Consider the following 71,721-nt stretch of genomic DNA (forward strand, 5'->3'; position numbering starts at 1 on the left):
GATTTCCGGACTTCGGTCAAAGATTTCTGGAAGTTGCCCTCTGACACTTCTGAAGTAAAGAACAGAAAACCGATTTCGCCTGCGTGTCCTAGTTGTTGCGAAAAAAAAGATAAATATTGGCATTTCGGGCACCCCTCAACTCACTCCCAGCCTCCAGGGTCACACCTGGTCCCCCTCCTAGTGACGTCATTCGGAGTGCCGTGTAGGTTCCCGTGTGCTATCTCGGAGGACGCTTCCTCTTCCTCTCCCTGCTGACATTAGCCGAGCGAAGTCACGTAATCTCTTGGCCGTAGTTCCTTCGGCTACCACTTGGGGCTGCAGGTGGGAGAAAAAGCTTGACTCTTGCTTTGCGATTATGCAGCGGAATCGCGACATTTTTAATAAAGGAGGTGTTTTCTGTAACCTCCGGGACACGATAAACGACGTAAAAATGACGAGATGCAAATTCTTTTAATCATAAAATCGTTGCACCGCCCCTTTAAAGAAAACTGCGGTGGCGTAGCTCGGCTGAGCCAGGATATACGTAACGTGAGCTTATCAAGCAGCTCCGGTGCAGCGTAAGACTTAGGCGGAGAGCTGGGCACGCGGCGGCGCCAGTGCGTCTGCCGCGGCTATGACGTCACTCCTCTGGAATGTGCAGACCGGCGAGGCGCACGCGGTAGCGGCGGAGCGCGCGGCGGCGGCGGCGGCGGCTCAGGCGCGCCAACTGTGCCCCGTGTGACGTCACCGCTCCTCGCGCATGCGCAGACCGGCGAGGCACGCAGGGCGGCGGCGTCTCCGGCGCGCCAGCTGTGCGCCGTGTGACGTCACTGCTCCTCGCGCTTGCGCAGCACGGCTCTTTGGGAGCCACGCGAAACTGCTCAACCTCGGCCAGTGTAGCTAACGCTACAAAAAGTAAAACAGCGCCAAAAAACGTACGACAAGAGGACGGAGTGTACAGAGCGCTTTTAAATTTTTTTTAAACAAGCCCTAACGTTCATCGAACGTCAGCTCATTTTTGTTCTGCATTATTATGCTAAGCTCTTACGACCTATAACAATTGCTAGCATCAAATTTTTTTTATACCTCATGTTTTACGGTGCATAGTTTATTAGTGCGCCAAAAAAAACAGGGTTTCTTTTTCTCAGACACTTCATAATCCACAGTTCAGGCCATTTTTAGAAATAAATACAAATAACATTAAGAAGGCAGGTCACACTGTTAAAGGGGCCACAAAAAGAGAATGTATCTGCGAGACATCAATTTTCCTATATTGAATTAACCACAATGATGATGATTTCTAGGTACTACAGCAAACTATTGTACCGACATTTTATAAGCCATGTTCAAAAATTATGCCTTTTAAACTATGAAAAAAAATCATGTGACACCCTTGGGCAGCATGCATGAGCAAGAAAAGGTCACGGTAGCTATGTAAAAAGATTTAACAGATATTCAACTTTATTCAGTCTTGAAATAATAAATTGTGAAGTATAAAAATGTTGTTTATCAGCGTTCTTGCATTGGTTCTACGCTACTACATCACGTGATTCTGACAGTTTTGGCTTCAAACACATCCAGGTTTCCTGTTGTTTGATAACCATCAGACCATGCTGCACCTCCTGCCACAGATCGCTATCGTTGTGCGACCTGATTGTGAATTAGAATTATAATAAAACTTGGACTAAAGCAATAAACAAAAATGAGACGTCTGCCATCCCTTGTAACGCCGAATTAGAGTGCAGCTCTTGAGGAGGAGGAGGGGAAGGTACGGAGAGGAGGCTATGCCCCTCCCCCTCTCCGGCTTGCCTCCCATTTAGGGGAAAATTTTCCGCTAAATTTAGCGGAAAAAGTTCCCCGCTAAATTTAGCAGAAATATTTCTCCACTCAATTTAGCGGGAAAAATTCCCTGTAAATTTAAAGGAAAATTTCCCCGCTAAATTTAGCAGAAAAATTCCCCCTGAATTTAGCGGAAAGAGTTCCCCGCTAAGTTTAGCAGAAAAATTTCCCTGCTAAGTTTAGCGGAAAAATTTCCCCACTAAGTTTAGCCGAAAAATTTCCCCGCTAAAATTAGCGGAAAACTTTCCCCACGGTTACAACTATGGCAACAGCGACGCCACTCAAGCCGGAAACGGGCGCCTAAGAGCTGTGCTTTAAAAATTTCAATCCCAAAAGGGTTTGAATACAGACCTCCAAAAAATCAGTAAGGAGGAGGGACGCAAGCGTCCGACCTCTCGATCATCAGCACAACCGTTTTGGGCCGTTCATTATTATGGGTGCATGTAGTCCAAGGAGTTTTCCAATGACTGGCTATAAAATAACCCTATTCCTCAGCCCCTAAAGTGGAATATGTATAGGGGCAAGGGGTATTGGTGTCTCCAGCTAGTTGCTTGCCCTCCCGCAGCGGAAAATCAAAGCGCTCTAGTGAGGGTCCCCCGGTTCTCCTGCCCAGCAGGCATGGCGGAACTGCTCGCAATCATGCTTGCAAAATGTCATTTCGGAGTGCAATATATCCCAATGTAGTGCTGCAGCTGGTATGGGATTGTACTTTACTAGAGAGTTTTAATATTGCGTGTAGAAGCAAGCGCTGTGTGTTCGAGTTAGAGAGTTGTGTGCTCCACGCTGTGCATGCGCATCGTCGTTGCCATACTCGACTCCAAGATTGCTATTTTGGGCATGTGCAGTGTAGAACACGCAAGGCAAACACACAGCTATTTGTTTTCACTATGTTCCTATAAAGCTACCGCATTTCATCACATTTGGTCAAATGAACATGCGTGTAACTGTTCGACAGTTTCACGAAACCACTTCAACAAATGATGGTGAATGAGCACAAAATGTGCTCCACAGGTGGTTGCTTTTTAGGCTTGACAACGCTCCATGTAGGTGACACAAGATCGCAAAACGGCCAACTAGTGGCCGCAACGGTGCAATGGCCTCACAGGGGGGATCAGCGATCCAGCAAATCGTCAGATCAGTGGTTGGTACCTTCTGGGTGCCAAAAAAGTTGTGATACCAACACAATTTGTATCTACCCTTTTCTCTGAAAAACATTGTGAGAAAATAGGAATTTGATTAAACTCCCCCTTTAGACTTGATGCAAGTGAACATTATCTTAAATACAGACAAAATAATTCTCAAAAACAACTTTAACAGTAGCACCCCAGACCAGGGTGCTACTACTGTAAATCATACGGGGAAAAGTTATTTTCATTTTGCCCATCGTAATGCCAAATATGAAACTTTATACAGGTGGCAAACGAATTCCAACATGAAGGCACCACCATCATCATAATCATTATGTTAGCCTGATGAAAGCTGGTGATTTTATTTGTTCCAGTTGTTAGCCACAAAAGCCAAAATTGCAAGTGTTGTGCTGACTTACAGAGATCCTGCATGATTGCAGCAAGCACTTCATCTGCTTCAACTTCATTGCAATTCTAAGCTTCTTGGTCACGGAGCACAACCAGCCACCACACTTTGAAGTACAGTGATCTCTTCTAGCCATCATGCCAATACCCAAGGTACAACAATTCATATAAAAAAATGCTTTTCCGAGATTGGTCCACTTCTTTATTCATACTTACAAGGTGCAACTGTTCAAAAAAAGTACCGGAAGAAAAAAAAAAGATGTTGAGAGTGGAACCCGTTCATGCCCCTACTTTGGGAGAAGACTTTTGAGTGGTGTTGATCTTGTCCCCAAGACTCAGTGCCATGCCCTGAAATGAAACAAAATTATTAACAACCTGGCATATAAGAAAACATAGAGCAAAACTATCCTTTCAAAATTGTCATGGCAATACGCCTGACATAAATCGTTACTTGTACAGTGTAGACCGCATATAACGTATGTCGCGGGAGTCGCAAAAATCCGCACTATAAGCGGTACCGCGTTATAACCAAAACATCAATTTTTCAGGCCAACATACATGCCATGAGACTACTTACCTTTGTAAAAGAATTTACTTTATGTTAGGTGAAAAATAAAGCTTAGTTTGAGGAAAGTCTTTATTTCACCAGACTAGAACAGTTCTGTCTCAAGTGTGCAACACATTTTGAAAGAAATGAGCGACTTTTGCCTGGCGCAGCCTTTTAACAGCGTCGTGGGTTGCGGACGGACGTTGCGAGCGTTCAGGATTCCTAACCCTAATCACTTATCTCCGGTGATAGCAACACGTGAAAATTCGCATCCTTTATACGGTACGCGCCAGTAATACCTTCAACTTGAGCACAGGCATGAAATGCTCCAAATAAGAAATCCGGGCGATGTTCGAAAACACAGAAAGCACCACTCTAGTCGAAGTAAACAAACACGACGACACGGGCGTTTCTGCCGTCTTGAGAGTGCCGCCACGACATCGCCGCACGAGTAGGTGGATCTTCCCTTCTAGTACGTGCTGGGTTATCATAACGACGCACAACGAAAATTCACAGTCAAGGGTAGCGCTTTTACGCGGAACGATGAGCCTCCATCATGCAATCTACGTCGACGATCAAAACCAACTCCATGTTTGCGGATAGATGCAGCCGGCCCGCGACCGGAGAGGAGGAGAAGCGTTGTAATAGAGGTTGGGGGGGAAAGGAGAGAGCCAATAGTGTGTACGCACTGCCGGCATGCAACGCGCGCGAACACTTCTTCTCGACCTGCGATTGGTCTGTCGTTGCGGTTGTTTCCAACCATCGCAGCGGAGGGACGCGCGCACGAGAACGACACGTGCATGCGTCCCTCCGTCGCTATGGCAACTGCAGCCTCTCTCTCCGCATCTCCCGGTTTCTTCGAGCAACCTCCTTGCCCCGCGAGTGCCGCTCGCGGCTCGCGCCGTTATCTAGCGCCGCAAAGGGAAGCGTGCTCGCTGCGCCGGTCAGTCGGCACGGCCGCCGGGCTCTTCCAGAAACCGCACTATAACCGGTATTTCCCTTCGCGCGCCTGCATTTTAAGCGGTATGTAAATACATGGAGTTCTATGGGAGGCGAACCGGTGGTTTAAAAAAGCCGCGTTATACCCGGTCCTGCACTATAAGCGGTTACGTTGTAAGTGGTCTATACTGTATTATTATTTAACTATGTGTTTCTTTGAGGTCCGACACATTACACGTAGGAAAACGACACAGTAATAAAGCCCCGCATACATGAAACAGAAAAAAAGATGCTTAACGACATGCGAACACAGCTTCACAAAATATGGCACTAAGTGAAAGACAGAAGTGAAGAAACAATAAAGTGTCCAATTTCTAGAATGCCCTATCACATGGCTTCTGTAGCAGGCTCGAACTTAAACAGAATAATTAGCAGCATAAAATAACTAAACAAAATAACAAAAAGGAAACATTGTAAACGTTTTAAGTAAGGAACAGTTGGCAAACTGCTTGGCACCGCAAGACTGCATCCACAAATTTACCGGATCAAATGAGTAACTATGCAAAGGTAGATCGGTCAGTTTCAATAACACTTAGTCCAGATAAACACTGCAGTATACTTCCCACTTAGAAGAACACGGTCACTACAAGTAGCCTTGGGCAACATTCATTTGACTTCAATAAGAAAAGGCAGGCACCCTGTGGGTGCACAAGGAGCTATGCAGGTTTTTGCAGCCAAAACAAAGTTTTGACTACAAACATGTGGCTCTCAGACTGCTTGTCAACCGAGGCAGCAGCCATGAACTGTGGCACGCCGTCCCACCTGGCTCTTGGCACGAATCCGGATGTGTCCGACCACCGGCGAATCCGGGGAGTTGGGGTTCTTTTCGATGCTCACGTTGGCCAGGGCATCCTCGCCGAAGATCGACCGGGCGTACAGATTAGCCGCCATGAAGCCACACTCGCCGGAAAGTGCCTGCACAGAGTCACAGAGCCAGAAGTTACCCCACGAGAACACACTTCCGCATGCCAATGCTACGTGGCCGTAGCTTTAACAAGGCTACAAATGTAGCCCACGCAGTGCAGCAGTGACTGTTCAGTAAAGCTAGAGATGTCATTATAGCCGCTATGACTCTATGGTTTCTGTGACAGCCATGGCATGGTTGTTCTTCTTTTCATGTTCTTTGGATACAAGTGCTTTCTGCCAACAGGCCTAGGACAAAAGCGATCTCGGTCGGCCTAGTGGTGTTTTCAGGCGGCTCCAAATGGCACCAACGAAGACGAGTGGTGATAAAATGTCCTATTGCGGCCGAGATCAACAGGATGGTGAGATTTCCAAAAGTGGGCAACCTTTTGACATCTTAGCACAACCACAAAATCATGCCAAAAAATGGGGTGGGCTATCTTACTAGGGTGAGGCATCTCTTGGGATACTACAGTACATGTTTTGCACTGCCATTCTTCTTTTTACTAACACTCAGAATGTTAAGCAGGCAACTAGACAATATGGCATTGGATTGTACAGTAGTGGCTTTGAATTAGACTAGAACTAAAGTTTTGAAATGCCTAGAGAAGATCCAAATATCTTATTTTTACTATAAAACCACGCTGTTAAAAAGAAAGATTATCCATCTCCTCTACTGTTGTTTATCTGTTGTGGCACTGTCTAAGGAAGGGTATATATGTCTCCAATATATATTGCCTGTTCACCTAGATATTTTACAGGGGTTACCACGTGCATATGTTAGTATATACACCTAGGCACTAGTACAATAAAAAAATGATTGCTTGAAGGACCTTGTTACAAGCGAGTGTCACCGTCTTATCACGAGTCAAGAAATACCTTTTCTGGAGTGAGGCACTTCATGTTGGTAGACCGGATCAAGTGTTGCAGGTAGGCTGGCAGGTCTGAAAGCGATGTGTTCACTGAAACCTGCAAGGGGTTGCAAAATGCTACCTTCAGTAAAAAAAAAATGGGTTCTAACTGAAATAGATCACTTGCTACAGGTGAAACACAGGATAACCACAGTCAATATCCTGTTGTACTCAATAAACCAAAATCCAAATAAGTAAATGACAAGTTTTTGCACCTTAAATGAGAATGCGCAGGCATCAGAAGGAAAGCTTTAGGGACAAAAACCCATGAAGTGCAAAGGGGTTAAGAAATATACGAAATTTCGAATTGGAATTATATGGCAATTTACTATACCCTAACCAGCTTCTGGTGTCTATGAAGTATGAACCTTCAATATGATTTAAATCCCAGGCAAGCCTGTTCAGGCAAATCTGATTCATTAATAAAAATAAAGAATGACACCCCCTTGGTATTCGAATCCATTCTTTCCAAGTGCTTGATACCCATTCGCAGTATCCAATCGACACAAAGTGTGTTAAAACTTGGTTTTTCAGTACAGACCTTGGCGTTTCCAAATGCCTAGAACAAAAAACAACTTTGGAAAACCAAGACCTAAAAGAACCATAGGGAAACTGCAACACCCCTGGCAAATTTCCAAACATTGCATCTTTGCTCGTACAGCCCCAAGGATGGGAAACTTGCAGTTTCTCCCTTACAAATAAAGGGAATGCCCTTCTTACGTCCGAAAGGTCCACGAACACAGCGAGAGCAGTACAACCGACTCCATTTAAGGCCTGATCACAGATAAATCACAGCATTAGTATAAGCCAACACCACAGGGCAAAGTGCCAACTTTGCACTAAATCAGTGTCTGCTGCTGCGAGGCCTCCCCAAACAACTGACCTTGTTCTCCCACTCAAACTCTGCCCACATCTGCCGGAACTCCGTGTCTGTGCACGACGCCGGCACAATGTAGTCCATGATGTCGATGTGGATGTCGTTGAGGACCACCACGTTGCGGTCGCTCGTGGATCCACTCACGTCGTACACTGTTGCCAGATGGAAAGAAAAAGGCGGATGCATAAAACAAACCTCGAAGCGTAAAGGCAGTGTTTCTATAGCACCCTTCGAAATAGGGGGCTATTTTCTTGCCCAACGATAGAAAGTCCTCCGAGAGCTACACACCTCCCATGTTTACGCCGCTGCTCAATTCAACAACCCTGTGCATGCCACTTGTTACAAAGTTTGGTTATAACAAACACACACGAAGGAAACAACGAAATTCAAGCGAGGCTCATCAAGTTTAAATGCTAGACCACCTATAAGAAACTCCCGACGTATAACAGGCATATGTAGCACAACTTCGAGGTTTGTTATACCGCATTTACTCGCACAATGAACACACTCGCATGATGAATGCACCCCCCACAACGGGTACCAATATTGTTACTTTTTTTCCTCCCCTCGCGTAATGAATGCGCCTCCAATTTTCGACTTCACGAGTTTCGAATTGCGTCCAACTTAGCTAGCCACCGAGCCCACCAAGCCAATTTTCTTTTGCCGCCAAGCGGCCAGGGCAAGTCAAGCCAAGCCAAGCCACTCTCATAATGGCTGCAAGTGTGTAGTTGAGGAAGTAATCATTGTGAAACCGAGCGGCGCGCACACTTGACAAAGCTTGGGTCAAGGAATCGCCCAGCCCCGGACATCCTTCGCCCATCGGATGCATTGGTGTCAACAAAAACGCCGTCGTCTGTGGTCCGCTTTCGGACAGTGAAATCATGAAAGTGGTTAGGCCTAAGAACGATCGCGTCACTCTCCGTGCTGAGTGAGCTTCCTAGGGCGCTTTTCCTTCAACAAAAGGCACGCCGAAAGCGCAATTAAAAGGTTCGCAATTTATAAAGCATGCATACTGTGGCGTGCACCCGACCAGATGTGGGTGTGCCTCCATCAGTGGAGACGTGCCACAGTACCTTACCGTGTCATATTGGCACCTAATATGACATTTGCACGAAGTGAGTAAATGCAGGAATTTTACCCCACGTAATGAACGGACCTCCCAAATATGTGCCGATTTTTCGGGGAAAAAAGTGTGCTCATTATGCGAGTAAATTCGGTAAGTGGATTCCACAAGAGTCAATGACCATTCCTTTCCCCAACTTTCTCGTGGGTGCCGCCATTTTAATGCTTAGTGCAGAGCGGGCACAGTTGGCGACAGTTCCAATTTGAAAATGCGACTTCCGGAATTTTATTACAGTGTCAGGAAGCTCGGGCAATGTTGTGTTTGTCTGTGTAGCGAATTGCTTTCACATTTCTGGAGACTGGAGAAGCATGTTGCGTAATTTCAGATCAAGTTTCGGGGCAACCGGCAACTACGCTTTGAAGCACCAGGACGGCCGAAATGTCATTACCATGAAGCCTAGTTTATTTGACGGCTCTAGGTTGTAGACGCAAGAGCTGGTAATGCAAACGCTGCCTCACCTATGTTGCCGAAGATGATGCCATTCTCCGTCGACGCCACCTTGACGGTGGCCTTGATGTTGCAGAAGTCGTGGGGCGCGAGCACGACCGGTGTGGGCTTCTCGACCAGCTTCAGGTCGCCTGTCGGAGAGAGGAAGCGGAATTCGTAGCAACAATCGGCACCTTGGCGGCACCTTGAAACCCGCACTGCACCTCTAGTACCGAGCTACGGGAATGGTACAGCCTTTGGAAAGACTGAGGTATAATGAAGAAAGAATGCAGTGATGAGAAAAACCCTGCATATTGTTGATATGCTGTCATATTAGAGCCACTTAAAAAATGTTTCCTTGGGGCGGTTTTTTGAGCTACCTAAGCTAAACATATTTTTTAAGTAACTACACTTTGCTCTTCCTAACATACTATTTATTATCTCTAAAATGAAGGTTGTGCCAGAAGGAACATTGAAATTTCACATTTTTGAAAACCGGAGACTACGGACAAAGAAGGGGACAACACACAAAACGTCTCAAATTTAATTAAAATTTACCCGCACTTTCCAGGGGGTGACCTCGCACAAAGTAAAACTTGCAGGTCAAGCAGCCATTCTAAAAAAAAGACAGTATGTTGCACTTTTTTGTTTTCCTTTCCGCTGGCGTGAGCTTCCCCACTTTTCATTTCACACCATCAGATTTCCTGTAACCCATGAGGAGCAGCTGTACTGCCAAAATTTAGGCCCAAATTATGACATCTGCTGTGACATTTGCAGTGTCGTCAATAAAATCTCTCAATAAAAAAAAAAAAAAAGAGGATGAAATAGACATCAAATAAAATTTTTCAGAAGAAAATTATTCTGAATACAGTCTAATCTCGTTAATTCAAACTCGAGGGGGTCCAAAAATTTGTTTGAATAAAGCAGAGTTTGAATTACCGGGAGTTTCTTCCCATAGAAATGCATAGGATGGGACCAGCATGTTAGTTTGGATTATCCAGAAGTTTGAATTAAGAGAGTTTGAATTAACGAGATTTGACTGTATTAAGTTCTGATGTGTCTACTAATGTATCGAACCAATTTTGAGGCAAATCGACGACCATCCCAATTTCGCCGAAGCTTCGCGGAATGCTTCTCCCAGAGCTTCACTCTATTATTAATGATCCGATCCGACATCGGAAAAAGCAGACGTCGGGGTCGGGCTCACCCAGGGTGGCCAGCTCGAGCGTGCAGTTCTGGAGGGTGTCCGCCGTCTGGTTCACCACGAGCACGTCCAGGGCGATGTCGTACTGGTTCACGTGCACATAGGCCTCAGCGTATACCGGGTCCGAGAAGCCAGTCAGCTGGGTGACCTTGGACAGCTTGGATGCCGACAGCAGGTCGCCGGCACCGTCGCGGCGCGGCACCCCCACCGCGGCGTGGAGGCTCACCTCAAACATGTTCTGCGAGCAGACGACCACCCGTCACTCCCGTTTCACCATCTTTCCAGACCTTCTGGTTTCATCGAAGCTGCGCCTACGCCCCGTTTCATGTCAAGCTTGACCGCAGCCGACACCACAATCTGACGGAGACAATAGACCATTTGCTAAATCCTAAAGCGCCCCCGGCCTATATTCGAGGAAACAAGAGAACGGTGTTCTTTCAGTTCCCTAGTGATTGGTAATTTCGACCGATTCAATGCTTGCACACTTTTGAGTGCAATCCAGAATCGCCCTGAAAGAGCATTGTGTAGAGTCCAAAGACCCGTCATATCACTTCTAAAATTTCTCGTCAAAGTCACCAATTTTGATGCTGTGCATGCAATTCACAACTCAACCTGGCTGAGCTGCGAAAATCTCTTACAATATTAGCGTTCACGTGACTGTCGTTTTTGCAGCAAGTGCTTAAAAAGCCAAAAATTTACAATGACAAAAACTGGGATTTAGCTCGGAGCAGGCGGGGCCGTTTATAGCCTTTCAAAGTTAATATCGGCGTCCTTGAGGCTGCGCGAGAAGGACAATATTGCGAGAGATTTCTGCAGCTCAGCCAGGTCGAAGGGTGGTTGGCATGCACCGCACGAAAAACGCCAACAATGACGAAAAGTTTTAAAAGTGCTACTTCAGGCTACACGACGCTTGTTCAGGGTGACTCCGGATCACACTCAAGAGTGTGTAAGCATCGAACTGGTTGGAATCGCCGATCATTGGGGAACCGAAAGAACACCATTCCCATGGTTCTTCGAGTGCGGGCCGGACGCTTGGGGCATTTAGCAGGCAGTCTACTGGGCAACGGTAAAAGTATGTCGTCACAGCGCTCGTCGTCTTTGTGCGCTTGCTCAGTCGGCTAAACCAATACAGTAAAACCTCGTTATAACAAAACGGGATATAACAAACTAATGGATATAACAAAGCAATCATAATTCCCCTTGCTTGCTAATAGTGGGAAGAAATGGACATTGGCTATAACAAACTAATGGTTATAACGAAATAATTACGACCGCTCCTTCAACTTTGTTATAACGAGGTTTTACTGTATGTGCACAGAAAATAGCGCGGGATCGCGTCGCATTCGTTGTGCGTGATCAAAACTCCAACTGGGTTTTCCTTGAGCTCCCAAATTTGCTCGGCCGTCCCTCCCCTGAGCAAAGTGTTCTCCAGTTTTAACCACTATTTCAGCAGGCCTGAGCCACTCATTGACGCACGTTCTGCCTACTGGAGCATTACGCATCTTGAACCACCCCCACCTATCATAGTAAAGGGGTGTCCAAACAGGACACTACAAAACGCATGACTCCGACAAATCGTGAAAATTGAAGCGGACGCGCCCGCTTCAATTTTCACGATTTGTCGGAGTCATGCGTTTTGTAGTGTCCTGTTTGGGCACCCCTTAACCATACAAGCGACACTACATGAAATAAATAAATAGACTACGAGTCCAACGCTCCCAGTACGTGCCTTCTTACACACAAGGTCTGCAAGCTTCCGAACCGTTTTGATGGATCGATGCCGAGGTCGGCAGCCGTTCAAAGCTGACGAGGCTTCCTCGAGGCTAAAAAGTTTGAGAACCTGTCGTAAAGCACGGAGCGTGCGCCCGTGTTTTAAACGAGGGTCCGCACCTTACTCTTGAAACGTTTGAAATATGAAGAGGTAGTAGATCCTGCCGTTGCACTTCTAGTGACTAAGCTGAGAGCTAAACCTTTAGGAGACGACAAGAACATTAATTGACCGCTCGAGTTTCTGATGCAACATTCGATCGACGCAGCCGAACGCTGCGTCAACGCTGCGATGGGGTCCGATCGGTGAAACGCCGACTGAGTCCTGGCCGAACGACGACGCAACACTTGCATACAACTCACATTCTGCACTTAATCAACAGACACAGACGACGAAAGAATCGGGTCGACGGGCCTTTTGTTGGGTAAACGGTGAGCTCCGTGGAAAGCAAGCTGGCCAAAGCACCCCCTGTAGTTCGATCTCCTCACCAATAGGTGAAGGGCATGCCAAGCACCCGCCTTAGCAAACTTCCAAGGTTGCTGAGCTCTTTCGCGACGGCCGTTTCTCCGAGAAGTCGGTGAAAAGCGGCGAGGCATTAGGCTCGACTGTCTGTGCAAAGCGGTAAAGCTCGACGCAAGAACGCTAGCGCGAAGCAGGCTCGACAAGGGCAGTGCAACCACTTTAGACGTTAGGAGTTCCGCCAGACCCCTGTAATGCTCCCATATCGTTTTGTCGAATCGAATGAGGGCCTCTTCTGCTTCTCTGCTCCCGGACCTAACAGGCACCCATTTCCCATTGTTTGTGTTTACCTCCACATTTTGTGTGGGCACTTGCTTAGTACCCTATGGTAATCAGCTAAACTGAAGCCATCTTATAGCACTAACTAGATTAGTGTTGCCAGTTGCAACCAGGTTTTGCCCACATATTAGCTCGTGAGAAACAACCACTTAAGTCACCTCCGTGCCGGCAACGCTGCTCTTGGACGCCAGTTGTCCAAACGAGATGGGGTCATCGGCGTGAATTGTGACACCTTTGACCTGCTTTGCCTGCAAAAAAAAAAAAAAAACACAAAATGCTCAGAAATGTAGAGAACTTAAAAAAAAGAAATGCTCAGAACTTCATTTATCGGAAGTATGCTTTGGCATTAGTAAATTATTTGGCAAGTTTACCTTCTGAGACTCCAGCTCTTCCTCCATCTTCGCAGCCAACATGGCAGAGAGGGCCTTGCGGCACTCAGAGCCAAAGACGGTGTTCAGGGTTGCTGACTGATCCGACAGGATTTTCAGGCACAGGCAGATGCGATCGGCGTCATCGTCATTGATCGCCTGCGTCGAATTCGACATCAGGAAATTAGCGAGCGAGCAACGAGGGTGTTATTTTCTACTTCCACAAGGGAGTGTCATGGGCACACAAGAACAGTATGAAATGAGCCACACTAACAAGGACAGGCAGTCTGTAGCCACATTCAGTTATAAAACCAAAATATAGAGCTAAGCTCATATTTTGAACTTGAAACGTTCGAAATATTAAGGCAAGCTGATTACAAAGATACTGTCACGTGCCACGCCAAGTAAAAGATGAGAAAAAGGAAGCTACACACCTTTGTTGGCAGTCCAGACTTCCCGAGATGCAGTACTGAAGTCATGATGAGCATACACTCGGCAACAAAGGCCTGAAAGTCCAGAGTTAAGAAGTTACAGCTGTGCTACAGCGACTATAAGTAGTACCACAATGCCACACCTAAATTTGGATGGCATAGCAATCAATGCTTTGTACGCTCTACCTTGGGTACTTTTAGACGAACCCAACCTAACACAGCTCAAAAATGTGTCATCGAGAAGTTAAAATGGAAGAAAAACCGCTGTTGTAGCTCATTTTGTTACTATAAATGCCTTTTCTTTACTTTGTGCTCAATGTATTACATATCTGACCGCTTGGAACATTGTACAGGCACTAAATCTCGTGTAGATGGATAGGTCGATGAACAAAATAAAATTATCAGTGTTTTGCGAATATTCAAAATTTAGAATAGCAGTTTCGAATAGCACACTATTCGACATTCGCTTTGAGGTCAACTGCAATATTCATATTTCTGAAATTGCTGATCCCGGCGGGTTAGCCTCATTGAGAGCGCTTCTTGCCGAGCACCGGTGCACTGTGGAGAAGCGACACCCACGGAAGCGAGCTACGCGGGTGTTGCTTCTTTGCAGTGCACCAGTGCTCAGCAAGAAGCGCACTCAAAGGGCTAGCTCGCCATGATCAACTCTTTGAAAAATGTGAATATAGCAATTGCGTGCTTGGAAGAAAATCACACATTCAAAGCGGGATAATGCACGCGCACTCCCGATATATTTAAAAAGGAACGGAAACATTGTGAATGATGATATCCACATTGCCGTAAAACTTTCAAAATTAAACTGTGGCTCAAAATTAAGCTGCGGCGTCATACTTTTCTTCCTTCTTCATATTCAATATTGAAGAAAGAATATTTGAATATAGCAAGATTTGTGAATCCACTCAATTACCCCCATTGTAGCTAAGAATCTATACATTTAATTTTATATAAAATCTATCGTTAACTTGTCATCCTAAGGCTTTCTGAGGTAACAGTTCATAAATATACTTAGATTAAAATTAGCTTATAAATGGACAAGTGGGAGCTTAGAAGTTACCATCAAAAGTTAAACTGGGGTTTCATTTATGCAAGGTGCAACAGTGGTGAAAGGCCTGGAGAAACTATTTGATATTCGATTCGAAAATATTCGGCCAAAACCACTATTTACTTTGAATTCGCTTCGAACTCAAAATCCACTATTCGCACATGACTAAAAATAACAGCTTGCAACCTTTAGCTGCTTGCAAAGATTGGAAGTTTTTCACAAAAGTATTTTTCGAAACACTTTTTCTTTTTATGTTGCTGCCTGATGTAAGGACAGTTTCTAAAAGTAATGTGGCTTACATTTTTCTTGCGCGGCTCATTCACCAGAGCGACATAACGGACAGCCAGTTTGGTCAAATCCGAAGCCAAGGCCGCTCCGACAAAGAAGTCGCCTTCCATGAGGTAACCACGCAGAGGAGGATGTTTGGCAGCTGCAAGGCAAAGATTCCTCACCCACCGATACCTGCTTGTTGGTGAGGAGCCACCGGTGTGCAAACACTCTGGAGACGCTTTGTCCGTTCTACATATTTTTTTTTGCCCTGGTCTTCTTCAACAACACAAGCTCTTTTTTCCCAAGCTTTTCAAGTACTGTATCCCTTTCCATCCTACCCTGTTCCTAGGGGAGCAGCCTCTAATATCAATTGTCCGTCTTTTAGCTTTTTTAGAAAATATTGCGATTTTACACAGACTGCAGCAGAAATAATTCCTTGGCGCATTGTTTCTAGTTCATTTTAGTTTACCTAGTTTGGCGCAGTATGGCCATCGTAGCTCTTGTGCCATAAAACCCACAAACAACAACAACAAGGCAAAGACACCGCATTCAGCAATTAGTGGCAATATAAAACTTGTACTCCACGACTTTACGATCAAAAAGAAAATGTTAATGGCCAAAATAATTTTTAAAATATTTTTACATCAGGCATGCAAGCTCACGCACTGTGAGGTTAGGCCAGTCGAAGGCTGACAGAGGGGGACAAAGGCCTTCCATGCTGTTCTTTGAGGACACAAGATGTTGCTATAATTTTTGCCCAGATTCACAAGGATATCAATATTTAAAAAAAAAAAAAAGTGGCACCAACAAGAGACTTGACTGCAATTTGCACATTAGCAGCAGAGATTAAAAAATCCTTGCACCTCAACCCCTTGATTCTGCTTCAAGAGAAAACAAGGATCAAGCCAGAAAAAAAAGTGAAAGTCGTTTACCACTCCCTGTAACGCCGAATTGGAGCGCAGCTCTTGAGGAGGAGGAGGGGAGGGTACTGAGGGCCACGTGTTCTCGGGGGGGGGTCACGTGACCCCCCCCCCGAGGGCACGTGACCTTGGTGGGGTCACGTGGGGGCAAACACGTGCCCCCTCAGAGGTCACGTGACCTCGGGAGGGGGTCACGTGACCCCCCGGGTCACGTGACCAAAATTTTTCCGCTAGATTTAGCGGGGAAATGTTTTCCGCTAGATTTAGCGGGGAAAGTTTTCCGCTAGATTTAGCGGGGAAATTTTTTCCGCTAGATTTAGCGGGGAAATATTTCCGCTAGATTTAGCGGGGAATTTTTTCTGCTAAATCTAGCGGGGAAAATTTTTACGCTAGGTTTAGCGGAGAAATTTTTCCGCTAAATCTAGCGGGGAAATTTTTCCGCTAGATTTGGCGGGGAAATTTACCCATAATGCACCGCGCGGTTACGCCGACGCCGACGGCGACGGCGACGCTGCTCAAGCCGGAAACGGGCCCCTAAGAGCTGCGCTCTAAAACACCAACCACTGGTGGCGCAACTCATTGCGCAACGTTTATGTTCTGCCGTAATTTATAATAAAAAAGTAGGGAACGTTTTTCGGTGTATATTTATTTTTCAAAAGTCGGTTTACTCTGGCGATTTGTTTCGTTTGGAAGCTTAAAAACTAGGATTATTGGCAGAAAAAAAACTCACGAGAAACTAAGAGCTCAAGTTTCTTTCAGAATTTGTATATGTTGTTACAACGCTTCACAGTTATCTCAACGAGCTCTTGCAATCCACGGACAATGGGACCAAACGTGGGCCGAAACCAAAGTCCAAGTATTCTCTAATGCAAATCATCCGAAGCTTCTCATTTTTTTTTTTTTTTACTTACTTAAGAACTTACTTGAGAACAATTAATTCATTTTCATCTCGCGGACCAATAACCCTCCGGGTCCGTCAGATGAAAATTAATTAATTGTTCTCAAGCAAATTGTTTCTACCACGAGTAAGGCAAGTTGCTCTTGCTTCTTTCACAAGATTCAACCAAAAACGACCACCAGTGAAGTTTCGAGCACTGTCGTCCAGCACAAAGCTGAATGGAACAAAGACATTGCGACGATCCTCGGTGTCCGACTAATGGACCTATAGACCTTTTCACCCTCCGTGGCATGGGCGCTGCCATCTTGGAATCACGTGATGCGGCCGCCATTAGGTTGCTTCAACTCGTCGCTTCGCTCTCCTGTCCGCGTCTTGGCGGATGCATTGAATTTGTGTTTTTCGTAGCGTTTCACCGCGTTTCTTACCTCACTCTGTAAAACGTTGTCCAATACTTATATAGTTACCGTGTAATTGCATTACATGATTATGTGAGCAACTTCCGCAGTTAATTTTGTAACACGTTATGACTATTTTTATCGTCGGCGTGCCGGCTACATGTGAAGAGGTTATAAGCACATGAATCCGCGTGAGCGCTCACGCACATTGAACACATAGATGACTCTAAAACAGCGGAGGGGTTCAAAAGTCAACAACTTATGAGAACTCGGGTTTGCTTACTAATAGTGGCGGAACATTTGCAACAGGAAGCACAATGTAAGTATATAACGATGGCGTATTTGGGATCACAAGTAAGGTGACAAAATAATCAGTGTAAATAACCACGTATTTCCTGAAAGCATTGTGTTTTGTATTTATAACAGATCGAAAACAGTGCCTTATGATTACGTAGGTGAAATCGTGGACAGGATAGGTAACAAACGTTTAATTTTAATTTGTTGTTTTATGCAAGAAATAATGGTGCGTCAACATCAGGGAATTTGTTTGTTGACAATATCACACTAACATCTGTTCGATGTTCTTAATCGTGTCTGCTATACAAACATTCCCCTGATCGGTTTATTTATGAATTCGGAGAAAGTATACTGTGCGTAATTAGGGAAATGTCTACAGTATTTTAATTGCAAAACTATTTTGTTAAGATAACCAGTTCAATTAATTCATTTCAACACAAAGGTTTTGACTTCCCGCGTAATAAACTGTCACAGACAGCTTGAGAGTGCCCGGGGTCCACAATATGTGACGCTGAAGAGACTCCGTCTGCACTAAAATCGCATGAATGCAGCATGGTCGACGGCGAATATAGATTTACCTTTAGCAGCTGGCGACGCCGAAATCTACGAAGCGCATCGGTTCAAACCAGTAAAGAGCTTTCTACACAGGTTCACTGCGAGGCGCCTGGCGCTCGACTTCAGCCAAACTTACCAAAAATCACTTCTTTTGCGGCCTTTAATTCCATCTGGCTAATTTTCCGGGAGAGTAATGTCAGGCATCATTTAAGGGGCCTGTCACTTATTTCATACCTCGAAAACGTCGTAAGCAAATCTCCATATAACAAATAGTTATTTTATCGGGCCAATATCATAAAATCTTGTTAATGAGTACTTTGGTTTAAGAAAAAAAAATTTAGTGGGCCTAGGTTGGTTTATTAAAATATTTCTCGAGAACTTGATTTATTTAAATAAAGCAGGCCGAGAGAATAACAGTTTTTTGTTATATATTATCTACGTCATTACAGGAGACTTCCAGTCTGTGAAGTTCAATAGTTGGTGTACGAAACACAAACTGTAAACTTGCCCTTCATATGTTTTTCGTGATTCGGTACATTTCTAATCATGTAGTGGACCTGCTTCTTCACTAAGCACTCATGCATTATAGTCTGTTACAATATAAGATGAGCAGTCGAATCTCTGACATGAAGTCGAGTCCTTCCATACCACTCGGTGCACACGCAGCCAAAGCCCGACGGCAGGCAAGAAGCGCGTGCTGGACGCGGAGCTTCTCCTGCTCTTTATTTATTTATTTTTTCTAGCAACTAGCGCCCGGTAATCATCTCTGTGCACGAGAGCAGGTGTTGCACCGCCGAACAAAGCCGAAATTGACGATTGGACGTAATCACACGCATCTGGTGTTCATAAAAGTGCTCCTAATTTAGGCTCGAAACCACCTCGTGGTTCTCCAAGTGACTCAGCATCATTGTGTCATTTGCTGTGTTGCACAAGAAAGAAATTTGTGTCACAAAATTAAGCAAAAATGGCTTGAAACAGCAACACAATCGCGTGCACGTTGGAACCGAAACCAACCAAATTGAAGCAACCTCATGGCAGCGAGTGCACCAGCGCCCTCTACCCGACGGTCAGCCAACTACTCAAATGAAAAGGTCTATATCTCATTCCAGTGTCCAAGGTAAGTGATTCCAGTGATTCTGGACTGACAGGTTGCAGTAATTTGTTTCAAGTTAAGAGTATGCGCGCCCTACGAACGTCTAAGGGAGGGATTAGACAAAAACAGTCCTCGCTTAGAAAAGAAATTTCCCCAAATCTGTTTTTCAGTTTCAACCGATATTGTATTTCTGACACTGATGGATGTGCATTGGTGTCCTTCGATCCAAACCGGAAAGTTTATGGCTTAGATGCATCCAGATTCATGTAAGATTCCACCTTGTTACTAAAGGTTTCCAGTAACAAACATTAGTTTGTAGAAAAAAAAATGTGTCGCTCATTTTAGGCGTGTTCTTACCCTGTGCAGCGGCAGATGCCGGTGCAGCGCTGAACGCGCTCTGCGTCGCGTACGTTCCGTCTGCCGTGACCAGGCGCTGCACCGTGCCCGTCATGGCGGCGTCTTCCTTGTTCTCCTGGTCTCCTCCCGACACTCTCCTCAGCTCAGAGTCCACCATCGGAATCTTTCAAAGATTAAGCAAAAAATTTTAATCCGCACGTCGACAGTCTCTTGGCAACGTAGCTGCAAATGAATCCGTAATGTGTCATTTGATTCTTGGGCATCTATGCAAGCACGTTCAAGGCTGGTTCAGACATCTGCATTTGAGTATGACTGAGTGCGTTACGACAGCTTACGACGTGACGACAACCTGGCGTCATCTATCCAGTGGTCATGGAAGTCTTCCAATTCGCAGGTATTTTAGGCTTCCATACTTTGACCGTGGGCTGAAAGAATTCTGGCAACAGCATAAGCAAATTTTTCTCGCAGATGGTGCGTATATTTGAGCTCACCGCAAAACCTCCACCCTAGTTCGGGGCCAGCGTGTTCTCTCATTGCAAGCGGCTACAAGCCGTCCTATGGCAATCAATCACACCCAAATGCAAATGTGCGAACAAATTTTTATAGGCTAGTAAACAGATACCACCTTCCAAGTTGTCACACATCAATGTCACCAGTGGAGCTCCAACAGGAGTTTCACCACAGATTTGCAATATCTTGACGCTGCACTTCAGTTTGCTTTATCACACGTATAAGGTCTCTTTTAGACAAACATGAAAAAAGAGCATCTGTGAGCCCTAGCCACCAACTAGAAGACCGAACCCCTTCGAGCTTATCGCGGGAAACTTTACTTGTAACGCTATTCCGCGAACATAAGATGAGCAGCCAAACGTGCCGAGAGGAAATTCGAAAGCGCCCAAGGCAACTCACCTCCCCGAGAGCCTGTCTTATCTCGGTCATGAAACTCTGGATGTCCTCCACTGTCGTGCAGTACTCGCCGAGCAACCAGAGTGCTCCACGGTGGATTCTGCAACAATTCAAGAGACTTGTCTTCTCGTCGTGGACCGTTTTGCACCCTTTATATTTCTTAATTTCTTCGGTGCTAAACGATATCGGCAACTACTGGAACTCGGACTACTATTAAATTTGAAAATGTATTGCCTGCTGCACATGTCAAAATTGTCAGGAAGCTCTTAGCCCCATAAGTTCAATCAAGTTTGATGCTCGTTCATTCCAAGAGACCGAACTCTAGATAATAGTACAGCTTTAACAGTCTGAGTTCGGACGACCGGAGCAAGACAACCAAACTGCATATACCATATTTACCCAATTCTAGTTTGCAATTAGCTCTTGTGCCCAAAAGTAACAATTCTAACACGTTCTCGATGCACTTCTTTCTTTAAAAAGGCACACTACAGGCAGGTGTAGTACACTCTATCTCAAGATCTGTGTGGAATGGTGGCAAGTGCGGACACTGCCTTTGCGTGACTGTGCTTGCAAGACAAAGCCTAGGGGCACCGGATCCCTGCAATCTTACTTGGAGGACTTGATGGTTGAGAAGACCTCGAGCAGCTTGGAGACGATGAGCCCCCGCAACTGGTCGAAGCGCTGCATCGCTTCTCTCACAAAGACGAGCACGTCGGCGGCAGCTTGTTCGTTTGTGTCCGACAGAAACTCCATCAGCTGGTGCAATGAGAAGACGAAGAAAGCCTCGTTAATAATCGAAGCTAACAAGCCAGGGAGAACTATTCTCACCACACTAAAACAAAATTTAAAGTCCTTTTTTTTCTCTTTTTTTTCATGCAACGAATTTTGGAAAATTAAGCGTTAGAGGAGAACTAGAATTCGAACAATGCAATCTCCGCGCAATTTTTTAAACCGGCATAAGTGAGCACGTAAACAAGGAGGCTCTGCAAGTTTTGGTGGGGACCAGCCCTTCTCTCTTCCTTTGGCTTTTAAAAGAAAGTAGGGGAGTTTGTCTGGACCTTATGTGGAGCACAAGTTTATCTACTTCTTTTGCAGAGGTTGTGGCGACGTCAGATTACCAAACTCCGATTGGCTCTGATCAAAGGTAGTGGGTAGACCTCAAAGGAAACTGCCTCAAGTCCCACCCATCATCTTTCAAGCAGGGCCAATCAAAGCTCGGCGTTCTGACGTCACTGCAACCTCTGCAAAAGAAGCAGACGAACTTGCGCTTCGCATGAAGCTGGGACTCGTGCCTCACGACACCCAGACCCGTTTCACGAATTCGAGGGTCGTAGGGTGTCGGCGATTCGTCGGTCGCCAAACATGCAAAAGTGCAAGGAAGAAATGGCGCACGTGCTCACCACGGGAATGATGGCGTGGGCGACATCGGGGAAACGGACGCAGGACGAGTGCAGCGTCCGCACCAGGAGCTGCCGGTACTTGCCGGTGTCCTCGTGTTCTACCGTGTTGTGGGTCTTGGTCACCTCCTTCTTCAGCACCAGCACCATCTGTGAGGTCGTCGGACGTGGCAGGCACACCAACGAGATGGAAATTTAGCGATCCCACGTGAATTCCCGGTATGGTCACGATGACGGCCACCGCACCCTATACGGAGCATGCGACACCTAAAGGAGGCGTGCCGGTCCGACCAATGTTTCCGCCAAACATCTCTTCTGGGAGCTGCACCGCAGCGCCACGGTCTCGTCACACGCTTCGCACTGCCACTCCGCAGCCAATCAGATCGTGGCATTACTCATTATGAACGCCAAAGAATGAATCGGGCAGCGAGAAGCATGAATAGGACAAGCCCTGCCGTTCTCACTCACCAAGTAAGAACGCCATAAGAAGGTCACTGCCCGATTCTTTCTTCGGCGTTCATAATGACGAATGGCGCAATCTGATTGGCTGCCGAGTGATAATGAAAACCGTGCAACGAGACAGTGGCGCCGCGATGCGGATCCCAGCAGAGTCGTTTGGGAGGAACATCATTTGGATTGGCGCACCCCTTTTAGGTGCCGCATGCTCCCTATCGGACCCTAAAGTATCCTTACACATCTTACACTTTACGTGGACGAACCGTCGCCAACGTCTGCTCGGAGAGCGACACGCTCGTTCTTTTTATGAGCACAGAACGCCTCCGACAGACGCGGCGCAAGACTCGCTAGCGGGTGCTGTGCGCGACTCGTGCGCGCAGCTGTCTTCGACACGTGTGGTTTGCTATCCGGCGCATCGAAGCAGCCGACATGGCTCTGCGGTGGCGCACTTGCTTCACGTTCGACGGACCCGGGATTGATTCGTAAGAAAACTGCGGCTGGTTTCGGGATCTTGCTTTTTCGAGCATTCGGCAACGTCGACGACGGACGCTCAACAATTACGATGACTACATCATTTCGAATTTGGGGGGGGGGGGGGGGGGGGAAGCTCATAACAGCTATCACTGTAAAAAAGAGTACAACGGACGTGCAAAGATTTCAGAGCCAATGTTAAACAATTTGCACATTCGTTACGTTTATGATGGGGAATGTGTCGCCGAGAGCGGCTTTCTCACCTCTTCCACGTTCCTGGACGAGACAAGGTCCAGGGCGAGGTTCAGGGTTTTCTTGCGAACCTCGAGGTCGGATGCGGCCAGAACTCTCAGAATATCCATGACAAGGTCCTAAGGCATGCAAAGAAAGGGTGGTCATTCAATGGGCAGCGACACCTTTGGAAATGCTCCTCCAGAGCAGAAATTTTCAAGCTTTTTGCACCTCAAGGAACACTTAGCTCTCTTGATTCATAGCCAAGGAACACCTTCAAGGCTTGATGCAATTAAGCGGTGTTAAAGAAGCTTACTCTCATTATAAATGTTGATGAAGGTTAATAGAGAGCATTTGGCAATGGGTGACTCAAAGTTGCAATAACAATGCCTTCAAGGGGAGATGCAGACCGAGAAACGGCAATAGTTTGCAAAAAATATGATTTTGAGTCTTACGGTCTTTTATCACCTTTGAATCTTCCTATATTATGTAAAAAAATAATAAGTTTTGATTATGGATGCGAAATTTGTCAAAAACGCATTTGAAGAACTTTCTGCAACACAGAACAGCATTAATCTGAGCCATTTTCAATCACGCAGTTCTTCGAATTGTGATGTCGTCCGCCAATGTTCACATTTATGTTGAGAAGTAGGCCTAGCCATCTTCTCTCCAACGCACTCTTCTGTAGCTTCAATTTCTCACAAAAAGTATTAACAAAAAAAATTATTTTTTTTATGGCAAAAGAGTGTTCCACTACATCTATGGTGATATTCAAACACATTTTTCTCTTTATGTAATTTTGGGGTATCTTCACAGTGTACGCACAAGAATGTTTGGTTTTAATATTGTCGTACCACAGCCAAATTTGGCATGCATATATGCTTCAGGATATGTAGAGCGTAACTATCAAGGTTTGGTTAGAAAGTATATTTTTTATGTGTATAAAAAATTTAAGAAACTCTTGCAGTGATGGTATTGCCCATAAGCTTTGTGAAGCAAATGTTGTAGCAGAAAAAAAAACAATTTTGGAGCAGGCACTTACATTTTTGTAACAGGCATTCCTTTTATCTAAAAAACCTTACACACCATTATTCACAAATATAATACCCAGCATGCGGTCTCCACGGCTCAGCACGCGCATGTACGTCGCTGCAAAAAGCGAGCAAAGCATGCGCCATATGCACTAATGCTGAAAATGGCACCTGCCAGCCGTTTTCAGGCAGTTCAAGAATCGTACAAGAAACAGATGGTGCATGTCCAGTGAAAAGAGCAGATTTCCAACTGATCTGCCCATCACCCAAATGGCATTTGACAAAACACGCTTTGACATGCATGTGCGGTTGGGAGTTTACCCTACAACCTCCAGTAAGAAACACTTTTGCACGTGCGCCTGCTAGCCTGCCGCCGTGCGTTGAGAGTTATGGCACAACCCCAGCTTTAGAAGCATTAAAATGATGATGGAAGTTCTGTGTCTACCCTGGTGCATGTCCCCTTGATCTGGAAACACAGTTTACTTGAGGCCTTACATAGGGGCTGGGACTTTCGTCACGTTGTAATTGAGCAGCTTTTTGTCCCAGTTCCTCGTTGTCACGCGCTTTTACCGCATGACGGCAAATAAATTGATTTTATTTGAGACGGTCGAGGAAATTTGGGAGCTCGAGAACCCACGAGTCTGGGAAACCCCCGCGTTTTAAGAACCCAGTTTGAGAACCTATGCTCTAAAGCTTCTATCGCACGCACCCTTGCATCTTGGAACAACTTGTTTAGAAAGGTAGAGAAGGCCTCCTTGTGCAACAGATTAGTGCGTGCCCTTCTAATTGAGGAGCACCAATGTCTCTTCTCTCTAAGACTTACAAATCGTGCATGATTTATGCCAAAAGTATGCCGCTAGAAATGGCTTTGCCCTCTCTCTCTCTCACCTGGAGTATCCTCTCGTGAGACGGGACATCCTTGAGGGCAATGAGCCTGTCCAAGACAATCAGCTTCACGTTGTTATCGCTCTCCTTCACGATGAGCTCGATGTAGCAGCTCGCCGCAGCCTGAAACGGACAGCTGGCTACGCTTTCAGAAGCTTGGGGGAACGAACGAAAGACATCAGAAATGCATTGCTGGCGTTCTGGAATGGAAACTAGAGATGGCAATCCTAGAACACTGCACCAATCTTTCCATTCAAGCAGTGCAGTTTCGCTTTAGGACTTGGTGTGGGAAGCATTATGACCGCAAAATCTTTGCATGGCCCTTTGAGACTGTCAAAGCAAAATTTTCTAGACTTCGTTCCTAGTTAATTGTGAAAGTAATGAAAAATGATAGGGAATGCAAAACAAGGCCGTCACCCGCGACGCAGACCCGAAAGCTCCCATCATCTGAAGCTCAGCACTATGTTGAAACAGTCCGTCACGGAGCAAATCCATATTGTCCAAGATTCCATGACACTGTATCTAATGATCAGAGAGTTTTCGAATCGCACTGGACTGAGTACCAAGATGGTGGCACCCACATGGAAAATCGGGGGAATGGAGTGTCGACACCCTGAGTATAGCTTACTTTGGGGCTCTATCTTCCCCCAGGGTCAGACACACATCCAGGCACCGTAGTGGCGACGGCGACATACTCACTTTGATGGCAGTGGGTGCGGTGGACAGGGTGACAAGGGTGCCAGCCGCTTCGTAGCGCACGGCCGGACTGTTCGAGTTGAGGAGGTTGTAGATGCAGCGGATGAAGCGAGAACGCTCCGCGGGATTGGCGTGGCACACCTAGATGGGAAAACAGAAGCCGTCTCGTATAGACCCGCAGCCGATAACGACCGCCGTAAAACACCAAGCGCGCGCCCATGTCACACGATAAGCGCTTACCCCTTACTTATGAAGCATTTCAAAGGTTATCGAAGGACATATCAAAATGCCCGCTCCCCTATTTTAAGCAAGTTCAAAAACACACAAAGGACACACCAAGCGCCCAGTGGCTGTGGGCGGCTGTTATCTCCAGGACTGGCGGACAGCACGGGTTAAGCGACGAAATGGAAGGACAGGGGTCATGGGGCGCACAGTCGGAAGGAGGCAGAAACTGCTAGCGATGAATGGGTTGCTTTTTGTTTCAACTAAGAGTCATTCGAAGGCTTTAGTGACAGGACTAGATGGTGCGTAACCGACCACTTTTAAATTTTTCTCAATAAACCATTTACCGCATTCAATCACATGATGAATGCAAACCCTTTCCCCCCTCCCTCCCACAAAGGTCCTCAACATTTATCTTTTTTTCCCACACAACCACCAAGTAAATTAGGCCACAAAGCAGCCAGGCCAAGTCAAGCCAAATCAACCATGGCAGCATGTGCGCGCGAGTTACGGCTGCAACTGGAAAATTGTGGAAGCGATCAACAGTGTAACTGAGCGGCGCGCTCGGTCAACAAGAGTGGGGTCGATCATTCGGAATTGTTTTCTACGTCAAACGGGTTGATCTCAACGAACATGCCGCGGTCTGTCGTCTGTTTTCGGACAGTAAAATTGTGAAAATGGTTAGTCCTGGGAATGGTCGCGCCGTCTTGTGCTAAAGTGCCGCCGATGCAAAAACTGTGTTGAGCGTTGTAGAGCCCTTTTTTGTTGGGGAAATAAATGTCTACATTGTTTTTACTTGTTCATTCACTCGACTAAAACGACGGCCATTCTGAATTCAGTGGCCGGACCAAGCAAGGGCCCACCCGACTGTGTGCTTCTTATGCATTTTTGCTCTTGGATCTAGCAAGTACCCATCCCTTAAGTTTCCATGATAATCTCCCAATTTCGGTGGGCGCTTGTTCAGTATTTCTATTGCACCAGATACTAAAGACAACAAGTTAAAATGGGACAATCGAAACAAACTTTTCTTTCAGCCTCAAGGGAAAAGTCAAGTATATAAAGGCATAACCACCAAACTTTCCGCTGTAGTATAATGTGACACAAATGCACCTTCAGATTGCGATACAATTCAATCGACATTATAATAGGTATAAGGGGCATACCACTGATTTAAACTTTATGTTTTTGCTACAGATACCAGTCGCTTAGAGGTCAGTAGATACGTCCACCTCCTTCACATACTTCACCTGGAGCTGAATGCACTTGCACCACCTGTGTGGCAGCCTTTCCATGCCCTGCCTAAACCATTTTATGGAAGTGCATTGCACCCACACCTGGACAACTGCTTCTAGTTTATCGATGACTATAAAATGGCAGCATCACAAGTGTTTATCATGGCCCCGATCCGGTGATAACCACTGGGGGCCAGATCAAACCATACACATACACAACCAACTGCCAGACGGGTTGTATGATGCATAGAAAAGACGGCCAAACTCAACAAGGCACAGGGTAAACACTTCAAGTGAATTCATGCAACGCCTTGATTGACCAGTGCCTGGTTGTAGGAGGAGAAAACGAAGATTAGCCAAGGCTGCCTGCTTTGGTTGGCTACTCTAAGTTAGGCAAGGTAGGTGCAGTTGGAAGAAGTAAAAGAAAAAGGAGGGGAGACGTAGCTTGCTTGCAGCTCATACACTAGCACTACCATACAATTCCGTATGGACACCTTCCCGCGAGACATTGCTTATCCCATTTTTCTGGCAAATTATCTATAGGCTAAAAAGCTTCGTCGCCCATCCCCAATTTCAGACGGATCAGCCACACGATTTGCGGTATCGGTATGTGCGAGAAGCGAGCTCAGAGCAGGTTCTCGCATGTTTATCGCACCACGAAACCCGAATCAGCTATGTTCGTGAGTTGCGCCTGCAATATTGGTTACCGAGTCATGCAAGTTTGTAGAGGGTTCCCGCGTCTTTATAGCATCGTGAAACATTAATTTTTTGCATCTGCGAACTGCGGTATCGGTTCCCTTGACAGAGAGAAGCTTGTAGCAAGTTTCCAAGTGTTTGTCACACCAAGAAACGTGAATCTGCCGTGTCTTCGATCTGCGGTATCAGTTTCTCCTCCATGTGGTCAATAGTGGGTGCCTGTTTTTCGGTAATTTTTTATAAACTTCTGCCGTCTCATTTCCAAAGATCGCCCACCGGACATTTTCCACCACTTCTCTCTCCAAAACCGGCGGGCGTTTTTACGGGAGTTTATGGTAATCGAAAAAGGTGTGCGCATGCAATCGTAGCATTAGTAGAGCTTCTGAAATGTAACAAAGACAAAGAGACTCGCTCCTTAGTGAACAGCCCTAGATTGGAGCGGGCAAAGCCGGGCCTCGGACGAGCAAAAGACAAAACTCACCTTGTAGATGAGCTCGACGATGACCAGCTGCAGGATGTCACCGAAGGTGTGGACCTGGTCGATGCACGAGTCCAGGTAGCTGAGCGCTCGCTCCTGGTCGACGTGGATCAGCATCATAAAGGCGTTGCGCTTGCACGACATGTCCATCTCCGTCTCCAGGAAGTTGGACATGAGCTCCGGCGCATCCGGAATCAGGAAGTCGAAGCTCCTGGACCGTGCAAAAAGAGGCAAGCGGACGACACACAATGTACAGAACTTAAGATTGGTTTTCACATTAACGTTCGAGCACTGCCTAGCAGGTGGCAATAGAACAATACCGACCCATGTAAAACTGGACCGAACGTTCTGCAGTATTTGTGGGACCAAATTTATGCACCGTTCGGAAAAAATGGTACCTTGCAGTATCGCCAGAATTGCTTCAAGCACACAAAGAAAGAATGTTGTATAACACATATGCAGATCTGAAGTGTTCAGGGCTAGCCAACGAGGGGCGGCAAGTCTGTCTTCGCGTAAGAAGCGGTTGGAAGCACTTCCCACGCACACACAACCTGGCAGACAGTGAAAGCTATGGCCCCAGCGAGCCAATCAGAAAGCTGTAGCGAGGCACATTATGATGCGTCATGAGAGTGCGGTCGTCCCGAGGAAAGCTGTCTCGTGATACGCTCCTTCGCTCCAGTTGGCCCGACAGGGTCCTAACATCAACTTTTTCTGAAGTTACGCTAGAACGGAGGATGGGCCATCATTTACATGTAGAGCTCATTGTGCAAGGTTTGAATTTGGAATTTTAGACTGAAACACGAATGAGCATTTCGGCTCTTTGACACAACTCTCTCAGATTCTGAAACTTTGAACTGTATTTTAGGGTTACAAATAAAAATAAAAAATGCTTTCCATAAAAATGATTTGCACAAAGGAAACTTAGTTTGAGACTTGGGATCGTTTTGGCTAGTTCATTTTACCACCAAATTTCTAGCCCCCATCATTGTTGCCTTTACCTGTGCTACCAAACATCTTTTTTTTTTTCTCTTTTCAAATGGATCTAAAAAAAGATGTTTACATATTTTGGGGGAAGAATCGGCAAAAATTGGTGTTTTGAACCCCATTTGTGGGTTTAAGTTCTGACCAAGGAAATTCTGCAAGTAAATGTCACCTAAGATTGGACTTTAACGAATAACAAAGACTCGTTAAACATAGGACTTCCGTACCCAAATGTGGTAACATAAGTCAGCGTTCGTTATAGATACACAAAATCCGCATGCGTCGTTGAAATTCTCCACTGCGTTTTTAGTGAAAAGCAAAGAAACACCGTGAGACAATGCAACGCAAATGATGCAATAAAAATCACAATTCTTTAAATGCCCTAATTGTTGTCATTCAGTGTCACACCGTGACCTACTACATGCTTCAATGTGCAAAAACTTTCACAAAAAGGGTCGACAAGCAAAGAGGTAAACATTGATACTCCACCCACTTGTAGATGGTGAAGATGGCGAGGACAGCGTTGCGCCGCACGTAGGAGTGTCTGTGCTCCAGGCAGGCTCGGATGGCAGGCATCAGCGGCTCCAGAAGCTCAGCCTCCTTCAGCTTGCACAAAAACCTCAGCGTCGAGCCGCGGATGAACTCGTTCGGGTGCTGAAGGTCCTGCATCAGTTCAGCATTGCCAAACGAAAACGGGGTGCGAGAATTATCGAAAGCAGCTACGACTGTTTACACTGCCGTGCAAGAGGATAGCCAGCAGGAGCATCTTCAAAAAAGCGTCTAGAAACCATGCAACAATATTGAATAGGAGTTTTTCTCACTTCTTACAGGCTTACTGACACCAGTGGGATCCAAGTATACTCGCACACAACGCGAATGACCAAGAGGCTTCTTTGTCGCCACATAATTGTAGGAATAAAAGCGAACGTTTCTTTTCAGTCTCTTCTTTATAAAACATGATGACGAAGTTGTGAGGATGGTGTTGTCAACAATGCAATCACCAGAATTTCGTCATCAAGCTTTGTGGTCCCGGCGATTACGAAATTTAGAAATTTAAATCTAGCTAATACGGTGGACATGAGCACTGCAAGAGCATCCGACATGGGCTCATTACAATCAATGCCCCAACGTGCATTCGGCAAGTGGCTCGGTCCCAATAGCAGCGATGACTGGAACAGCTAAACCTTAACAATGTGCGGAGCTCAGCGCGTGGCTATGATAAACGCTGGCGGCTTATAATCGGCTTTGGATCAAGTGGCCGCTTGTTGTGGTTGCGAGTTAAGGGGGTGAATGCTGATAGTTTTTGCCAAATCTGCGATTGTCTACAGAAAATAAACTAAACAGGTTATGAATGTAAAGGAATAATTCTAAGAGGTATTTACTGAAAGTACAAAAATTGTTGCATCACCCCTTTAAGAAACCAGCGAACAATGTTTCATCAAACTGCGATCATGGATGTCTCCAGAGATAGAGAAAGGTTCCGCAAGACTTCCATCATGAAGATGGCATCATGCTAACATGAGCAAAAAGAACCGGAGAAGGCATGGCCAGAAAGACTTGCCGTGACGCGACTTGAAAGGAACCTTCTGTAAGCCTCAGACTGATAGCCAATGTTTTGCTGAGGGGCTTAGCTTCTTCAGCATCTAAGAAGGAGCCCTTGTATGGCAACTTTGAGGATTCTAAGAGGTCCCTGGACGGCGCAAGCTACCACCCAATACGAAAGCTATACAGTAAACTCTCACTTGAGCAAACATTGGTTTAACGAATATTTCAGAATAACAAACTTTAAAAAAATCCCCCGCGGTTTTCCTATGCATTCTATGGAAAAATGTTTCAGTTAAACCAAAAACGAATTTCGAAATAGCGAATAGTTCAGTTCAAAGAACTTGATCGGTGGACCCAGGATTATTTTTGCAATCAGTTCAGCAAAGTTTTGTGCTCTGCAGTGCTGTCGTAGCCAATGCCCGTCGCCCCACCGCCGCAGCCTCTGCAGCGGCGGCATATCATCGCTGGCGTTTACAGCACTGCCGAGGAAAGCGGTGGTGTAGTAGACGAAAACGAACCAAAAGGTGTGTCTGTTTTTTGGTTTTTTTGTCATCGGTTTTGTTCGGCCATCTTAGTTTTGGGCAACAGCAGCAGGACGACAGTTTGTGCACCCACTTTCATAATGACTACGACAAAACGGAAGGGGTTGTCTCTATCAGACAAGCTCAAAATCCTTCAGAGTCTGGACAATGGTCAAAGGCAAGTGGACGTTCTGAAGGACTATGGGATTCCACCATCGATGTTGTCAACGATAGTGAAGCAAAAGTTGAAGCTTGAAGGAGAAACTGCATTCAATCCATACAGGAAACGACTCTGCACGGGATATTTCGAGCCAGTGGACGATGTTGTTGCGGTATGGCTTCGTCACAGTAACAAGCTGTGCCGGACGAAGTGCAAAAAAATATCTCTCTGGACAGCTTTGTTACTTTATGCACTCTAAGAGCACCGGTGCAAATGAAAATTACATTTTTTTTTTTTTTTTCAGAACGAGAAAGGCAGCAACGTAAATGTTATGCACTTTGTATATATAGATGTACATGACTCCATAAATTGCATTTCACACTTTTGACTCAATCTATGCTGTACCCTATGCTGTTCTATATTCTAGAGAATATACCTAGTTTAGTGAATTTTCAGTTAAGTGAACTATTCTCTTGGGACCCTTGAAGTTTGTTCAAGTGAGAGTTCATTGTAGCCAATACAGTGGAATCCGCTCATAACAATAATGAGAAAACCCAAAAATTCAATCGTTATAACCGATTATTGTGGTATATAGATTGGAAATTGATCGTTTTTAGTCTAGAAACTCTTATAAACTGATTGTTAAAAGCGGTTTCATTGTTATATGTGATATCGTTGTAAGTGGCTTACACTGTATTATACATCTACTCATCCAATCCTAACAAGCCCTTCCTACCAGCTTCACCTACCGAACAGTGCTGATCGTTGGGAAAGCTGGCGCTGAATTTGAGAATAAATGATAGTGTTCGAAGACAAGGGTCCTGTACTTTGTTTCAGCTTCCATCCGAGCGCAGCCAAAGGCTGAGGGACGGTTCGCAACTTCGAGAAGAGCATTCCTACGTGCCACAAAGTAGTCTGCAAAAGTAATTTAAAAAAATAACTGTTCCGTGTGTAATCATTGCACGACATTCCAGACGTGTACTGCTGAGAAGGATTTGCAACTAACGGAACTAAATATCTGAAGTTTATGTTTTTATTAATATGTAAAATCATGTGGTTTGGTGAACGGCATACATCCGCTGGCAACACTGCTCCAGCGCTCGGTTTTTCTGTGTGATTTTGTTCCCGTAATGGCCGAATCATGTGCTTCGCTGCTTTCCTCACCGAGTCGCTTCCAAACGGCCTTTCGCAAAGGCATGTTTGGGCATCAGGCGCGAGAGGTACTGATGAATGTCTACTTTCCAATTCAGCAGGAGACCCCGGCCGCGTCGTACTGCGGATGCGTTGTAAACAAGAAAAGCGTCCGGGCCCCTACAATTCACTGATAAGCGGCGAAATCAGGGCACCACTGTACCTGCCGATCACATTGAATGCCGAGAAGCAGGTGGAAAGGACTGGTATATCCAGACAACACACGGAAACATCAACGGCGGGTCATTGGGCACCTTGAAATGTGTACTTACATCTCGAAACTATGCCGAAATGCTGAACTGGTGGAAAGCTCGGACACAGACGCCAGCAGCCAGCCTACGTACTGACATCCCCTGTGACTAAATTTCAGAATGTGAAAGGGCACTTTTTAAACCTGTAGCAGACGAAATACTCGGCGAGCGCGGGCGGCGCAGACGACCAGCGGCGCAGCGGAGTGATACAAAAGTGCAGGCGAGATCGCGTGACCTATTGCCGGCGTGTGATTGGCTCCGGCCACACGTAGCTTTGGTTGCGCTCAAACTGAAGCTGAAACCAAGTATAGTGGTATCCAGTTCTCCTCCTTTTTGTCCTTGTCTTCAAGGGCTATCACGTATTTTTGACTTCGATTACTGCTGTGTTTTGTTTTTTCCACCTGCCTTGCGGTAAGCGTCGCAGACCAGGATCATCTCATGGAGCAGCTTGCCATCCGGAGTTGTCTTGGGCACAATCTCCCAGAAGACCAGAAGCAGCTTCTTCAGCGTGTGATCTTGGAGGGGAAGCACGAAGCGGATGATGGTCATCAGCAGGGAAGGGTATTTCTCTCCATTCAGCATCAGATGGATCGTCTTCTTCAGCGCCTCGGCCTTAGTCTTCAGGTCCCCTTTCTCTGTTCAGCGAGAGATCAGAATCATTCAGGATGCAACAATCCTTACCAGAAAATAGAGGAAAATGATGAGAAGGAAAATTCTAGCTCCTTTTTTGATACATAACACTGCCTTGCGGTAACTTACTGTCGTCTGCTCTGCCAGTGTGAAGCAGACGACAGCTTCAGCCTTGTGCCGTAGCAGTATCTTCTGCAGCAATTATAAATTTCCAGTAAATATTTGTGGAATTATCTTTTTATAAGAGGTATAATAAGGTTGTGTACAGGATGTTCCAAAAAGAAATGTACAGGGTTCTTTTTCACCATAAAGAATACCTATGCGTCTCTGAACGCTCATTCTCCGTCCAAAGGGCGCTCGAGGTATGAACCAGATGCCAAAGTTTCAGCACGAAACAATATCTAATTCAAAAGCAATAAGTGATTCTCTGAAAATTTCAATGGGAAAATGGCGGCCGACAGAGCTTTTGAATACATGCAGCTCTATCGTGCCAGAAACCAAAAACGGCCGAAAATGGGCCTCATTTTTCCACCGCAATTTTCACAAAATCACATAACTTTCGATATTGGTTCGAGCATGTAACTTTGGCATTTGGTTCGGTCCTATAGTGCTACCTTTGGGCAGAGAATGAGCGTTCGGCGAAGCATAGTTTATTTCAAACAGTCCTCAAATGAACAAGTTCAGCTTCAGCAAGGTTCCATGATCAGCAAGGTCAATGAGAGCACTGGTAGACAGACTCACCCAGATCGTTTCTAAGTTGCATTTCATTTGGAGGCTCCAAGTCTGTTGGTATGTTGATAAGGGTGTAGCAGATCTGATCTGCCGACGCCATCTTCGCAGAATTTCTAAAACGTTTAAGGAGAAAAAAAAACTTGTAAGTTAAACAAATTCTTGGTAGCACGGGCCTGTGCCTCATTGCTACTTCATCGCGGTGTTGTCAACAGTAAAAGTGGCGTCTTGGATACCTATCTAACCATAGCTCCCAAGGTGTTGTTATAATAAAAAAAAAAAATGATAGACACAAGTTTACAGAAATCTAAAGTGTGCAAGTTGGGTGGTTAGGTGCTACTAGAGAAAACAGACAGAAGCAGCTCGTGTAATTTTAGTGATTCCTGCAAACAGGATATGTTCACACAGCCATTCATCAGGCATCTTCGTCCATTCGGGTACAAATAATTGTTTGTATCCCGGGAAAATGATCAATTGATGTCAAAAAAGAAAAAAAGAAATGAAGTAGGATTGTTACGACATCGAGTACTAATGAAAGAGACAGTATGCCACCGCAACTCTGAGTGATCTCAACTGCTAATGAAATCTCATTATACCACTTTTTTGTTTCGAAACATCTGTGAATAATTAGATTCTTAGTTAAAGCTTGAATAACGTATAATAGTTTGATTGCGCCCCGAACGGAGCTACACATGCAAGCAATTGGGGACACGGAACGGTCAACACAGCATTCGTGGCTCATAAACAAAATTCGCTAAACTTTAGACGCCGCACAACTTGTCCTTAGGTTGAATAAGTGAATCCTGAACAACCGTTTGGCGATTTAAAACGTGAAATAAATTTCTTACCGGTCGATTCCGGCCTCAACAATCAGGGTGGTTACAACTCAGCACTTGCAACGTCAACGCACGCAACGGTGCCTAAAAGCTACCACGAACCACTCAAACAACGCCCTTTTTGCTCCCACAGATGTAGAGCGCGATAAAACGTAGTGCGCTGCTGACGACGAGCGCCCTGAATAACTCTATGCGCCCTGACGAGCCAATGAGGTAGACAAGCAGCACAAGCGTGCACAAGCCAAGGCGATGTGACGTCTCCGCTAAAATTAGAGGATAACTAGCGCCCTCTAGCCAATATAATTCTAAACATTTTGTTGCAGATGCCGGGAGTTTTGAACCCAACACAACGCAAGGCTCGAAATTTTAACCTCGCCGCAATTGGAGTTGTTTGATTTACCTGCACTTGCCTGCACCCTATACCTCGTTGATAAAAGTGCAGGACAATAGACTTCTTCCAAAACTTGAAGCGCCCCATCACGGCCAAGTGCCACGCAGTGCACGCTGGGAACTGGTTGGCCACCCAGTTTCGATTTCGATTAAGGAGCTTCTATTCATGCTATCACGCGGTGACCGAATGCGCTGCTTGCGTGTTCGATTGTCCGACTTCCCACGATTGTACAAAACCCTAAGCATCCTCGAGCGATCTAGAAGGAAGACCGGGGCACTTTTCTTGGTTCCCGGCATGCCGGATATCGTGCCTGCGTATGGAAACGTAGTAAGACGTGACTTATAGCGAGTTCGTTTCACGGCACTCGTGCCCACGCGTGCCCACTCGCAGCGTGGAACGGGTTCGTTTCGGCCGGCACTCCACGAGTGGTTGCACTCTCCGAGTTCGTTTCAGCGCTGACACCCCACGCGTGCATGCACTCGCTGCACCGAGAAAATCGGGAGTGCGCCAAAATGCAATCCCGTCATGCCTCGCTCCGGCGGGGCCGGCGAGGAGCGGGAGCAGACGACGAGGGTTCGTCTGCTACAATGTGTCGCGGAACCGAACGGAAAAAAAGTAGATTTTCTGATAGAAATCGCGTCCCACGGGCCACGAAATCAAACGCGAGCTTGAATTGTGAGCGTCTGCTATTTCCCGAAGGAAGCAATTGACAACCCGTGATTTATTTGCAGGTTTTAAATCGCTTTGTTGCCGCACAGACGCTGAAATATACCAATGTGTAAAGGAATGCTCAGAACAAACGTAAAAGCGGCCCCCGAGATATCTATCACCATCCGTGTGCGGGTGAAAAATTTAACATTTGTCGACAAAACTCTCTCAGCAGAAACCTCTGACTGCCCAATAAGCATCAGAGAAAGCTAAAGATGGTAACTTTACCCGAGGATTGGGCAACATCATCATGCAGCTAACTTGCCCCGTCGTGTTTTGTTCGAGAATGCTCTCGTTCTCGACGCCCTCACCGAGGCATTATAGGTGAATCATCTGATCCACCTATAATGACGATCCAAATCGAAAGTCCCAGTTTTGCTGGATATTCCAACAGGCTAGTTTTAAGCCGCACCCTTTCAGCGGTTCACGCATAATACCATGCTCAAACGGATCATGCTTGTGCTCGGACAGCATCATCAGTTTTCTTCAGTGTAAACGGTTATAACAATTGAAAGATCGGAACCAGCTGCTTTGTAGACAGCTGGTTGCGGAAATTTACGCCGTCTGTAACTATCTCTACGGCAGCCGAGCTGCTTGAAGTCATCGCAACTATAAACTACAGGTTGCAGCGACCAACGTTTGTAGATAAACGTTGGTAGCGACTGCATTCACGCATTCCCACGCATCACTCCGATCAGAAAGGCGCTAGTTTCGGTTTGAAGTCGGTACCTTTTCTACAACATAGATGGCGGCAGCATCAGTCTTCCGCACTCGGTGCATTTGGCGAGTTCGTTTGAGTCCAGTTTTCCGTGCAACACCCTGTGAGTGCGATGCATTCTGGGAGAGAACTCGAACGGTGCCAGTGCGTGTGAAACGAACTCGCTATTAGTACCCTTACCCCACGATTTTATCTTTAAGCTCACTTTCAATAATCCTGTCTAGTGCCAGTGAACCGCAATTGAAATTTGGTCACCTTCAGCCCTGCAAGTATTATGTTTGCCAAACGTCCGCTTCGTGTTACTTCATTGAGCACAAAACAAGCCGCAACCTCATAGAATACTCAGTTGAGCCCAACGTTGGCGAATGAACTTTTAAGGAAACGCGATAAATTCGAGCTCACTACTGCACAGAACCTACCGTGAAGCCCTCCTCGTGTCATTATATCTCTCCGACTCAAATTTTATGCTGATATTAGATTAAGTTTTCGCAAACGCTGAGATCGGCTAGCTGCGACGGAGTCCCTAACAAGCGTCCCCTACCCCTCGCGAAGCCTTTTGGATGAGCCTTTACCGACGCCCAAGATCTGTGTCTGAACGGTGGTTCTGAAATTATCTCAGCATACTCAGTCAGGAAGAAAGCAAACATATAACAAATCTTACGGCCATTACAACCGACGAATGCGCATTCTTTAGTTAATTTAGCGCACCGCATAGAGGTTCACGCGTCGCGCCGTGCTGTCCGCCGAACTGTGCCACATTCTTCACGCAAGCGCTCGACTGTTGCTTTCTTCAAGACGGTTTGTATGTGTGAATGTGCCTATATGATTGCAGGATAACTTCATGCGATATTGAATTAGTCGAATCGAAGCGTGTACTTCGTGCAGTGCTGCGGGTCATTACAGCTATAAAAGGATAAGAAGTGCTCGATTTTAGCTCTTCAACGGCGTCTCCCAGTTTTACCTCGCGTACTCGGGCGTATTAAGAAAAATAGTTATTGAAAAAAAAAAAACTAAGTTCGTCAATGGATGCATAAAACAAGTAACAAACTTGCTGACCAGCAACACTTATGTAAAGTTGCGAGCTTGGTGTACGCAAACTTATTGGGTGTTACAGCGTGTTGACCCGTACACAAGCAAGATCCCCGAGCTTCGCAGCGTCGAAATTCCCAGCACTGGTTCGTCCACATACCTCGAAACGCTAACAGGAAGGCTCGAGTACAAAAATAAACAAGCATGTGTCAAGACAAGCTTTACGTATGGTTCGAGTTGTGCTGAAGCTTCAAGGTCTGGCCATTTAGGTTAGTTTAGAGACCCAAAACGATGCGCTCAGGACCAGGAAACATGAGATAACGGCTGTTTATAATCCATGCTCTGTGTGTGATCCCTTCTTGACGTGTGGATCGAAACCAAAACCATGCCGCTCTCCTCCCTGGCCAACTAGTTTCCAGAGCGCAACGCGCGCAGTGTTGCTTTCAGGCCTCTCGCAGGGATTTAGGGAAGTAGTCTATGCACTTTCGGTTGTGTTTCATATAGGAAGTATTCACTGGCCGCCATATTTGTGGGTGCTGTTTAGAGCGCATGCTCAGAACGAGCTCACATCAATAGGCTGCTAAGACCGGCACTCTTGATGGTGCGGAATGCACGTTGCAAAAGAACTGTGGGAGCTCGCCATCAGCACGCGCTCAGAATTCGCGCACACAGCTATGGCCGCCAGTGGATACTCCCTATAGGCTGCATAGATGAGTTGAAGGGAGAGCAGGTAATCATTGGCACTGAACTAGGTTTCCTTGCTTGCTAGAACAATTAGATAACCAATCTTGACGTTCAAAACCACCTTTACATTTATAAATTGCCTTTAACTCCCTTTTTAGAGCGCAGCTCTTAGGCGCCCGTTTCCGGCTTGAGCGGCGTCGGTGTTGCCGTCGCCGTCGGCGTAACCGCGAGCCCTCCCCCCCCCCCTCCCCCAAGGACCTCGGGAGAACCTCGGGTACCTTCGGTGACCTCGGGAAGGGGGCAGTTACGTGTCCCCCCGAGGTCACGTGACCCCCCCTCCGAAGTCACGTGACCCCCTCCCTCCGAGGTCACGTGACCCCCTCCCCCCGAGGTCACGTGACCCCCCTCCCCCCGAGGTCACGTGACACCCCTCCCCCCGAGGTCACGTGACCCCCCTCCCTCGAGGTCTCGTGACCACCCCTCCCCGAGGTTACGTGACCCCCCCACCCCCCGAGGTCATGTGACCCCTCCTTGAGGTCACGTGACCCCCCTCGGTACCCTTCCCTCCTCCTCCTCAAGAGCTGCGCTCTAATTAGGTGTTACAGGGATTTGTAAACGCTTTCACTTTGAGCGCAGCTCTTAGGCGCCCGTTTCCGGCTTGAGCGGCGTCGCCGTCGGCGTAACCGTGAGGTCACGTGACCGCCCCAGGTCACGTGACCCTCTCCCCCAGGTCACACGACACCCCCAGGTCCGGGGGTCACGTGACTCCCCCCCCCCCCCCCCCCCCCCGAGATCACGTGACCCTCGCGAGGGGCGGAGGAGAAAGGAGAGGAGCAGGGAGGATGAGCAGGGGAGACGAATCCGAATTTTCATTACTCCGAAAAATGCTTTTAAAAGACTCTTATCTCTTGTCCCTCGGCCGGCTTCGAACCGGAGACCTTTCGTTCAGGAGTAGCAGGCAGGATCACGAGAGAGGAGGAGGGAGGAGGAATATACCCTCCCCTCAGTACCCTTCGCTCCTCCTCCTCAGAGCTGCGCTCCAACTCGGCGTTACAGGGAGTTTTAAAGCGCAGCTCTTAGGGGCCGTTTCCGGCTTGAGCGGCGTCGCCATCGCCATCGCCGTCGGCGTAATCGCGCGGTGCATTGTGCCCATAACGTACCGCGCGAGCCCCCCCCGCCAGGGGTCACGTGACCTGGGGGGTCACGTGATTTCAACTGAGGTCACGTGACCCCCTCCCCTTGAGGTCACGTGACCACACCCTTCCCCGAGGTCACGCGACCCCCCGAGGTCACGTCACCCCCCATGACGTCATCGTCACTGATGACGTCGGCGGCATCCGCATCGTCATAATCAGTGATGACGTCATCAGTGACGTCACTGACGACGTCACTGGCATCCGCATCGTCATCGTCACTGATGACGTCATCAGTGACGTCACTGATGACGTCATCGGTATCCGCATCGTCATTGTCACTGGTGACGTGATCAGTGACGTCACTGACGACGTCACCGGCATCCGCATCGTCATCATCACTAATGACGTCATCAGGGTCGTAACTGATGACGTCATCGGTATCCGCATCGTCATTGTCACTGGTGACGTAATCAGTGACGTCACTGACGACATCAGCGGCATCCGCATCGTCATCGTCACTGATGACGTCACCGGCAACCGCATCGTCATCGTCACTGATGACGTCATCAGTGACGTCACCGGCATCCGCATCGTCATCATCACTGATGACGTCATCAGGGACGTAACTGATGACGTCATCAGTATCCGCATCGTCATTGTCACTGATGACGTAATCAGTGACGTCACTGATTACATCATCGTCATCGTCACGTGACCTCCCAGGTCACGCCCCCCCCCCCCCCCGTACCCTTCCCTCCTCCTCCTCAAGAGCTGAGCTCTAATTCGGCGTTACAGGGAGTTGTAAACGGCTTTCACTTTTTATACCCTCTTTTCTGCATGCTCAAATAACTCAAACAGTCCTCTCTCAAACTGGCGGGATAAGCGAAGATTACTCGAAGCGGTTAGAGCTAGTAACTGCTGTCTAGAAAGGTGGGACGCCAAACATTGTTTGTTGGAACTGCACCATACAGTTGTCAGTGTGTGGGGCAGTGCCGCCAAAATGCCTAGATGCACTTCCACTTAGATGTTGTTGCTTTTCTTTTTAGCAGGTGCTTTTTCGAATTACCCTGCCACCTTCCCCCTTTCCAAGAACTTCCAACAACATTGCATTAGACCCGGGTGCCTGGCCGAAGATCGCGTTCTGAACCTTCTAAACTGTTGAACTAGACACAGATAAAAACGTACGATTTCAATAGCGACATATTTGGAACTCTGAAATGAAATTAATAAAGATTAAATTTAGGACAGTTAATTAGATCATTCACGTTGGCTACGTCCACCGCGTCTGCAAACCCATCAACCGCGGAATGCTATGGCACCCGACTTCGTATGCGTCGTGCTGCTAAACGAGCACGCGGTTGCCAGTGCAAAATGCGCACACTGGGGCTGCAGCCGCGCGCAGTGAACCTAACCAACGCCGGTGGCGTAGAGACTGGGGAGGCATATGGGGCTTCACCTTCCCCCCTCCCGCCCCCCCTCCCCCCCCCCCCCCACCCGCCCCCTTCAAAAACGGGCTTCTGGTCCGTGCCATCTTCAGAGCTCGTGCATAATGCGCGTGTTTCGCTCGCTTTCCGAAGCCGTGACCATGCAGGAGATGGGCTGTGAAGTTCTCACGCAGGACTGTGATTCTGTAAACATTAAAGCGGTGTATATTATGCACATGCATTTTGAACTCCCCTCCTCTTCTCTGCACCCCAAGTCACGAACATCCCAGCCACCTCAGCCACCCCCCTCCTCCCCCCCCCCCCCCCCGCACACACACACACGAAAAAAAAAAAGAAATTCTTGGCTATGCCACTGGCCAACGTGCATTGTTGAACTGACCTCTTCTTAAATTGTACGTGCGGCTGTACTCAAAGGGACAACTTTTGGTGGTATTTCTCATGAAACGAAGGCAAGCAAAATTTTAGTCGGTTTTCAAAGTTGCCCCTGGGCATCAGCGGCCTAGCCGAGGGGGGTGGGGGTGGGGGTGGGGGGGGGGGGCAGTTCGGCCCCTCCCCTTCCTAAACCTCAAAATCCAGTAGACGCTATGATACACACGTGCTTTTTGAACCCCCCTCCCCCCCCCCCCTCCCGCACCCAGTCAGGGACATGCAAGCACCTCAGAACACCCCCCCACCCCCCCAACCTGAAAAAAAAAGTCTTTAAGTACATTTTGCTTAAAGCACTACTTTAAGTACGTTTAGAAAACTTGTACTTTGTTTGTAGTGGATTCTCTGAGTATGTACAGGGTGCCACAAAAGAAAATTTACACGGTCTTTTTTACCGCAAAAAGAAACTAGGCATCGCCGAACGCTCATTCTCCGCCCAAAGGTAGAGCTAGAGGTCACAACCAGATGCCAAATTTCAATGGGAAAATGGCGGCCGACGGAGTTTTCAAACACATGGGGCTCTATGGCACCAGGAACCGAAAACGGGCGAAAATGGGCTCCATTTTCCCATTGAAATTTTCAGAAAATTATTTATAACTTTTGATTAAGGTATCGGATCGGGCTGAAACTTTGGCATCTGGTTGTGACCTCTAGCTCTACCTTTGGGCGGAAAATAAGCGTTCGGGGATGCCTACTTTATTTTCGCGGTAAAAAAGACCGTGTAAATTTTCATTTGTGACACCCTACTTGTACTTTCCAAGATATGCACACCTCTGTACTTACCAAAGATTGTTCAATGCCCGACTTCAAAGTACAATCCCCAAATTGGGCCTTGCTAAATTTGTATCACAAAATTATGATTTGTCAACGAATAAGTGTCCTATAAGTTGATTGTGTAAATAGTGTGTCAGTTTGAGTAAAACAACAAGTCTGTAGCCATTTAACTTTATCGAAAGTTCGCTGCCATCTATGAAATTAACTGATGCACCCCCGGTTATTCCTAGGACGATGCATACCAGTCAAAATGAAAGATTGTTGAAAACTACAATTGTGCTTTACTTTGAAATTACATTGTATTTATAGTACTTTACTTAAGGGCATTGCGCCATTGCACTTGCTACTTTACTTGAAGTACGTAACCTCTCACTTGTTGGATGTACTTTACCAAAGGCTGCTTCTGGGCATGTACAAAATAACTGATGCGCGTCCATCTGTCAAGTGGATCGGACTATCAGCCCGTATACACAACACGGATGACCTGCCAATTCGCGAGGTCAACCGTAACGCTAAATCGCTCCGTCACACTTGAGACAAACATCCGAAAGCCCAGGGAGCCCATACACCTCGCATTGAGAGAGGGTAGGGAAACTCCTCTCCCTGTCAGGCCGGATGCAAGCAAGCAACCGCAGTGAAAAGCAGAACAGGCCGCAGCCACTCGCGCATGCCTGGACACGCTCTTCTATAGCTTGCCTGCCGCCGCACTCCGCTGGCGGAGTCTGTTTGCCAAGATTAGCCAGAAGCACGGACCCCGAAGCCTCACTGACTGGCGAGCACGTTTCCAAATATTCCGGGAGGGCTCCAAATTTAGCCGGTCGGGGCCCAGCTCTTCCCGATGTCAGGTCTGCGTTCGTCACACTCCCTTTCCCTCGGCTTCTTTCTTTCTCCCTTTCCACCCCTACTACTCCACTGTGGGACTCCTGGATCCTCTGCGGCGATACGCGTACGGTTCTTCGCTTCGAAGGAGCCGAAAGCCATCTTCAGTGGTGTTTATTCCGGTTTTAGGACAACGGAGCCTTATATTCACTGACCGAGGCATGGTAATTCGTAGCTTACATTGAACCTGGGGTCACACCAATACTGGTATCCTTCACTAGCTGCCACAATGTGGACGAGGTAGTCACTGCTGAGACGACGTTTCTGGAATAATGCCATCGTGCATGGTGCAGCTATCGGATTATGAACCCGCTGAGAAAAGAGGGTAAGCATGTGCATACTTCATTCACATTCTCGCATTCGGTAGTTAACAAGTCATTGATCGTGACTTTTTTGCGATGATTATGAGAACGACTGCGTAAGTGTCACGGGATGCAATTCTAAGCACGAATTACCTTTGATACTAGGAACCGATGAGACTTAAATAGCAAAAGTGTCAGATCGCATGCAAGATTCATGTTTACAAATACTAAAACCTTCTTTTTGAAAACAAAATACACATCTATAGCGCACACTTTAATTTGATTGAAAATGTTATAACGTATGTCTATACCCTGTGCATTCAGCTGCTGTTCACGCATTGAATGAAAAATATATTTGTATCGTTTTATATTGTTAACACCAAGGCTATGAGCTTACGGATTTATGTTGCACAGTACACCAATACGTTGATTAGACGTCTGAGATTGCCATGGCAAGCTGTGCAAGAGGTCCGGTAGAAATCTCTGCAAGACATTATCAGTGGCGTACCAACTTGTTTTTGAGTGGGGGGGGGGGGGGGGGGGGGGGGGGGGGGGCAAACCGAACCCAGACTCAGCCTCCCCCCTACCCTTTAGGGGCCGGGGGCGGTAACCTTGGTATCCCTTGGGGGCCGCCGGCCAGTGTTTTCCCTGCCCAGTGGCGGTTGTTTCAGGGGGGGGGGGGGGCAAAACACATGCCTTGCCCCCCACCCACTCTGAGAACTGGGGGGGGGGCAAGCGCCCCCCTTGCCCCCCCCCCCCCCCCCCCTTTGTTGGTACGCCCATGGACATTATGCTTCCTCTGAATGTAATGTCTTCTAATGTGCAGCCGTGGCTGTGCTATGGTAATGGGCTGTGAGTTGTGGTCTACAAGGCATCATGAAAAAGGATAACATCTCTAAAATAGTAAAATAAGTATAAGGTAGCTGTATGACCTTGGCACGGAACCTTGTTGGCCCTAGAAAGCTTCCTTGCTCGTATCATTCGTACCTTAAAAGAAACATACTCTTCCATTTTGTTTGACTAAAGTATACCTAGATGACTTAGAAGGCAACGAAGCAAAGAATACTTCAATACCACACTTTTGCAATTCGCAAAAAGTACTTTTTTTAGAATTGCTTGCGTTCGAATGAACGTCATATCAATTATCAAGGGAAACTGTTGTATGCCTTCAACTGAAATGTTGTTAGTCACTGCGCATTGTGTGAACCCGCTCAATCAACAGCGCCTTACTTACGAACCTCGTCAAAACAGAATTTTGCGTGATGTTTGATATAACAGTGTGTGTGGCCAAATTATCACTAGTTACTACCAGGTATGAGGGGTGGGGGTGACGGACTGCCTAGCATTCCGAGCCTACACTAAGTTAGATGCATCGTGATGTATGGACATTTGTCAGACGTACATACATTTAAATTTAAATAAATCACCTTTCGATTCTTAAAGCTAATTCGGTTCTTATCATTCGTAACGCCAATTCAACAGAACTGCAGTTATGATATACAGTATAATGTGAAATGCAGGCAGGGCCCAGTTGACTGAACATTCCAAAACCGTCTGCAGTTCAGATGTTGCCATTTCGTGTTTCTGTTGCAAATGTTCTTTGGTGGCGATGTATGCTGGAGTAGATATTTCTATCGCATGCACCCTAAAACGTGTTCCAAAATTCCCGTTTTTTTTTGTTTGTTTTTTTAGCAACACGTTTTGGGTGGTATAATATCGAGTTCATGAGAAGATGAACAGTAGCCTCAACACAGTTACTTAATTTCCACATGTAATAGCAGGCTGAAGGAGTGCATAAAAAGGTAGACGGAGATGGCACAGCGCGTCACACGATACACGCAAGTAAAATCTGCTTTCTGCTGTTCAGAAACTCCTGTGGACTGTATACAACTTACCATGTAGGTTACCAGAAGCAGTATTCACGCGTGAAATCACCTTCAGTCACACCATCGAAACGAAAGGTGGGCAGCTTGTAACCTCGTCCAATATTTTATTTTACTAACATCTCGAGCGAAGGTATACAAGAAGTAGCGTTCACCTGTAGAGATCTTTTTTCAAAATACTTGGTTGGTCATTTCAATGCAGTATTGCACGCTGGAAATCGGATGCCCTTTTACACTGAGAAACAGGGTCAAACTCAGTGAGCTTCAAGGTGCAATGTAGCAATTAGTGGCACTAACATCAACAACTTAACGCTTGCTCAACTATGCCCTTAAAACACTGGAGTGAAGCTGCAATCCGGGAAAGAGGCAGGTGAAGCCAACTTTGGGGATGATCCCTATGCGGACCAATCGACATTGGAGCACCTATTAGTACCTACGTGCACAACTGACTTTTGCTTATTAGTGCCATTTGGGGATACTGCAGAGGAGCTGAAACCCCGAGAAGGGGATTGTTTCTAATGCAGTGGAAGCCAACTCAGAAGATATTTCAAGCACTCTCAGGTTTTGAAAAGCATCTGCATTATGGCACTCTGTACCAAAGATGTGCAGATCAAGTGAACGTTAGACTTGGTGTAGAAGATCAGTTTAAACCTGTAAGAAATTACCGAGGAATGCGATATAAATTGCAGGAAAAGAACATATCTGCGCATTAGTTACGTGTAAAAATAAATACAATTTTAGCTTTTTTTTTTATATCCAGCAAGGTTGGAGGCTTAATTTGGGCCCTAAGCACAAGAACGCCTCCATGAGACTTTTTATCTAGTTCATAAGTCACTTGGCTAGAAACGCCTAGGCGTCCGGACGAAGAGTTTATTGCGCACCGCGCCGTATATTTTTTTTAGAGAATTTCTTTCGCTGAATTTATGCCCAAGGGTGCGCCCATAAGGAGTAATAGTAATTAGAGTAATTGTCGATCTGTCTGTCCAATTAAACGCACATTAATTGTGTAAATTTATGCAAATAATAAACGACTAAAATAACACTCCCTAAATGCGCAGTCAGTGATCTTGATGAGCCGGGTAGACGTAAACGAAAAGGATATGGTACGTGCCTCAGGGTAAGGCTATTTGTTTTTACCAACGTTTCGAGCGGAGGATGCTCTTCATCAGGGTTTCGGCAGGGCCACGTTCGAAACGTTTGTCAAAATAAATGTCGTTACCTGGTTCCATGCACTTTCTGATATTGCAAATGATCCCCCTTTTGGCCCCTGTTAGAAACGCTTATATTATTTATCATATTTTATTTACTCTTTGTCCTATGGGCTAGGTCAATCATAAAAACGTTTACTGTAATCTAAAACTTGGTTGGGACTTACCCAAAAACTACTGAACCAAAGTATCCCCGAATTTCCTGCAGAAACACATATTTATATATGGCATAAAAAAACAGCGCGCTTCTGCTTTAACAGACGGTTTTATTTTGCATATATGTCCGACGTTACAAGAAACAGAAATAACCGAAGGTTAAAGTTGCTTAGCATTTCGTGTTCTCTTTCATTTTTTTCCCTCTTTTTTGCGGTTTCTAGGAAACCAGCAAAACTCAACAAACATATTGAAGTCACGTGATAATAACGGGAGAATCAATTTTCGGCTGGCTCGTGTCCCATGGCTCCCGTCCAGGAGCGAAGCTTGCACCAGACTGAAAGAAACCGGTGCAATGGCTTTCAGACGGGTGTGCGCCGTCGTCTTGGCATAGGTTGCGTCGTCTGCTCCGAAGCAGCAGACGCTACTGCCGCCATTTTCGAGCTTGTTTTCATGCCTCTGTCTCGCTATCTTCCTCCAGTTGCTGAATGATTGGACACTCTACTGAGCTGGCCGGTGCCCCCCACGTCCGGTATACCCGCGGAATACATAGTTAAAAGCAACAAACGTGTTTGTGACGATAAAGGAGCGAGCAAGAGACCACGTCCCGAGGTTGCAGGAATGCAGTTCTGTCCAGTGGCGGTCTTCCGTGGAGACACGGGGACAGCAGGCGCCGGCGTTTTGTGAATGTGAGTATACGCTACAAACTTATATACTCCGGCAGGTGCGTTTATACTTCGTTGCCTTGGAGTGGATACGTTCCGTCCTCTGACCTTTTCTTGACGACGCCTGCCTGTTTTTTTTTTTTTCGGCGGGGGTTGTGGTGATGTCAGAAAAACGCCGAGCTCTGATTAGTTCTGATTGAAGGATAGTGGGTAAACCTCGAGGCAGCTTGCTTTGGGGTCTATACCCGCTATCCTTCGATCAGAGCCAATCAGCGCTCGGCGTCTTTCTGACGTCACCGCTACTCCTACGCAAGAAGCAGACCACTTACTCTCCGGATAGCTTTTCGTCTGCCCACTAAGCATATCAACCAGACAGAGGTTCGCATGTTAAGTCGCCCTCACTCACCCTCACCCTCACAGCCACACTCACCTAAACCCCTCACTCACCCTCACCCTCGCAGCTACACTCGCCTTCAGCCCCTCACTCACCCTCACCCTCACAGTCACACTCACCTTCAGCCCTTCACTCGCCCTCACTGAACCTCACGGCCCTCACGCACTCACCGGCCTCACGCCCCTCACGGCCCTCACGCCCCTCACCGCCCTCACGGCCCTCACGCCCCTCACTCACTCATGGCCCTCACGCCACTCACCGCCCTCACGCCACTCACGGCCCTCACGGCCCTCACCGCCCTCACCGCCCTCACGGCCCTCACCGCCCTCACGGCCCTCACGCACTCATAGCCCTCACGCCACTCACCGCCCTCACCGCCCTCACGGCCCTCACCGCCCTCACGGCCCTCACGCCACTCACCGCCCTCGCGCCACTCACCGCCCTCACGCCCCTCACCGCCCTTGCGGCCCTCACACCCCTCACGCCCCTCACGCACTGATGGTCCTCACGCCACTCAGGCCAGCTTCAGATGGGGCAATTTCGCCCAGAAACTTTACGTCGCAACACCAGCAACACGGGCCGCCCGCGATCACACAGCAACCAATTGCTGCAATTTGCCACCGTCATCATAAAATTTTATTTTTCTTGCACTATTTAGACACAATTACGCGTTATAAACGAGTTTTTATGCATTTAAATCTCGTTAAGAATACTAATGCACCTTTCTGAAACAGTTTATTTCCAAAAAACGATCGATTTCAAACCAGAACCAAGTCTTTCGGTGTCATCATCACCGGCACGAGGTATCACTTGAAAATTTTGCGTCCCAAATTGGATGCAGCCGCTTTAAACGTATTCGAATTGCTCCGAGTTGCTTGCTTATTTCGAGCCGGACCCGATCTCAGCAATTCGTGTCGATCTAGGGAAAGCTAGAGAACAACCCGCCATTAACACCAAAATTGCTGAGAAAGATGCTCGATCTGAAGGGGGCCTCACGTACTCACCGCCCTCACGCACTCATGGCCCTCACACCCCACCTCATGCACTCACCGCCCTCACGGCCCTCACGACCCTCACGCCTCTCATGCCACTCACTGCCCTCACGCACTCATGGCTCTCACACCCCTCACGCACTCACCGCCCTCACACCACTCACGCACTCATGGCCCTCACGCCACTCACCGCCCTCACGCCCCTCACGCACTCATGGCCCTCATACCCCTTACCGCCCTCACCGCCCTCATGGCCCTCATGGCCCTCACGGCCCTCACGGCCCTCACCGCCCTCACGGCCCTCACCGCCCTCACGGCCCTCAGCGCCCTCATAGCCCTCACGGCCCTCACCGTCCTCACGGCCCTCACTCACCCTCACACTCGTGAATTTTCCTGGTTCAGAAACTCACTCACCCTCACCTCACCTGTGAAGATGAGGGTGAGTGAGGGTGAGTGAGGGCCCTCATGAGTGAGGTTTGCCGAGGTATGCAACCAGAGCTCGACGTTCTGGCGTCCCAAAGTACTCTTGTCCCTTCCTCTTCCTCCGTTGCTGCCCAGCGTGCGATCTTCACAGCTCAGCACGCTCACGTTCGTCGCTTCAGAGAGTGAGCAAGCACGCGCCATCGGCCCGAGTGCTAAAAATGGCCCCCGCCAGAATTCCGTTTCAGGAATGGTCTACGGCAGAAGTTGTGTAGTGTTCTGGCACCATGCATCGTATAGTAACTATACCTTATTGTACGGGAATATTGCTCCAAATTCCATGGCCCAGTGTCACCTCTAGAGTCAACACTGCGTGTAAAGAGTATATCGTGGCTTTCCCGTGCACTGTTGAGGTCATGAATGCCACAGCACTATATCGCTTCCAACCCGTTTTCGCATATCCTATATTTCTCGCCCGGTTGACGTTTGCAGTGGGGTGTAGCTTGGCAGGCTTGGGAGTTCCTGCTCGACTGTCAGATCTGAACTGTTATGTAAGCAGATAACATAGATCAGAAGTTTCCGCTTTCACGAAGCTTTTCAGGAGACCTGTCGTTGCTAGAGCCACGAAGTAAGGCATACGTACCTTTCAGAAAACGATGCTTTAGCCTAATTATTATTAAAAGCATTATAGCCAGTTATATGAAAAGCAGATCGATGCTTGAGTGGGCTAGTACACATCAGCTCGGAGGACGTGGTTTCGAAAGCTCGAGCTTCAGAATACAGGAATCCTGGCTTCAAGTTTCGATCTGAATGAGCATCGTCGTGCGGTCGTGTATCACTACTTCGTGGTGCATGTTCAAGACCTCAGGCCAGCGTAACTGCACTACACTGACTAAATTTCTCATGTACAGCTGAGACACCAGACGCTCATTGAGACTGACTTATGACTTCCGGCTGTATAAACATACACGCAACATTATTCTTATTAATTATCTTAAACGTTATCTGGAATCGTAAAATAAGGGTTTTGCTTTTTTTCAAATATGTTAAAACAGTTCGTCACAGAGCAAAGAAAATATCGCACGAGCTTCTGGACGCCGTTCCTAAACCTCAGGAAATGCATTTACGAATCTTAACAATCGCCCGTTGCTCCCGTTCTGCACCAGGCACCAGAATGGCGGCGCCCACCAAAAAAGTTGGGGAATGCCAATGCTGATATTCAGCTCTATACTTTGTTTCCCCTTAGGTCCACACGCATCCGACGCTACGAGCAGATGGGATCAATCAGACTGCTTAAAAAATTAAAGCCGTTTGCAACTCCCTGTAACGCTGAATTAGAGCGCAGCTCTTGAGGAGGAGGAGGGAAGGGTACTGGGGGGGTCAGTTGACCTCGGAAAGGGGGGGTCACGTGACCTGGGAGATCACGTGACCTTGGGGGGTCACGTGACCTGGGGGTCACGTGACGATGACGTCATCAGGCACCCGCATCGTCATCGTCATCATCACTGATGACGTCATCGTCATGTGACTCCCAGGTCACGTGATCCCCCCCCCCCCCCTAGGTCTTCCCGAAGGAACCCGAAGTCCTCCCGAGGTCCTCCCAAAGGAGCCCAAGGTCCTCCCGAGGTCCTCCCGAAGGAGCCCGAGGTCCTCCCGAGGTCCTCCCGAAGGAACCCGAGGTCCTTCTGAGGTCCTCCCGAAGAAACCCGAGGTCCTCCCGAGGTCCTCCCGAAGGAACCCGAGGTCCTTCGGGAGGACCTCGGGTTTCTTCGGGTAATGCACCGCGCGGTTACGCTGACGGCGACGGCGACGGCGACGCCGACGCCGCTCAAGCCGGAAACGGGCGCCTAAGAGATGCGCTCTAAAAAGTCGCCATCATGGTGGTCATAGTGTTTCTGTACGTGTTCTACTATCGCTGAACCACTCATTAACAGAAAATGCCCTTTGACTTAGCTTCTGGTCGACGCTGCTTAATTGGGCCCATTAGCTCGTAGAGTTGGCTGCATCTGGACTTAAGGCGAAACGAAGTATACTCATAGCCCTATAGCTATGCACAGGGATGGGCAGTATTTCAAATACAAGTATTTGAAATATGTATTTCAAATACTTTGTGTATTTTGCATTTGTATTTAATTACAAATTGGGTAATGTATTTGGCGTGTGTATTTAAATACTAAAACGTGGGTATTTCAACTACAATTGTAATTACGTACAATTTTGTGGGCGAAAATACATCCCTCCAATTTATTGTGACTGTCCAGAGCAGGGAGAAAACTACGATCTGCACCGAATGCAGTGTCTCTCAATCAAGCACAAGCGTTTAGTGACTTTGTGATTACGGTGCTAGTCCAGGACAAGAATAGTGACGAAATCGACGTTCACTGGCAGACTAGCTAAGTAAATGCCTGTGACAACTTGTGATGCTTTCCAGCCTGATTTCCATCCATATTTTTGCCTGAAACACTCTAAATGCTCGGGTCCTCCAGATTTTCGTAACTGGTGCGAGTAGCAACAATAAAAAATTCTCTGGCTAGTGCTGCGCGTCTTGCTGGTCTCGGTTCTTTGCTGGTATACCCAAATGTAATCGACAAAAAAAGCTGCTTGTAGCTCTGTACTTTTTTCACCTATTACGTCCAAGCTGATTACATTTTTTTTTGTGATTATATTTCTATTACGTTACTAGAACCTCGCACACTAACTCCCGAGTGTGCGATGCAAAATTAAAATGAGATACCCAGAAACCCGTTGCAGGTGCCCTGAAGTCGCTGACGCATATTTTGAGGAATGTATTTGTAAAAGTATTTGGAGGAGACCAAATACATTTGGTTGTATTTGTATCTTGTACTTAAATGCTTTTTTGGGAATGTAATTAGATTTGTAATTAAATACACTTTTGACGAAGTATATTGTATTTGTATTTCGATACATATTTGCATGTATTTTGCCCATCCCTGGCTATGCATATACTTTAGCAGTGGCGTACCAACTTGTTTTTGAGTGGGAGGGGGGGGGGGGGGGGGGGCAAACCAGAACCCCACCCCCTCAAGGGGCCGGGGGGCGGTGCCCTTGATATCCCTTGGGCGCCGCCGGCCAATGTTTGCCCTGCCCAGTGGCGGCTGTTTCACAGGGCGCAAAACATATATGCCTTGCCCGCCCCCCCCCCCCTTAGTCTGAGAGCTGGGATGGGGGGGGGGGGGGGCGAGTGCCTCCTTCCCCCCCCCCCCGCCCCCCGCCCCCCCCCCCCCCCCCCCCCCCCCCCCAGAGACATTTTTTGCACTGTTTGTCGAAGGAGCGAGTGCTGGAGGAAGCACGCGAAATCGTCATCTCAAAATAGACGTGGAAAGCTTGGAGATGACTCCGAGGTCATTTTTCTTCCGACTCGAGTGCGCACTGCGCAGGTCAGAATGTATTTGGTGTTACAAAAAAACAAATAGCAGACGCAAAAAAAAAAAAAAATGTCCCTGCAGCTGTGGACGTTTTTTTATAGAAGCAAAAGGCATTTGCCCCACGCTTTTTTATCATTTTTTTATTTTATTTTTGCGGTGTTGCGCGTAAACCGACTTCACTTTGCCTCATCTCTTGGGTCTATAGGGCTCGTGAGCTTGGCGTAGCCGTTGCATATTGTGTTCGAGCCTCGTGATGTTTTGATTATTATGTTCGCTCATGCAGGGCAGGTGAGTATTTGAACCGGTGCTGCACATTTTGGCGCTTATTTAGGGCCCATAAATTTACGCAGTTCACCCCATATAACGTAAGGTTGCGTGAGTTTTACGAGGATGTCATGATTCGGTTGAGGAATGAGTGGACGTCACTTGCGCAAATACAATAGACCGATCTCACCAAGCGTTCGGCGCATGCGCGAGGCCGCCATAACTTTAGTTCACAGGAGGCGATCGGCAGTGCACGAGACTGTTCGTGCCGTGCACGTACAGAGCTCCAGCGAGGTTGTCGCACGCGCAGAAAGACTAAAGTTCCCTCGATGCATTGCGGCAGCGGTGGCGTAGTCAAACTGGCTGGTGAGATCGGTCTATTATGAGAACGCTCTGCATTATTCCAGAGCTTACACACTGACCAAGAGTCGTTTGCAGCCCCACCTGACTCTATTCTTTCTTTTTGCGTGTGTTTTCAAAACTATAAACAAAATTTTGTAAACACAAGTACATATAAATGTTGAATAAACCTGAGACTGGGGCAGAAATGAACACATAAGTCGAAGGAACAGAAAAGTACTGAACGACGTTTCAAACGTCGTCGTGCCCTTTTCTGTTCCTTCGACTTATGTGTTCATTTCTGTCCCAGCCTCAGGTTTATTCAACATGATTAACATTCACCAGCTCGCCTGCTTCTTTACTATATATGATGATGATCCCTAAACAAGTAAATAAAGCCATATATGCTCCACGCTACATCTACTTGGAAGCGTTCTAGTTTCAGTTGACTTTATGCCCGAGTGCCACTATCACGACAAACAGAAACAAACGCCAGCGACAAGCCCCAAACCAGGGTCTTTCGCGATTTGACAGTCTTCGTATAGACCTTTCCAATGTTTACAAATACACAGCTCAGCGTGCGATCTCCACAGCTCAGCACGCGCGTGTGTGTCGCATCGGAAAGCGAGCAAATCACGCGCGAAACGCACGAGCATTGAAAATGAAACCGGCCAGCAGCCCTTTTCTGGAAAGGTCTATAGGGAGTATTCACTGGCGGCCATAACTGTGTGCGCGACTGCTGAGCGCGTGCTGACGGCGTGCTTCCACAGTTCGTTCGCCACGTGCATTCCGCACCACCAAGATTGCCGGTCTTAGCAGCCTATTAACGTGAGATCGTTCCGAGCATGCGCTCTAAACATCGCCCTCAAATATGGCGTCCAGTGAATACTCTCTATAGAATAAAGGAGGCTATGCTCAAACACGAGCATCATGCACCCGAGGGTATCTTTGGCAGGCTCGCAATCACTCGTGCTTACTTCACGAGCACCGAACGAATAAACGCCTGCCAAAGGTACCATCGCGAGCATGCTGTATCTGTTGGCTTGTCGCGGTGTTTGTTTCTGTTTGTTTGTCGCTCTAGTGAGACTCGGGCGCATTACGTGGGATGGGTCTTTTAGTTAGCCCGCCTCCAGCGCAAGCTTGCTCATTTCGATAACACTTCGACGTCTGGTGATCTTCGAGCGTGCACGCGCAGCCAAAGCACGGTGGAAGGCAAGTCCCGCGTAAATCTAAGAAGACGTCGAACCCAAGGAAAAACACAGTCCACGCGTGCTGGGTCCGGCGAGCGTGCACTCGCAAAGGCGGAGATCCATAAAATGTTCGTGCGAAACGCGAAGACACAGCAACGAGCCCTTGAGCTTGTTCATTTTGAGCACTAAATAAACCTGCGCACGCGCAGTTCTCTCTTTGGTAATGTCGCAAAATGGCTGTTGCCACTTTGCTGAACATATATTATTTTCGTTAGTGACAAGTCTTCATCATTACGCGTGACACCGCCACAACCCGCTTAAACATCTGAAACACGGTTGCAGCCATCATTATTTGTGCTGCACCGAGTACAATGGCGTTTTCCATGTGCTTTCGTGACCGAATAATACGATGACAAGAAAAGTGTTTTTTGGCCGTTTTTATTTCCATCATTTTGTCCAGCATTTAATTGTTCATGCCCTGTGAGGCGCGTGCCGAAAGCAGACATTTAAAGGATTCACCCTGACACCATCAAGTACAGTGCGTATAGTGCGCAGAGGCTGATATGTCTCATCGCACTGAAATCTGAAAACAAAATGGCGCATTGTCGTCACGTGAAAACACCCTATAACTGATCTGCAGCAGTCCCTATAGGGGCACTAACCAAGATGTGCTTGAGAACAATGAAAGTTCAGCCATCTTGCTCTGCACTAAATACCAAGATGGCAGCGTCCGCGGAAAGATCAAGGAACGGAGTGTCGATACTCTAAGCGTGGGTTATTAGTTGTCTCTAGCCGTCCCTACACTCACGTGACAATTCGAAGCGAACCTGGGCGAAGCTACCTTCCTTCCAAAACCCAGCGAAGCATGTGATGGACAACATATTTTAAGACGAAAACCCGAGACTAGGGAAAAACGAAGGACCAACACAACAACAACAACAACGACAACAACACAAAGTCTCAGTCTTTCTGTTGTGGTGTTGTCTTTTGTTTTCCCCCTGTCTCAAGGTTTTGTCTTAAAATATGTTGTCCATCGCCAACTAGTTTGCGCGCCAACATTTTGATGGACAACGTCCCGGTACAAGTTCCTCGACCGACGTATCACCACCCACAAAAGGTTCACAACCTCCAGAACCTGTCACGTGGATGTCGCCAGGGCTCGGCTGACGCAAGCAGGAGCTCCCTTACCATGACGAGTAGCGTAACTCCCGCTAATCGAGTAGTGGCTTTCGCGCTAAACGCCTGACGACGCAAGACCAGTGGTGACAACACACGAAACGGGGCAACTCTGACAGCTTGGAGAGGGAAGTGGGAGGGGGGGGGGGGGGGGGAGAAGTTGGCGACACTCAAGTGTATTCCGGCCGCTTCTCGAGCATAACAAGGCTCAGCACACACGAAAGAAGTAAAAGGAAGTGTCTTCTTCTCAAGAAACCCGCGCTGGAAAGATTCCAGGGGCGGGGTCGAGTCGACGCAGACAACGCAGCTCTCTGTCTTTGCCAACGTCGCAGACGAGACATGCGTGGAAGACAGTTTGGACGCAGATATCGACGTGACTCTATCTCGCACCGGGATCTAGGGGTGACGAGATGCGAGAGAATTTGCATCGATATGTTTACGAAGATGGTCAAGTATTAATATATCCTTTTCGAAAGCTCATCAAGCAACGTTGGCGATCATCATTTCTGGCTAGGTAGCGCAAGATGCCGCCCGTTACAAAGGGTATAGCCACTGCTATCCATCCATCCATCCATCAATGGGGCTCGAAGTCACTCGAAGTGCACGAAGCGTATGATTGGATCCGACTCAGAGTTCTCGACGAGCACTGAGGCAGTACTCGTTTTCGGTACGAGTTGAGCTATAGCCTACACCAAACGTTGACGGAGTCCTCGCGTCCGAGATGTTTTGAGTACGAGCTCATACAATGGCGGGCTCGGATATAGTTGCTTGCAGCAGCTACTGGCGCGCACTTTTCAAAGTGTATATTGTTGCGGTAGTATTTTCTTTTCTTTTTTAGGTTGCGCACCATTTTAAGTTGATGTTGAAGCGAGCAATCCCCTACACCACGAAACATGTATATGTTCCATACTATTGCCTGGCCATCTATGGATTTACTGCCAAAACAAACCAATTTGTCGCGTTTAAGCGTCTCTTTTTTTTTATTCTAGAATTTGTTTTTTTTTTTAAACGACGGAACACGTCAAACAATGGGCTAGGTCCTGCCTGCGTAAGATACACTACAATACATATTTGATACATTTTATTTTATGTTCTTGGTGGGACAAAGTTAAGAAACTCAGCTAGGGCGTGTTTTTTTATGTTCCCTCTTCGTAATTCGTTCTGTGGTGTTTTTCACGCCTAATGGCGCATTCGCACTCGCATATTCGCAGGCGGAAAGTGGGTTTTGGAGCCGGGGGTGGCGAAATCGACTCGTCGCTGGTGGGAAATCTCTATATGGGTCCCGGACTGACCCAGATTTTTCGCCAGCGCACTAGTCGATTTCGCCACCCCCGGCTCCAAAAAAATCACTTTCCGCCCACGCGGATCCGTCGGCGAATCTGCAAGTGGAAACGCTCCGGAACGTCGCATTCTCATTTGCTGCGAAGCGATGATAGGATTTCTCGGGACTGTCCGGTCAGTGATCATAGCGATTGCTATCGGTGATCGCGATAAGGCGCAGCATATCTTTCATTTCTGGCAAAGAGTTCAGTGTAAACGCATTCATCAATCAAGTAGTCCGAGGAGCAACGTTTTGCAGAGAATCTAAAGAGATACAAATAGACAAATAAATAAGGGAATTAATCAAACTTCCGTCATGGTTCCTCTAAGCAGACGCTTCACGGCTTGAGCCTCGAGGTGCATCAGAAACTCTTCATAGAAGCCCCTTTGTAAGATTTTTAGAGCAGCCGGTCTTTGAACTCTTTTGACCCTATGGCTTATGGAAGATATATGATAGCCGCACGGTCTGCTATTTATTTACCCAGGCCTTTTTCTTTGTAACCTGCACCTCAGATTTATTACATATTACAAAATACAAAGGCAAAAAAAAAAAAAAAAAATACACGGCACGTTACATTGACTCTTATATGGAAGTCAAAATAACAGATAACCTTGTTTTGCAAAGAGAGCGTCGCACGAAAACGCTGAATAACGTTCTATACACCCGGGTGTAGGACAAAATGGTCCCGGACAAAAGGGTCCCAGACAAAATGGCCCCGGACAAAATGGTCCCGGTCAAATTGGTCCCGGACAGAATGGTCCCAAGCTCAAGCCCGCACAAAATGGTCCCAAGCGATTTGTCGACACTTTGGGTGCTCTTTGAAGTTTTAGTTAACTGCTGTTATGCAGGTGTATTCAACGCACGTGTAATATGTACTTTAAAGGGGCACTCAAGTGGTTTTTGGGGAAGCTACTTTTTGGTGCGATGGCGTAAAGGAATTGTCAGTGAATGAGTATCTTCAAATTTAGAAGGCAGAACCGCCTATTAATCACACAGGAATAAAATACGTGCGGACTCTTTCTGTTCCTGCGCCGACCAATGAAATTGTTGTTGTTGTTGTTGTTGCTGATTTTTTATTTGCATCAAATACAGAGTACATGATACTGGAGGCTTATGGAAAAAGCGGTCACAAGACCAGCTTGACAAAGCCACAGGCCCCCACATTGGCATTTGCAGCACTAAAAAGAAAATTATCAACATACCATACAGATTACAGCATTAACAGAAAAAGCAAGATAAACAGAATAAAGAGAAGCAACAATGGACACACTCAAATTACGTAACAACCACGCAATTGTATGATATCTTGAAAGTCATTATCAAGAAAAAAAAAGATTACTTACATGCACAACTAGTATCACGTTTAATAATATTACACAGCATTTTTTACACAAGGAAAGTCGACTGGGGGCTGAAATAACGACGCAGTGCTTTAAACGTAATATCTAAAAGCTCGACATTTTCGGCAGCTAATCTATTTGGTAACCTTGGCAGTTTGTTTTTCAGCGTATCTTGCCCGTAGATTGTTCTGTAAGTGCTAACATTCCAAGGCTCACCATGGCGCGTTGTATAGGCGGTAGTATTGCTTTGTAAGTTAGCTAGTAATTTTAAAAACGATGATTTAGTTTTTACTTCTCGTTTAAAAGTTTTAGAAAGCCGATAATCGTACATTTTATGAATTGGCAATACATTATATTTTACGAACAACTCATGTGTGTGAAAGTAAGACGGAATATTTTCAACAACTCTTAGGAACCGTTTTTGTAAGACATGTATTTTATGTAGATTTGCTTGAGTTGTGGATGGCCAGACTAAGTGGCAGTAGTTAAGCCTAGATGAAAACAAACTATTATAAATTAAAATCATAATATTTCGTGGCAGAATGTGCCGATTACGATAAACAAGTCCGACTATTTGGGACAGCTTAGCGACGACGGAATTAATATGTGTATCCCACGACAAAGTTTCTTGAAAAACAACCCCTAGTACTTTAAAACTAGAAACAACTGCAATGGGTGTCGAATTTAGCATTATTGGTTGATTTAACATAACACTTTTATTTTTACTACAAAATAAGACGGCTTTAGTTTTGTTTATATTTATCTTTAAGCTATTTTGGCACGTCCATTCGTCTAGTTTTTGTAACGTCAAATTTGCTTTATCGACTATCTCATTATAAACATTTCCGGTTATAAATATATCGTATGTTATCGCATGTTTGAAAATTTTGGCGACCTTTGTAAAGTTTCGCTAAAGAAACATTTTTCAGTTCACTTAGATATGTTGTGCATGCTAATTTCACAAGACGAAAAATAGCTCTAGTTTAGAATACGCGATACTGCAATTATCGTTTCACAAACAAGGGACTACGTTTTCTCCTTGCCTTCCTCCGCGGGAGTGAATTGCCCGTTCCCTCGGGATGCGCGGAAGCGCACGTATCATGAACTCGCGCCTCAAACATGGCGTCGGTGGTGATCGTCAACGTGGACGGCGTGGTGAAAGCTCATCGTTCCGCCTAAGGGCTCATTCACACTGGAAGCGGATCCGCGTTCGCAAAGCGGTTGCGAACGCGGTTGTATAAGGATTCAGTACAATTGCACGCGCACACGATGACATCAAATGCGCGTGCAATTGCACTGTATCTTTATACAACCGCTTTCGCAACCGCTTCGCGAACGCGGATCCGCTTCCAGTGTGAATGGGGGGTTAGAGCGCTATCCTTGACTGTGAATATTCGTCGTGCGTCGCTATGATAACCCAGCACGTACTAGGAGGGAAGATCCACCTACTCGTGCGGCGATGTCGTGGCGGCACTCTCAAGACAGCAGAAACGTCCGTGCCGTCGTGTTTGTTTGACTACAGTGGTGCTTTCTTAGCATTTCTTTCCTCGAACATCGCCCGGATTTCTTATTTGGCGCATTTCATGCGTGTGCTCAAGTTCAAGGTATTACTGGCGCGTACCGTATAAAGGGTGCGACTTTTCACGCGTTTTCATCACTCGAGAGAAGTGATTAGTGTTAGCAATCCTGAACGCTCGCAACGTCTATCCGATCACAAAGTTATATTTCTACGTTGCTATATCGCTGCTAAGATTGCACGTCTTCTATAATCGTAGAAGAGGCGTGTGGCGATATTTGCACTATCGGCAAAGTCGTGTATTAGACTCGTGATCGTCCAAGACGGCGTACTGAATCTTTTTTTTTTTTTTTTATGCACTGTACCCTGCAAGTCTATCATGAAAAAAAAAAATAAAGCTTTAGGCTATAGAAAACTGTTTGTCTATCTTCTCTTATGGCATTGAGTGTTAGTGCGTCCCCCTCTTAAAGGCGCCGCTGAAACAGCTGACGGCGGCGTAGAAGCGGTCGCCGTGCTGCCGACCCGCTGCGCTTGTTGCAGGTGTCTGTACGCGCGCCGCAGTGCGGTCGTTTCGGTCGCTCCGGTTGCAGCGGACGCAGTCGTAGGTAACGCGCTCGTTGCACATGTCTGAACCAGCCTGCCGTCCTGCCGAGGCGAAAGTCAACATGGCGACATCGTTTGACATCACGTACCAGAGGTTACGCTGCGATGCCAAACGTTTGTTTGGTTACGGCTTGCCCCAACCGCAAATCGAAGACCGCCCGAAAAGGTCTGCGTTTCGTCATCCTCGGAGCCCGAACACGACTCCGAAGCGCTGCTATCGCCCACATTTTCAACCTCTAACGGCGTCAGGTCCTCGAGCGTAGAGAGCTAAGCTCGAATTACAAAGAACTTCGGCCGGTGCGGCTACCTCGGAATCACTGCGCGACGGAACGTCGTCCAACGCCATTGGCCCGAGATCGTTTTGATATCCGAGCGGCGACCAATGAGAGTGGTTTCGTTTTCGAATGGATCCGAGGTTCGGCGGCCTTCAATTACATTTTTATTAAAGACATAATCACCGCATGACTACATTTTTTGGGTTTCGGGGATTCTTAGGACGTCTAGATTCCGTTGTCATCGTGGAAACACGAACTCAAAAACCACTTGAGTGCCCCTTTAATATATTTAAGGTTTTTGCTCTATACATTTGAGGAAGTAACTAAAGAAGTCCGAAAGTTAATTAAAGTTATGTTATTGCTCATTTGGCTCTATAGCTCCTCTTCGCCTTGGTCAGAGCACTGTACAAAGCTGGCGCCTGGAAGTCACCACGCAAAGACACGTGCGCACATTATAAAAGCGCAACGTCGCGATGCACTCTGCGATTCATTGGACTAGCCGGTAATAACATGCACAATAAAGTCGACGAATGCCATCGGCGCGTTTTGTTTTCAGTACTGCTTGATTTGTCCTATCAGCTCGTAGCATCGGCTGCACTGTGACTTTAGTAAAACGTAGTATATAGGTGCGAGAAGAAAATAAGAAAATTCGGCAGTATTTTATATAATTTCGAATCAACGCAATGGCGCTGCAAGAAAACGTACGCACATGATGATTCAGACATCATCATGCACATATTGCATATTTGTGTTGCGTGAGGGCAATCATGTATCACTATTGTGTGATCCACAATGTCGCAGCAATCTGGAATGTCGTCGCTTCTGGTATCCGGTGAAACATCGTTTTGATGTCTCCACGCCGCTGGAAGTTGTTCACGAAAAATTCGTGATTGTCACACATTCTTGTTTTGCATCCCCTATATTTTCTCGCATATTCCAGGTTGAAATGTTTTATTATTTTTTCGTCACACATACCAGATACGGAACCCACGCGACTGAGAACGACATGATACAGAAAACGTCTGTAAACACAAACCTCAAATATATTGTTTGGGATGGCGTGTTATGGAACAACGTCTTTCTTTTCGTCTTGATTAAATCAAATATTACAGACGTATTATTTGATATATGTACTTCTATTATATTGTTATAGTATACGTTTCTCTTCGTCTTGGCTCAAATACCGGCATGAAGTGTGTTTTCAACTGATTGTATAAACTGTAAAATGGTTAGCGTTTCATTTTTAACTATTCAGAAAAAAATGTTTTCTCAATGTCCAATATGCAGCAAGCGCAAGATATCGACCAACTTCCGAAGAACAAGCAAACTATGTCTCAAAATTAGCTCGGGACCGTTTTGTCCGGGTTAGGGCATGGGACCATTTTGACCGGGACCATTTTGCCCGGGACCATTTTGTCCGGGACCATTTTGTCCGGGACCATTTTGTCCGGGACCATTTTGTCCGGGACCATTTTGTCCTGGACCATTTTGTCCGGGACCATTCTGTCCAAATCCCATACACCCACCGGGTGATGAAGTCTGGTCTGGCAGGATGCGTCTAGTTGCACGGTGTTTTAACAACTCTGAGGCGGTCTGGGGCCGCAATCATTGAACCCGATCTCGAGCTCAAATCTCCGAGTGCCGTGTCGAACTCTGACGCATGCAGCGCTCGTGTCCAATCATTGGTTGGCTAGGCCTTCCCAAAGCTGCCCATTTTGGCCACCAGCCGCGCTGACTAGCGGCCAACCGAGGCGCCCCCTGTTCACTGTCCTGGGACTATGGCACAGACAGTCTAAAAAACGCTGGGCTTGAAATTAGTGGATAAGTTGATAGGAACGCCGAATAACGAATCATCAATAAAAAAAAAAAAAAAAAAAAAAAAACGGGAACATGATAAGCCACTCTATGTGTTTCTTAAGCTCTCACTGACTATGCGGAGAGCAAGTCGTCTGCTTCTTGCACGGGAGTTGTGGTGACGTCAGAACGACGCCGACCTCTGATTGGCTTCGATTGAAAGGATTGTGTGTATGCCTCAATGATAAATGCCTTGAGGTCTACCCACTATTCTTTTAATCGGCCAATAAGAGTTCGGGTTTTTGACATCATCGCATCCCCTGTGCAATTAGCAGACAAACGGAAATAGTTGTTACTCTAATAATACTTGCTGGTCCAGTGGCACGTCCTTAGCTACAAGACGGTTGATTTACCGGGCCAGTGAACTTTCCATCGAAACAAAAACATTACTATTGGTATATTCTGGTTGGCATGAGTTGATAACAGACTGTGTAATGTACCCTAACACACTCTTCAATACGAAAGACTAATTTTTGTGTATATGTGTTTAATAGTAAAACAAAAAAATCCTTTCCTTTTCTTTTACTTTTTCATTGAGCTAATACACTCCAAATCCCAGGATGTGGGCATGACTGTGGTGCAATACATTATTTACACCTTTTCAAGGTGTATAGGGAAAGTAGGAGCAATAACCGACCTTCAGTCCTTCTTTCCTTCATTCCGTTTTCTTCCCTTCATGATTATCACAGCAGGACAGTTAATCGCATACTACATTATATTCTGTCCTTCTCCCCAGCAACGGGCTTTCTGGAGGCTCGTAAACGCCCGTTTCAGTGGCTCAGCATCCCAGTAAGACAAGAGATTGTCAGCAATGGCGGCTGCAGTCTGGCACGTGTGTAAAACGGTTATAACTGTTTCGGCCTGTTTTTTTTTTTTTTTTTTAAGCTTGTTATACCGTCAGGTGGTGCAGGTCGAGAGAAACAGTTTATTTCTTTTATTTTTAACTCTCACTTAGAAATTGAGTAATTGAGTTGTATCTTAGCACTAGAATATGAAAAAAAAAAAGGAAAGAGGGGGAAGAACAGTTTGGAACAGTAATTTATAGGGTGGTTCAAGTCACCAGGCTCGATCTAAAATGGACCGTAAAAATCGACGCTTGCACGTAGCAATCTAAACTTTTCGTCAAAGGTGTATTTCACAGGTCGGTTTTTTCTTGTAAAATTACAAAGCGTAGTTCTCTTTCTGTAAAAAATAAGGCCAAGAAACTTGCCATGGTCTACGGCAGGCAGCGACGCAAACGACAGGGGTTCAGTAGCGGGGTGTGTTTGGCGTTCGTATTGACAGATGGCGCTACTTCCTTATCGCGACGGCTCGCGACCACCGTGGTTTATTAAAATGAACATAATCTTTTTGAAACGTACCTTTAATAATAAAAAAAAAAAAAAACTAAATGCGGACAAGAAGAGCAAAACTTAAAAGTAAAAAAAACGCGTCTGCATAACGGCGGCGCTTCTGCTGCTAACGGATTCCGTCTGCATGTCGTCTGCTTTGTTTCGCTGGTCTTCTGTAGCTTCGGACGCTGCTCCCGACGCCATATATCAATACGAACGCCAAACACACCCTGCTACTGAACCCCTGTCGTCTGCGTCACTCCCCCCCCCCCCCCCCCCCCCCCCCCCCCCCCCCCCGTGGACCCTGGCAAGTTTCTTGGCCTTATTCTTTACAGAAAGAGAACTACACTTTGTAATTTTACAAGAAACAAACCGACCTGTGAAATACACCTCTGACGAAAAGTTTAGATTGCTATGTGCAGGCGGCGATTTTTACGGTCCATTTTAGATCGAGCCTGGTGACTTGGACCACCCTATGGATTAAACCTAAAGTACTAAAATTAACAAACATTCATACTTTAATAAAGCCTATAATATTTATTTATCTTATTTTATCTTACAAACTAATAACAATAACACAAGCAACAGAAACCGGTGAAGAAACCTCGTCGTCCTCTCAACCAAGTAACAAGATCAAGAGGCACAGAACTTAATGGATTGAATATTTTAATCTCAATATTACCCTGATTTTATACTCGCTAAAAGCCCGCTGATAAAACCCAAGCCCGTACTCGACCCAGTAATTCCGCTGCCTCCCCTTTTTAATTTTTTTCTATTGGCTCTTAAATAATGTTTTGTCATATTAGACCCTATATATTTACTTTTAATTGGTTTAGACCTGTTATACCGTTTGGTAGTGCAGGTAGAGACAAATTTTATTTTTATTCGTTCTAGCCCTCACTAGAAATTGAGAAATCGAGTTGTACCAAGTTGGTGTCGATATCTTAGGTCATTCTCAACGTCGGAACATCATGCTTATAATAGTACAAGCGGTAAATCCTGTATAGAAGTTGTGGCAGGGCGTGTGATTCGTTCTTCGGGGACCTTATTAGATAATGTCTCAATTTTATTGACTGCAAAGCGATACTGAGAAGCACGTGGATCGTAACGCCTTGCGTTTGTTAGGCTGTGAGGGACTGCATAACCACTTACACAAAGTTGCCAACGAGTGCCCCGGTGGCACAGCTTCTTCCGCAAGCCGTCGCGAGTGTAGGTCACACTTGAAAGCGAGGCAGACGAGTCTCGAGAAGACGCCCTGGGCCGGGGTTCAGAAATAGCGATGGAGCTTCTGTTTGCTTATCGTCTGCTTCCGCCGCCATTTTCTTTTCGATGGATATATTGCTGACTGTTCTTGGTGCGCGTGATTGGTGGAGATAAATTCCGCGCCCTTCTGTTTTCGCGACTGGTCGAGAGGCTCGTATTTCGTAAAAAAAAACATTTCTTAATGCATTTTTAAGGAACACAGACTTCAAATGTTGCGGCTAGTAATGATTGCCACCATGTCCGCGGCCTCCACATTGAGAAAGTTAGTAAGTTACGTGGTTTGCGCATGCATATTCACAATATATGTATACATTTTTTTCTAAATGGCACCTCGATATGGTTTATAGGTAGGGTTCCGCGTTTTCGGCATCTATTTTTCTTCAGATTCGGGGGTTATTTATCGGTGCTTATTTTTTTCTTGGAATCGGTGTTTTTCGGTGTTTAATTTCAATGCTGGAAAGAAATCGGTGATTATCGGGGCTTCTGTTGCGAAGGGACTGCATAATTACTAGAAAAACTACGGCACACCTCTCATTACACACGTTTGTTGTACACACACCAAACACGTCACACAATGCACATACATATAGAGATGACAGAAAGCGTAACCACTTTCAGAAACATTATATCAGTACTTAAACTTATTGAAAAAATTTACATGTACATTGTCAGAGACTTGTCAGTCATCGGAGCACGTTCCTTGCGGCCGAGGAAACGCAGTCCAGAAAACTTGCCAACAAGGAGCTTCTTTGCACCTTCACACAAAACCTCGAAATCGTCAAATTCTTGGACGTAGTCCTCCATCGCTTTCCGTTTTCTACCCTTACCACGGCCGGACTGGAAGCACGCGCTCTCTTTCTCTTCTTGCGGCCTTTGCAATCGGCCGGGAGTCGATGGCCTTTTTTCTCTGTATATAGTTCACTTGCTTGCCGCCAGGGGCGCAACCACCTCACCCCACTTCACCCTACTCGGAGAGTCCCTTCGAGCTGCTTTGCGCTGGTGTTCGAGCTTCGTAGGTTGTTGTTTTGGCAACTTTGGTCTGGTGTACATCGGTGGCCATCTGGTGAAACTCATTAGTGAGTTTGGGTGCGACGCCTGTGTTATGCTGTTGACTACGAGTAACAGAGGTGTTGCTCTGTTCGTCTTATTGCAAGGCCAGGATAAAAGCGGACTTCATTATTCAAATCCTATAGGTTCCTCGCACTTCTGGACAACAATGTTGCTTTTTTTTTTTTAAGGCTGTTAAGCACCTTCCGTGTAAAAATGTGCACAAACTTCTGAAACTAGATAGGGAGCAACTCATTGCACCCTATTTTGAAGACGCGCCAATCCTAAGTTGCCCAGAGGGCATTGACAACAGTCACTCAAAGCGCTTGGCTGGTTTAATTTGCAACAAGTTCCTCACAATACTTCTGATTAACCATGCAAAGACGGTCACGGACAGAAACGGACCATCAGCTGGATATGTGCACAAGCTCTCAAGGAAGCACTTTAGGCTGTAATATGCACTGTGCAAAATTTGTAGACACCCTCGTCTAGAGCAGCTGACCGATTTTATGTGCGGCCAATGAAATGATGATGCAGACCAGGGCTGGGATAGGTTGGTCCTGCTTACATTTCACGAGAGTGTATGAATTATTTATTATTTAAAGATCCTCCACGTAGAAGCGGTCCGTCTCCTCCTGTTCTTGAGTTGCAACGGAAGTGCTGGAGGTAAAGACGAGTATAGGTTTTTCGCAATTGCATTCGCTGTCTTTACTTACTACTTTTTACTCCCGAATCTCTCGGAGACGTGCGTCAAATATTCACCCTTTTGGGTTGATCAGAAGCGCATTAGATAGTGGCTGTGGGTCTAAACTTAGGGATCAGGTGCCAAAGGCTATAAAAATCTCGGCCGCAAGTTGCGACAGCGCTGAGATACACTGCCAGACGCGCTCTGTGCAAACGGCAAAGGGCAGCCCAGGGGTGAGATGACAGCGCCCCCCGCGAATTGCGGCGGGAGGTGGCGATTGCCCCAATTGCAAAGGCCGTAAGAAGACAAAGAGAGCGCGCGCTTCCAGTCCGGCCGTGCCCTTACTAACGGGCACGCGAAACTTGTCCGAGCAGTGACTACGAAGTGGGCTGGCGTTGGCCTTCCGCACGCCCAGCAAAAGAGGGCACTATCCGTGGACCCTATTGCTCTCCCCCATTCCCCCTGCCCCTCTTCGCCTTACCTCCTTTCTCCCATATACCATAAAATCTATGCCTGTACAAAAGACTTAAAAACAATTGTGCTAAAAAGGACGAGGGAAGGGAACGGGGCAATAAACATGGTTTCAAGAAAGGGACGATCCCAGGGACAGTTCAGTGGGGCTGTGTTCCGGGTCAACGAGAAAAGAAAGCGGACTAGATGATTCTTTCAGCTAAGCTGCCATTTTTCCGCAGCTTAAATTCGGTGTTTTCTGTTTTTACCGATTTAGAAAAAAAAAAAAAAAAACGCCTCGGGGTTAATTATCAGTATTTATCGGTATATACCGAAAACACGGAACCCTATTTATAGGGCTTGACTTGCTGCATGGATGCATAATAACTTGTGGCCATTATAAGAATCAACAGCGCAAAAGAACTAGGACAACAAAGCAGAAACGCACAAAGACAAACAAGGGCCTATGACCAATATGTCACCTATGCTGTTTTGGGCGATTTGCACTATGTTCCCATATTGAATCACCAACTCACCCAAGCCTCCATCTTACAGATTTGTTGTATATGTTATTTTCCAAATTATATTTTACGGAATGTTTCTCGTTCGGTATCTTCCACCCGTATAAGAAATGCGCTTTAAGACGTAATATGTTCAGAAAAAAATCGTTAATCTTTTTTATCCCCTGGATTGCAGAGTCGGCGTCCCTCCAGCCATGCAGTGCAACACGAGGATGTCGTTACAGAAGGCGAAGGGTTCTCAACAAGCGTAACAGTCTCCTAGACACTAGGCTGTGGTACAACGGTACTGAGCGAAGTCTTGGACGTCGTCTGGGACGTCAAAGAAGCCACCGACACCATGTCCGACAGCGCTAAAGTCCGGAAGGACATGGACACCACTTACCCGGAACCCCTTTCCGTGCTCCGGAAGTACGCCTTGGGCCCAGAATACCCCCAGTCCTTCTTCAAGCGGCAACAGAAGAAGAACGTTCGTCGCGGCAGCCGCTTCAGGACTCAGCCGGTGACGTTCGACGAGATCAAAGAAGTGGACGAAGATGCCGCGTCCCTCGATGCCGTGGAGACGCCGGGCGCCGAACTGGCATCCAGCATGTCACACGGCGACATCCGTGCGGGCTTCCTGGACTTTGCCAAGAAGCGACAGGCTTCCAGAAGACGGGAAGCTGCCATCGTCGATCAGAAGCGACAAGAGCAAGAGATGTTGCAGCAGCAACAGCAGCAAGAGCAGCATCAGCAGCAGCTGGAACAGCAAGCTTCTTCTGCAACCGGTGCAAGTGGTACAGCCACTGACCAGTTAAAGGAAGCATCGAATGACTTCTTCACTTGGTTGGGCAAGGCGAGACAAGGGTCTATTTGAGTTTGGCAATGAAGCATATTGCAAACCGGTGACTGGACAGTGGTAGCCCGCGGACTGCTACCACACTAACCTCACCAGCAGCTTGAACAGCGAGGTTCTTCAGCAACCGGCGCAAGGGTTGGGCAAGGCGAAACAGGGGTCTATTTCAGTTTGACCGTGAAGCATCTTCCGAACTGGTGACTGGACAGTGGTAGCCTGCAGACTGCCACCACACCAGACTCATCAGCAGCTTGAACAGCGAGGTTCTTCAGCAACCGGTGCAAGTGGTACTTGTTCACTTGGTTGGGCAAGGCGAAACAGGAGTCTACTTGAGTCTGGCCGTGAAGCATCTTGAGAACTGGTGGCATGGACAGCGGTAGCGTTGGGACTGCCTCGTGCCTCGGCAATCTGGGCCACTGTATCTCTGCTGTCGGAATTAACACGACATGTTGCAAAGAGTCATTTTTGTTCCTCTCCACTAGACCTGCACGGTAGTCACAACAAGTAATCAAATTACCTGTGATCGATTACTTTTTGGAGTAATTTTGGAATCATTTGATTAGATTTATTAGGAAGTAATTGCAAGAGTAATCTCATTACTTTTTGGAGGTACTAGAATTACTTGTAAACGTTACTTTTTTTACTCCCGTTTCTAATGGCCTCCTTTGTTCGTACAAATCTCCCATCAAGGAGTCCTCGAACCAAATCTTTAACAAGAGAATGGTTTAACAAAATTCGCGTATTAAGAAGATATATGTAGTTCGTAATTCGGTGATTTTAATCTAATATTGTACAGTACGAAAGCATCGTATTCACAATGGCAGAAAACTGTCGGTTTAAAAATCTGAAGTAGCAATGAAAATAAAAGTTCGGATCCTCGCGGATGTAACTAAATTTTAACTTTGCGGTCAATTTAAGACACTTGTACGTGCTTTCAAAATAACTTTATTTTTTATCAAAACGTCCATGCCCAAAACGCAAAAAAAAAAAAAAAATATTTTTTTTTTGGTTTTTTGGCGACCAAATTTTGTTAGGACTATACTTCGTACAATGTGTGAACTATGCACAAAACTTGGTATTTTTTTTTCTCGATGTGACGACGAGTATGATTGTGTCTATAGACCAACTCAACTCACTGATGTCACACCACTGCGGTGGCGCTGCGGTCGGTACAGCGCATGCGCAAACGCTTCCCTTTTCCCGAATTCGGTTTCTGCGCAAGCGCAATGCCCGCACCTGGTGTGGGCAACGCGGGCTTGCTTGTCAATGTTGCTCTTAGGCTTAGGCTAGGTGGCGCAGGCTACCGCCCGCTACAAAGGTATAGCCAGTAACATTCATCCATCCATTCAACATGAAGCCCGTGATTGGACCCGAGTCCTCGCCGAACGCTGACGAGCCGAGCCGAGTTCGCGCCGAACGATGACGCGACCCTCGTGTCCAATACATGCTCGGCGTATTTGATCCAGCAATGGCGGACGTGGCGTTGGCACGGACTTTTGGAAAGGGCCTATATGGTAGGTGTCGCGATGTTGGGATCAGAGTTGCAGACAGTACAATCAGTTGCTTTGGTCGATTATAGTAGAGAGCACAAGAAGAGGCCCAGAGAGGTCGAATACTCGCACGATTGTTTACTATTTGAATGTACTGTTGCCATGATTCCACGAACATCTCGCATGAAAGAAAGTAGGCAGAATTGAACAGAATTGCGATTCTACAAAAGTTACTAAGAAATGGCGCCTTATAAAACACAAAATAAATGCTACAATTTTGTGAAGAAACAGCTCTACGTTTTTTGTTGTTGTTTGGTTTAGAACGCCTTGCTATGAGTTTATGAAACATGGCCACACGATACGGTATCACATGACAAACCTAGACTAAAAACGAAGCAGTAACATAATGTACGCTAACGAACCTTTTCGACTTGCCGATACCTAACCCGTGGCAAGGAAGCAGTAGTAGCCTGTTTGCCACTTTTTGGGAGTATACACTCGTACGAGCAAACTAGAAGTAAGGGAAGCAAAAATGTTGTGGTTAAGACAGAAATAGAGGACTGAATACCGCAACATTAGGCTCTCCGCTTTATCTGAACCAAGGCGTAACACAGTCGGAATTCGTGAGTTTGCTCTTTTTATGTAAGTTATAGAGCAACCCTTCAGACATGAAACGTAATAGGCAAATAAATTAAGCTATTCCTTCACCCGTGGTTTTTGAAACAAGGTATCATGGACAAGGCGAACATTTCAATCTCACATTTCTTTCCGAAACCAGCGTAAACAACTTGGAGTATATCGTACAACCTGCATACGATTCTTCCCCTTTGCTGGTCCCTCGCATTGCGCCAGTCCTATTACGCGCAACGATGAAAAAATGCTAAGCTTCGTAAAGACCTGTTTTTGTTCGCGCCGTGTCCGTCGTAGAACATAAACGGCACGCAGCATTCATAGAAACTGGCCCGACAAGGATCGTCACAAACGAGAAGGTTTCATTCAACTAAACCCGGCTGCAGCCCACAACATACAAAACTGAATGCCCCGAGTGGGTTCCTTAGAAAGCATGCAAAATGTGAAAAGGACCACTCTTCGAGCCAGATGGACTCGCGTGGGACGCTTCCTTTACGAATATGAGCACCATAGGTTGGTTTGTCTTATCTAGTTTTGTTTTTTTGCACGGAATGCAGCCATGGTTCCGGAAGGGTCTCCGGTAGTTTGAATAGTCACGTCCAGAAGAACTGTCGTGACCCCAGCAGCTTCTTTGCCCAATCCCGCGATTCTGCGGGATCCTTTCTGAACGCGGTGTCTTGAAAAGGGGACTTGTTTACTTCTCAGTTTCATCGTGGCGCGAAATTCGTACAGCTTTTCAACTGGTCTCAAACTATGGCCTCACGCGCAGCTTCTTTCTCAGCGGAGAGAAAAAAAGAGACAGAGAAATGTGGATCTGTGTTCTGAAGGGTCTTTCAATGTCACTTCTTAAATAACAAACCACAAAGCAAAAATATGAACACCTGCAGGGCAGCGTGAGTATCA

General features: G+C 46.6%; 2 protein-coding genes across 5 annotated transcripts; one reads left to right on the plus strand and one right to left on the minus strand.

The window, feature by feature from the left end:
* Positions 1-3,529: 3,529 nt before the first annotated feature.
* Positions 3,530-35,329, minus strand: LOC8038243 (coatomer subunit beta). Of its 2 annotated transcripts, none has more exons than XM_029966193.3 (22): positions 35,111-35,329; positions 34,275-34,378; positions 33,309-33,538; positions 29,729-29,898; positions 28,258-28,465; positions 25,630-25,767; positions 24,934-25,053; positions 23,047-23,154; positions 21,860-22,006; positions 21,070-21,215; positions 20,463-20,559; positions 19,554-19,716; positions 15,068-15,198; positions 13,709-13,780; positions 13,278-13,433; positions 13,065-13,154; positions 10,344-10,578; positions 9,169-9,288; positions 7,594-7,739; positions 6,679-6,768; positions 5,659-5,811; positions 3,530-3,698 (listed from the first exon to the last, which is right to left on the minus strand). In XM_029966193.3, exons 2-22 carry the CDS (start codon positions 34,363-34,365, stop codon positions 3,630-3,632), a joined length of 2,880 nt encoding a protein of 959 aa, XP_029822053.1. In that variant the 5' UTR covers positions 34,366-34,378; positions 35,111-35,329; the 3' UTR covers positions 3,530-3,629. The 2 variants fall into 2 exon arrangements, with proteins under 2 accessions (XP_029822053.1, XP_029822054.1); XM_029966194.2 differs by having other exon boundaries at positions 34,275-34,365; positions 35,111-35,173.
* Positions 35,330-43,153: 7,824 nt separating this feature from the next.
* LOC8027207 (src substrate cortactin-like) lies at positions 43,154-69,160 on the plus strand. Of its 3 annotated transcripts, none has more exons than XM_029966211.4 (3): positions 43,154-43,613; positions 47,316-47,523; positions 68,042-69,160. In XM_029966211.4, exon 3 carries the CDS (start codon positions 68,204-68,206, stop codon positions 68,717-68,719), a length of 516 nt encoding a protein of 171 aa, XP_029822071.2. In that variant the 5' UTR covers positions 43,154-43,613; positions 47,316-47,523; positions 68,042-68,203; the 3' UTR covers positions 68,720-69,160. The 3 variants fall into 3 exon arrangements, with proteins under 3 accessions (XP_029822071.2, XP_029822072.2, XP_040356688.1); XM_029966212.4 differs by having other exon boundaries at positions 43,154-43,254; XM_040500754.2 differs by lacking the exon at positions 43,154-43,613 and having other exon boundaries at positions 47,151-47,523.
* Positions 69,161-71,721: the final 2,561 nt, after the last annotated feature.

This window comes from Ixodes scapularis, unplaced genomic scaffold, assembly GCF_016920785.2.
Source record: "Ixodes scapularis isolate PalLabHiFi unplaced genomic scaffold, ASM1692078v2 PGA_scaffold4__175_contigs__length_147842914, whole genome shotgun sequence".
Classification (NCBI taxonomy): Eukaryota; Metazoa; Arthropoda; class Arachnida; order Ixodida; family Ixodidae; genus Ixodes; species Ixodes scapularis.

What these genes read in the sequence shown, in the direction of transcription:
- LOC8038243 (XM_029966193.3), bottom strand. Translation starts at nt 34,365, where the DNA reads ATGGCGTCGGCAGATCAGATCTGCTACACCCTTATCAACATACCAACA. An exon ending in AGTCTGGACTGCCAACAAAG is followed by an intron (nt 13,434 to 13,708) that starts GTGTGTAGCTTC and finishes AATTCGACGCAG; the next exon opens with GCGATCAATGACGATGACGC. An exon ending in AGTGCCTCACTCCAGAAAAG is followed by an intron (nt 5,812 to 6,678) that starts GTATTTCTTGAC and finishes GACTCTGTGCAG; the next exon opens with GCACTTTCCGGCGAGTGTGG.
- LOC8027207 (XM_029966211.4), top strand. Translation starts at nt 68,204, where the DNA reads ATGTCCGACAGCGCTAAAGTCCGGAAGGACATGGACACCACTTACCCG.